This window comes from Puma concolor, chromosome C1, assembly GCF_028749965.1.
Source record: "Puma concolor isolate L17-30 chromosome C1, mPumCon1.1.hap2, whole genome shotgun sequence".
Classification (NCBI taxonomy): Eukaryota; Metazoa; Chordata; class Mammalia; order Carnivora; family Felidae; genus Puma; species Puma concolor.
Window position 1 is genome coordinate 27,459,502 of NC_141674.1, and position 71,702 is coordinate 27,531,203.

Consider the following 71,702-nt stretch of genomic DNA (forward strand, 5'->3'; position numbering starts at 1 on the left):
CGAGAGAGCTGCACAGAGGGCCAGCCAGGTTTCCCCTCTCCTAGGCTCAGAGTGGCTTGTGCATTAGTCTTTGGGATGCAAGTCTCATCTGCCTGTTCAGGCAAGACCTGCTCAAGGGCAGAGGAGGGCTCCACCAGGCCTTGTGTGTTTTAATGCATATGAAGCATCTTCAGGTTCATTTCCTCATTCAGGCTGTACAGTTGCCACAGGTGAAGAGACGGAGGTAGTCTAGAGAGTCTCTGGACCCTGCCTGCTCCACATACGAAGTACAGCAGTGGTGTCAGCAGCTCCAGCATAGCTGATGGGCAACAGCAGCCACTGGAGTCCTGCCTCAGTTTCATTTATTTATTTATTTAACAAGGTTTTTTCTTTCTTTCTTTCTTTTTTAACGTTTACTTATTTTTGAGAGAGAAAGAGTGCGAGTGGGAGAGGGGCAGAGAGAGGGAGACACAGAATCCGAAGCAGGCTCCAGGCTCTGAGCTGTCAGCACAGAGCCCGACACGGGGCTCGAACTCACAAACTGTGAGATCGTGACCTGAGCTGAAGTTGGACGCGTAACTGACTGAGCCACCCAGGCGCCCAAGCAGCGTTATTTTTAAAAGCTTTTTTTAAAAGATGACTTTCAAATTTTAGATTGAATTTCCTTAAGGAAAAATTTGATTTTAATATATCTTTATTTTATTATTTTTGAGAGAGAGAGAGAGATGGACAGAGTGTGAGTGGGGGAGGGGCAGAGAGTGAGAGGGAGACACAGAATCAGAAACAGGCTCCATGTGCCAAGTTGTCAGCACAGAGCCCGATGCAGGGCTCGAACCCACAAACTGTGAGATAATGACCTGAGCCGAAGTCAGACACTTAACTGACTGAGCCACCCAGGTGCCCCAGAAAAATTTGATTTTTTAATGAATATTTTAAGTGTGTATCACAAAAGCACTATTTATAATAACTGTCATTAATGTAGTTTACTATACACCAAGTGGAGTTCTAAGTATTTTGCGCATTATATATTCATTTGATCTTTCCAACAATCCTGTGAGGTGGTTACTACTATTGTCTCCATTTTAAGATGAGGAAACTGAGTCACAGAGAATGTAATTGACTTACCCCAAGGGTCACAGAGACAGAAAGCAATGGTGCCAACATCCAAATCCAGGGGTCTGGTTTCAGAGTCTGTGCTCTTAACTGCTGGCTATGCTCAGAAGAGCCTTCACACACTTAGGAAAGAGCCCCTTCTAAAAATTCACTGTCTTGTGCTCTGAGAGCTTGACGTTGTCTCCTTGTTAGAAATCTCCATGGTTAAAGTTGTTAACCTTAAAAATAAAACTGTCAGTTACTTTACCAGGAGAGATGGGTTTATTTGGAGATAGCAAAGAATTGCAATTCAGAATAAGCAAGCTTCAGCAAACCATAGGCAAGTCTGAGAACAAAGGAGAAGAATGCTCTTTTATAGAAGAAAGGGGGGGATTGGGAGGAGCCATTATAAACAAAAATTCATTGGAGTAACCTGGGAGTTTGAAGTGTAGAGGCCATCACTAGCTGAGTAATGACAGTCTCTCATTGGCTGGGCTGTTGCCAGGCAAGGAGAAAACCTTTCTTCCTCCAGCTTGGGTAGTAAAGTATAGGGTTCTTCCTGTCTGGAATGCAAGGTAGTGCCTTCCTGTTGGTTCTGCAATTGACTAGGAGTGATGGGGTGAGAGCTCCCCTTTCTGGCCTCCCAACTCCATTTAAGAAAAATTTTTAAATGTTTTTTTACTTTTGAGAGAGACACACAGAGCATGAGTGGAGGAGGATCAGAGAAAGGAGACACGGAATCTGAAGCAGGCTCCAGGCTGCTGTCAGCTCTGGGCTGTCAGCACAGAGTCCAGACTCAGGGCTCGAACCCATGAGTGACGAGATCATGACCTAAGCCGAAGTCTGAAGCTTAACTGACTGAGCCACCCAGGAGCACTCCCCAACTCCATTTCAAATGAGGTTTCCTTTTACTAGTTTTCAATTGTTTGAATTTAGCTATAGCTCTTTGCTAGAACAACATCTCTTAATAAGTGGAATTTGTTAAAACTGGTTCCATATTGTTTCTGTTTAAATGTCCAATGTCAAGGTGACAAGAATTATTAATACCTTGGGTCGCTGTTTCAGTGAAAAGTACACTTTGTGAGGTTTAAAAATATACATCTTTTTGGGGAGAAGTACAGGGAGACATTATATTTCTCTGAAATGTTTCAATTTATGTAAGTAGAACATAATTTTTACTTCTGTGATTAAAAAATCATAAAATATGCCCTTATTTAATCAATCAAAAAATGCCTTCTGTGGGGGTACCTGGGTGGCTCAGTCCATTTAGCATCCAACTCTTGATTTTGGATCAAGTCATGATCTCAGGGTTATGAGATTGAGCCCCATGTCAGGCTGTGCTCTGGGCATGGAAACCTGGTTAAGATTCTCTCTCTCTCTCTCTCTCTCTCTCTCTCTCTCTCTCTCTCCCCCCCCTCCTCACCTCACACCACCCCTCCCACTGTGCATGCATGTGCTCTCTCTTAAAAAAAAAAAAGACGCCTTCTGTGTTAGATAGCCTCTTCGTCCTAGTAATTACAGCCTTGTATAATATGCTCTCTTTGAGTAACTTGCTTTTAACCAATAGAATATGGCAACATTGAGGGGTTGTTCTTTCTGTGAGTAGGTTGCAGAAAATCTGTCTTGCTAGTATCCTATCACTTTCTTGGCTGCTGTCCTTTGATGAAGTGAGTTGTCATGTTGGGAGAACCCACATGGCAAGGAACTGAAAGTGACCTCCAGCCAATGGCCCTTGAGGAACTGAATGTTCCCAACAAATAAGACCACAGACCCTGGACTAACACCTTGCTTACAGCCTTGTGAGAGATTCCTGACCTACAGAAATCATGAGATAACAAATGAGTATTGTTTTAAGTTCCTAAGTTTGAGGGTAATTGGTCATGCAGCAATAGATAACCTTTCTTTATACAAATAATGAATTTTTGATAAACTAATTAATAAGTCATCATACAAACCAATGTAAAATAAGTGTAGTCTAGATTGGCACAGCAAATATCTGAAGTCATATACATGTGTTATAACCACATATGTGTCAGAACCAGCTGAGGAGCCTAACTCAGTGTTTTGCAGTCAGGGCACCCTTCAGGGAAGTGGTGGCTCTAGGGCAGGGTTGAATAGGAGTGTGTGGGGGGGAGCATATGTATCCCTCACAATCGATGCCTACCCACCCCCCATCTTCAGGCTCAAAGGTGCCTCAGGATGAGAACAATCCCATACGGGGCTCTCAGGCCAAGTCTCCCCTGTCAGACTGAGAGGCCCTTGAGGAGAAATCTCTTGCCAGCCCCATCAGCCACAGCAGGCTGAATACCTCCTCCCCAGTGACTTCCCCCACATCTGTCCCCCAGCTTCCAGTCCAAAAGGGCACCTCAGACGCCATGGAAAAGAGGCCACCAGGCAATAGGTAGAATAGAAACACAAACTCAAGAAATGCATTTCTCTGCCCCAGTTTATTCACCACGGCTTGGTCCAGAAGCCAGGTTCATAGTCAACATGCAAGGGCTAGACACAAAAGCCCCCAGGACCATTGCTTCAGCCTCACTCCCTATACCTTTCACCCACCCACCCATCAGGGATAGAATTCTTTACAGATAGAGCACCCCCATTTTGCAGATAAGGAGAGTAAGCGTCATGCCACTGCTCACCCATCAGGATCTTGCATCCTCATGGCTCCAGAGGCAAAGCAGAGAGCTTGGCTACCTTAGTCCTTGGTTCTCCCCAAAATTCACCCACTCTCCTTTTCACAGAGCCTCTGCTCTAGCCTGTCAACCCCCATTTAAAGGGCCATGCAGTGATGGAAGGGGTTATGACCCAACATGCTAAGAGCTTCCAGAGGCTGGGCTGAGCTGACACTCACTGTCCCTCACCCCCCCCCCCCCCCCCCCGCCAAAGGTTAATGTGGCTCCTCTGGGCCCAGACAGCCTGATTTCAGAAAAAACAGACCAACCTAATTTGACGTCCAGTGTTGCTAAAGCCAGAAAGGCACAGCGAGTAGAGGCACAGAGAGGAAACAGATTTTTTTTTTTTCCAACAGCCTTGGAATACCATGCCGATTCCTTGCAAGCTTATAAGCACACATTCGCTTTCATCAGAAGCTGAAATCAATATGGTCTGCAACAGCTCCTTCGCTGTGGAGAAGGGTGGTTTGTTTCAAACTGATATAACTGATATTTTAGAATTCCCACTCTCCTATTCTTCACAGGGTTCTGCCGTTATCATCTCCCTTTATCATCTCCCTTATCATCTCCCCCGGCCCCATCTCCCATGTGCCCCAGGGCAGAGTTCAAGAGGGACAGTTCTTTATCTTCTCTGATCCCATCCCCCATCCCTGCCACGTGTCAATCACCACCCCCAGCTTCCCTCCCTCATACTAATTTTCTACCAATTGCTCAAAAAGCCATGGCAGGCCAGAGCAGCCACCACACTTCCTACAGCAAATCCACCATCAGGGACAACAGCTTCAGCAGAGCAAAGTCTGGGAGGAGTGATGGGGAAGGAATAGGAGAGGTGGCCTGGGAAATCCCAGGAGAGTGGATCAGCACAACCCGCAGATAAATGACGCTAGCCCTCTCTCCAGGGAACAACTGGACCCTGTGGAGAAAAAAAGGCTAGGATTGACAATGGGTAACACAGAGTGTGGATGCCCGACATACGCAACTGAATATGTATTTGCACACACCTGCTAGTGAGTCAGCCTGCAAATCCATGCTCCTAATACACCCTTCCCATGCCTGCACTTGCACACAAAGGCCTGCACACACAAGGGCTCACTCACAGACACCCACCACAAGCCTGCACACTCAAACTCATTCATATGCACACACACACACCTTTTGCATATATATCCTCACTCGTGCACATATATACACACTGTTGGACATCTGGTTCATGCATACATATACAAACATACTCCCTCTTACATACATGCTACACACACACATATGTACACACCCACACACAGACCTGCACATCAGTTAGCTCATGTGTACGCATGGCACACACAAGCTGATGCACAGGTGCTGATTCGCACACGCCTGGACCTGCCCACATGATAGCACGTACATACTCACGCTTATCTGCACTCATACCAGCAATAATCATGTACTTACTTGTGTGCAACCACACACATGCCTACAAATATATACATGTACCCCTGCACCCCTGTGGAGGCACACCCTTAGCCCTGATCCTGGGGCCTGGATGGGACCGCCCTCTGTTGGAGACAACGGATAAGCTCCTTTCGGTTGTCTAGGATGGTGTCGAAGCTCTCCTGCAGACGGGTCTGCTGGTCAACCAACTGGTGCTGCAGGCCCCGGATCCACTGCAGCAGGGCCAGGCGACGGTACATCACCAAGTGCACATGATGCTTCTCCTTTTCCTGCTCTTTGTAGCGCTCCTGAGCCTGCAGCTGCTGCACAGCCTGGGCCACTGAGGGCAGAAGGGGATCTGGAGGGCCTGGGCCTCGAGGGGTCCCACAGACAGGCTCAGGGCTGCTGCTGGGGCTGTCGGTGCTCAGGGAACTGCTGGCATAGCCGTTGTCCTCCAGAGGGGAGCAGACTGTGCTGGCGCCGCTCATCTTCTCCAGCTCAGCTCTGGCGATTTCTGCCCCCTCTGGTGGGCTGCGGACCTCCCCATCAGGGAGTCCAGGGGCCTGGAAGGCCTGGTTGTCAGAGGACAACTCAGAGGAGCCTCTCATCAGGCTGGGCTCCACCTGGCCTGGCATCCCATGCCAATTCTCATTGGCATCTTTGGCACTCGCCATGAAGTTGGAGTTGCTGTCTGGTTGGAGCTCAGGCTGACATACTCCAGGCGGGCCCCCCAGGAACTGGCCCCCCTCAGCTACCCCTGGCTGGATGGCAAACATCTGGTCTGCAAAGGAGAAGCAGAAGAATGAGTCAAAGCAGGACAGGGTGGGGTGCCTGAAGTCGTGGCAACCTAGCTGTGGGGGCAAGGCAGTGTGGAGGAGCTGGATGCTCCTTCTCAGTCCCTTTCCCTCTGGTAACACCTCCCTTTGTGGTATTCCTACTCCTTCTCTGTTGATTCGCAGTCTCCTGCATAGGATTTTCCCTCAGCCCTCCGAGGCAGGCTGTCTCCTTATTCTGTGCACGTCTTCCCAGATGAACTAATCTTCTGCTATAGCTTCAAGAACCATCAGGTGTTGGTGACTCTCAGATGTGTCTCCAGCCCAGATCCGACTGCTATCCAACTCTGCAACCATCCATAGGCCCCCCAAATTCTACATGTCCCAACCAGCTCTCCCTCTCCAGTGTCCTCAGAAAAATGGCCCACCCTGCATTCAGTCACTCCAGCCAGAAACCTGAGAGTATCCTGGTCTCCTCACTCTGCTTCCTTCCCCCATCTTATTGACCACAAAACGCTGACAATTCTTCCTCTTTTTTTTTAATTTTTAATTTTTAACGTTTATTTATTTTTGAGACAGAGAGAGACACAGCATGAATGGGGGAGGGTCAGAGAGAGAGGGAGAATCTGAAGGGAGAGACAGAATCTGAAACAGGCTCTGGGCTCTGAACTGTCAGCACAGAGCCCGACGCAGGGCTCGAACTCACGAACTGCGAGATCATGACCTGAGCCGAAGTCGGACGCTTAAGCGACTGAGTCACCCAGGCGCCCCCAATTCTTCCTCTTAAAAACCTGTCATATACGTCAACCCTCACTTGTACTTGGTTCAGGCCATTTCTTACCGGGATTACTGACTGACTGCTGCAGCCTTTTCTGACCTCTGTGCCTCCAGTTAAAAATGTAAACTTGAGGGGCACCTTGGTGGCTCAGTCGGTTGAGAATCCGACTTCAGTTCAGGTCATGATCTTGCAGTTTGTGGGCCTAAGCCCCACGTCGGGCTCTGTGCTGACAGCTCAGAGCCTGGAGCCTGCTTTGGATTCTGGGTCTCCCTCTCTCTCTGCCCCTCCCCAACTCACGTTCTGTCTATCTGTCTCTCTCTCAAAAATAAACCTTAAAAAAAAATTTTTTTAAATGTAAACTTGATTGGTCACAGCTCTGAGAGCCCTCCCTAAACTGCTAACCCTCAACATGGCCTACAAGGCTGTGCTTCAGCTGACCCCTGCTCCCCATTTCAGCCTTGCCTCTTGCCACTCTGCCCCTCTCAGAATCCCAAATTTCTCAGAGATCTCAGAATGTGTCATTATTCTGTGTCAATAATGTGTCATTATTCACACAATTCCCTTGGTCCACAATACCCTTCCCTTCCCCTCCCCTGTAAACCCCTCCCTTCTCCACCCAGCAAACTCCTTTTTGTACTTCAAAACGCAGATGTCTGATCCCCACCTCTCTGAAGCCTTCCTGAAGTTCTTCCCACAGCCCCAGCACACATAAATAAGCACAGTTAACTATGCCTTCCCCTGGGTCCCCACTGCACTGGTACTCACTGTTTTGTTCATATCTGTTTCTTGACCCTGGTGCATAGTTGATGGCCAGTAACTGTGCATTTAGTTGTTTTTGGTTTTGTTTGGGGACTATCTTCTAATAGCAGCTTATACATTTGGCTTCCTGACTAGATACTGAGCTCCTCTATATATCCTCTGTCATATTCCTGCACTAAGCAGGTGTCAGTACATAGTTGCTGTGAGAGTGAATGGGGGAGAGGGGCTGCAGGGGGCAATCTATGCTCATAAAGAGAAAGCCAAAGGTAGCGAGAGGCTACTGCTCAGGCCCAGGGATAGAAGATATGGCTCCAGTTACCTCCTCTGCCGTAGTGAGCAACCTCAACCCCCGCCCCGTCCCCATCCCCATTGACAAGCCTCTCTTCTGACCTTGCCCTCTTCCCTCTGGGTTTACTATCTTGTGCCCCTCCCCTAGCTTGCTCCATCCAGGGGCCCCAGAGGGAGGGCGTATCACACCATTCTTTCCTCCCTAATAACCATTTCTACCAAAATTAGGGTTTGAATTAACAAGAGGTTTCTACTGACTACATATTACAAGGATTAGAAAAATGGGGGATCAGTAAGAGTGAGGGATAGTGTAAGTATAGCAGGGATTAGGAGGTCTTTATAGGTGGTAGTGGGCAAAAGTCCTCGGGGTGTAGCGACGGTCCTTTAGTGACCTACATACTCCCATCCCGCTAAGCAGTCTTGGAGACCTTCCAGGCCCAAGTTGTTTTGTTTTTTTCTTTCTTTCTTTCTTAAACTGGGAGCGGCCGCGAGGGAAGCTAAGATGCGGCGGCTTAGGTGTTAAGGCTCACAGGGTTCTCAGAGATGGTAAAATGGGAACCCAGACACCCTAGGATCAGGCTTCTGTCCAAGCTAATCCGCAGTCGGCCCGGGGTGTATAAGGCGGCGGGGGTGGGGAGATGGCTCTGTAAGGGTTGGGGAGGCCGCCTCCCTTCCTGCGTAGCCCTGCGGGAGAGGACCCCCCCCCCCCACCCCTCCGCCTCCAGCAGACAGAGGATAGAGACCATGCTTCCCTAAGCTCCCCACCGGGGGCAGCCCGGAGGAGGCTGCGATCCCCTGCTTGCCCCCCCACCCCCGTCCCGGGGGGCTGGGCCCCCAACCCTCCCCTCCTGCCAGACCCCTCCTGCCAGACTCACTGCCTGGACGCGCCCGCCCCGGCGCGGCTGGCTCTGCTCCCGCGGGCCCCGCGGCGGGAACTCGTCTCTGGAGGCTGGAAGGGGGGGAGGGGGATGTCTCGAACTGGCGGGGGCGGCCACGCGGGCCGGGCGTGGGGTGCGGGGCTCCCCGGCGACGCACCCAGCCCCAGGCCCAGACTGCGGAGTCGGGCGGCGTCAGCGCGGCAGACGGGGCGGGGCGGCCGGGCCCACGTGGGCCGGTTCGGGGTTCCGCCGAGCGAAAGGCTAGTCCCGCCAGAGCGCCGGAACCAACTCCCCCGCCTCCTGCAGCCGTGACCAGGCCTGCTGGGTCGGGTTTTATCTTCCCACTGCATCCATTGGATCCCTCGGATCGCTTTGCGTCACTGCAGATACGGTGACATTTTCAAAATGAAAATCTAATCATGTCACCATCCTCCTGCTGTTAAGCCTTTCAAATGGCTTCCCTCTTGCAGGGTAAATCCTTGAGGCAGCGGCCACAGGGTTCTGAGCATCTTGTCCTGTCTACCTCTCCAGCTTCATCCTTTGCCCTCTATCTCTGCAACTGGGCCTCACACTCCGTTCTGCCACGCGACTTTTGCACACACGGTTCCCTCTACCTAAAATTCTCTTCCCTTTCTCAACTTATATGTCAGCTCTCTTCTCAGATAAACCTCCTCTGACCTCCTAGGCAAGATTAGTTTCCCCTTTTATATTTCTCAAGGGCACTTGGTTCCTTTTCATCAGAGCATCTATCACAATTTGAAATGATATATTCATTTTGTGCTTGTTTCATTAAGGTCACTTAATGAAAGCTATGTTTGTTTTTTTTTTTTCAATTTATTTGTTTTGAGAGAGGACAAGGGAGGAAGGCCAGAGGGAGACAGGGAGAGAGAATCCCAAGCAGGCTCTGCTCTGTCAATGAAGAGCCCGATGCAGTGCTTGTTCTCACCAACCATGAGATCATGACATGAGCCAAAATCAAGAGTAGGGATGAGACTGAGCCACCCAGGCACCCCCATGAAAGCTATGTTTGTTTGTTTATTTATTTATTATTTATTTATTTATTTAATAAAGGCTGCCCTTCCTAATCCAAAGGCTGCAGCAATTTTTTTAATTTTTTTTTAACGTTTATTTATTTTTCAGACAGAGAGAGACAGAGCATGAATGGGGGAGGGTCAGAGAGAGGGAGACACAGAATCTGAAACAGGCTCCAGGCTCTGAGCTGTCAGCACAGAGCCCGACGTGGGGCTTGAACTCACTGACCGCGAGATCATGACCTGAGCCGAAGTCGGCCGCTTAACCAGCCACCCAGGCGCCCCTATTTTATAAAGACTGAATTGGCAAGGACACAGAAATCACGAGAGATGGCCAGTAGCAGCCCAAATAGGCCAGCCCTGGGTAGATATCCTGGCAGGCAGACAGATGTCAGAGCCAAGAGAGACTAGCAATGAGTAACCAGTGCTAGGTGCTAAAGGGCCTAGAGTGTCAGACAAGGAGACAAGGGAGATGAGAGGTATTTCTACCCCAGGAAATAGGACAGGCATAAGAGCTGCTTCCTCTATAGGTGGATAATTTCTCAGTGTCAGTACTTCCAGGAAGAAAGAGGTGGGTGGGATCAAGGTGTTTCAGCCTCAAAGACATTATTCCTTCCTATCCATTCACTCACATTCAGTACAGAGTGCTCACTTTGGGTCAGGTGCTGTGTTGGGGATTCAGAGCAGGATCAGAGCTGGTGGTGACCTTGTGCAACTCCCTGTTTAGAAAGGGAAATAGAAAAGAGTGGGCTATACAATGTACAGGTCCTACAACAGAGTTACAAGGAAAAAGCAATGAGTACAAAAGAGGGTAAGGAAAGCCTTCACAGAGGGGGCTTTAAAGGATGAATGGAAGCTCACCCAGAGAAAGCAGGAGAAAGCAGAGGAGACTGTATGTGGTGTGTATGTTCAGAGTGTGGCCAGGGTGACTGGAGCTTGAGGGGAAATGGAGGTAAGAGATGAGGCTAGAGGATAAAGTTGGCCCAGTTGTGAAAGGCTTTGACCATCATTCCAAGGAGCTTGAGCTTCACCCTGTGGGCAGCAGGGAAATAAGCGAGCAAGCCCCCAAAACTTCCATGTCAGAACAAAGCACAGGCATCTAGTCCTGGAGGACAAGCTATATTGCCACCTGCTTTCTTCTCCTTCCCTGAGCTCAGATCATCTGTCAACTTCTCCACAAGGCTTTGGAAACTTAGGCAAATCGAAACATTTTCAACTTCCCAGATTAAATAAAGATAATATGCCTTGAACATTGTAATTGTGAACACTGGACTCCCAGGGCTAAGCACAGCCCTGGAGGACCTTTGATGTACCAGAGAATCCTTAAGGAAGATTAGAAGGAAATCATTCCCCAGAATTTGCTCACCTTGGGAAAGAAGGCCTACAAAGCTGGTGACCTACTTGTTTTGTTCATCCATTTCCCTGCTGCCTTTTAAAGGTAAAATGCCACTCTCCTCTATCAAGAAATTGCTGGGGCACCTGAGTGGCTCAGTCGGTTAAGCATCCAACTCTTGGTTTCAGCTCAGGCCATGATCTCATGGTTCATGAGTTCGAGCCACATGTTGGGCTCCGGGTTGACAGTGCAGAGCCTGCTTGGGATTCTTGCTTCCCCTCTCTCTGCCCCTCCCCTGCTTGTGCGTGTGCTCTCTCTCAAAATAAATAAATAAACTTAAAAATTAAAAAAAAGAAATTGCTGTGTGATCACTTTAGGTAAGACATGTCCATTCCCCACCCCCAATATGGCTGTTTTCTCAGCTGTTAAAATGAGGGGGATGTATATCAAATCTGAAGTTTTAAAGCTTTTTTTTTTTCCCAAACAAAATCTATGCAGTATATCCAGTTTGAGATCTTGTCTCCTCCCTGAGCCCTCCACTATAAATGGCTCCCAAAGAGGCTCACAGGAAGCTTTTAAAGCTCAGTCAAGGCACAATTTCAAATGCCCTGCACCACAAAAACCTAGAAGACAGATCCTTCCACTCACCATCCCTGCCTCCCCTAAAGGGAACAAGCGGGTGTTCTGGAGCTGCTGGAGAATGAAAGGTGGTGTAGACTCTTTCTCCTCAGTGCACCCAAGTGGTAAATGGCCTCTTCCACCAGGAGACCAGAGAGACAAATCTTAGATCCCGAGGCTGTGGGAAACTCTACAGCCCACAACAGAGGGAGTGAGCTAGAGTTGATCAGGAGGACTGAGAGAAGGGAGTGCCTGTTCCACCCCCTTCCTAGCAGCTGCCTCTGTGGGCTTCATAATCCCCATGCCCTCTCCCCCACTGCACCCTCTGGCCGCCCACCACTCCTCCACCCACCCCATTCATCAGTAGGAGGGCACCGTATCAGTACAGTCTTTCAGGGCCTGACAGGTCCTTTCTGGGTGCCCCCCACATGTAACCACTTAACCCCCAACACAAAGGGCCAGGCTGAATGGGCTTGGAGCCGGCGGCTCGTGCAGAGGGGGAGGCCTCAATAGGATTTGGGGAGCTGGGTGTATAAACCTCTCTGCTCCAGCAGTCTTCAATGGAGGAGCTGGAGTCGGGGCATGTGCCGAGGGGTGGAGCCCGGCAGCTGCATCCCACCCCTGAACAATGATTTATTCATTCTCCCAGCACACACAGAGAAAACAGGCTTGGGGAACGTGGCCCCACAAATCGCCCGTGGCCTCAGCTGATTCCCATGGCAATCACAGCAGTTCCGAGTGCCCCCTCCCCCTTGTAATGTCTTGCCTAAAGCCTGCCCTTCCTCTTCCCCACCAGCAAGTAGAGTGCAGTATGATGTTATGGGAGGCCTTTGGTAGCCAGAAGTTCAGGCGGCCTTGCTCTGTGAATTGGCTCCACCCAATCTCAACCTCACTGTCTCAGAAAGCTTCCTGGTCAGGTTTTTCTCAAACCCATTTCACAGCCAGAGAAACTGATGCAGAAAAAGAAAAAAAAAAAAAAAAAAAAAAAGGGCACATAGCTTGATCCACCTCAGGACTGCCCCAGGGGAAGGATTGAAAAAGAAGCAGGGAGTTGGGGGTTCAGCTTGGAAATAACTGACAAGTAAAGGGGGTGGCATAAAGGCTTGCTGGGTGAGTTATTGGCTGCTAACAAAAGGTACCGTATATGTTGTCCCCACGCCTTTCCCCAGCCCCCATCCTCCAGCCACACCTGGCTCTGATTCCTGTTACAATCTTTGGGAGAAACTTTGGGGATGAGGGAACAGAATGAAGACAGTTAAGCAGAGATGCTAAAATCAGTAGATTAAAAAATATATTGGGGAGGGGGCGCCTGAGGGTAGAGCATGAGACTCTTGATCTTGGGGGCATGAGTTCAAGCCCCACGTTGGGGGGGGGGGTGTAGACTGAACTTAAATTAAAAAAAAAATATTGAAAAAAATGTCAGGTGGGTAGGTGGTTTCAAGAAGCTGAATTGTGACATTTGTTTTTGACTTCTAGCCTCCACACCTCATGTGTCACCAGGGCCAGATAAAAAAAAAAATCATCATAACAAATAAAACTAAAAATCAATAATGTTAGCAGAACAGGGAGCACCAGATTGAAGTGACCATCCTCAGACTGGCCCCTGGGCCTCCTGGCCCCAAGTTCATAATTACCCTGTCACACAGAAAACAAATCTATTGCAGGTGGAATAGATTGAGGAGGTGGGAGATCCTGGGCAAGGGGTTTGCCAAGCTGAAGAGGGGGAAGGGGTGCAACAGGAAGACAGATTGGCCTTTGGTGCTGGGCAAGAGGGGGGTGGTTTGAGACTGACAAAATCTAAAGCCTTGAGAATTTCAAAAAGTTTTCTTCCCTTAGACAGGAGGGTAGATGCACTAAGGGAGGTAGGTGATCCTCCTAATACTGAACAGTAGTGGTAGGAAGTCAGAGGGAAGTCAGGGAGCCCACTTCGAGGAGTGGGGAGGGCGGCTGCTATGCTGCTGCTGCCCTCTGGTGGGCATAAAAAGACAGTATCAACACCTCCAATGCTGGAAACCTGCTGGAAACTGGAGTCTGTCCTTCCCTGTTCTAAAGCCTTGGCCACCGGGACTAGCACACCCCAAGAAGCAGATGCAGAGACATTTTAGCATGCAGGACACTTATTACTAAGTGCCTTTGGGATCAGTATCTGTGGAAGGTTGGAGAAAGAAGCTAAACTACCATTCAGGCCCCTGATAGCCTCAGTCAACCCCTCAGGGAACTCTGAAAGGTTGGATGGCCCTTCAGAATTATCCCCAAATGAGCTGAGATGGGCAGCCCTTTATACTCCTGTCATTGGATGAGGGCCATGCTGGAAAGTGGCATGATCTCAGGCAAGGGGTTCTCTGCTACGGAGGCAATCCCCAAAGGGGCTGACCATGGAAGGTTGTCTGCAGAGAATGCTCCCAGAAACTGGGCCAAAAAGGCCTTCCTCGAAGGGGAACAGGGCAGCCCATCATGCTCTACCCCACACATCACAGATACTCATTAAACTTGTGTTAAGTGAGTGGCACGGTTAGATCATGCCTCAGGTTCCAGACTCAGTAGGGACAGCCCACAGGTTGATTCAAGATTCAAGCAACTGATCTTTGGAAATGGTCAAGGGAGCCTTAATGCTTGAATTCATGGGTTCACTCATTCAACAAACATTCACTGAAGTTTACCAGTGCCAGGCCTGGAGGGAGACACTTTACAAATGGTTTTCTTTCTTAATCCTCACAACTGTGAAGCTAGTATTAACTTAGATTATTCAGATGAGATCAAATTATTAAGTGGCTTTCACAGTCCAGCAACACTTTAAAAACTGACACAATGGGACAAGTGCTATTGCTGCTGTCAAGGGTTCTTCGGGCCACTAAGGGTCTTGGCTCTGTTCTGTGTGTGTGCATGTGTATGTGTAGAGAAATGGCTCTCTCTCTCTGCTTTTAGCCAGAGTATTTTCTCTATCACATGGAATCCTGCTTCCATGGCCTCTTGTTTGAATTCCTTTCTAACAACGTTTCTCCCCAGAGGTAACAGAAGTATGGGCTTTAAAAATTCCTGGTTGTAGCTACAGAACTACCTCCTTCCCTGGATATTTAAAGGATAGACCACTCTTAATCCCCAGTGTTCTTAGGCCATCTGATAATTAGAAAGTCATGAAAGGCTGACTTCTACCCCTAATGTCTAACTTCCCGATCTGCGTGATCATGTGGGGATAACCTTAAAGGCACAAGAGTTGGAGGTTTCTGCTCCTAAAACCTCTCTGTACCCTGTACCTCTCACTAACCCGATTTTGTAGGCGGTAAGGGTTGGAGAGACAGAGAAAGTTGTCAGCTGTTCTATTACAGCCCTGACAGGTTCTCATTGTTGAGAGTTCTCTGAGCACTCCCAGCCAGCAACATAAAGATTTTAGTTTTCTCATTTAGATTCCAATCATAAAGAACTTGAAGGAAAATGAGGTGGGGAGGGGGAAGTTTGGTATCATGGAGCAATTTCTGGGTCTGACTACAGAGAAACAAAGTACCCTCAATACTCCTCACCCCCTCCCAGCCACACACACACACACACACACACACACACACACACACACACACACACGCCTTTCCTCCTGGGCCCCCAGAACCTAATTTTTCACATTTGGAAAATCCAGATGATTTTTGCCTGGGTCCATCTGGTTTTCCAAATAACCTGTCTTTTTGATAAATAACATTAGTTAAATTAGACAAGACAAACAAAGAGGGGGTGGACAGTCAGCTTTTTTCCTTTCCTCAGCCTCTGAGAGAAAGACAGGGTTTGAAAAACATGTACCATGACTCACTCCCAACCCTGCCCTAGCACTTTCCACCCCTTAGACTGGGCCCAGCGATTCCCCAGCCTGCAGCTGGGAGCTGCCTCTTCACCCCCACCCAGAGCCCACCAGCCTTCAAGAACAACAGACTGTGGTTCTTTCTGAAATGAAGGGAAAGAACCCAGGTGTTCAGCCCCATAGCTTCCTCTGATCACCCTTAGGCTGTAGCTACTTCAAATCCCCTCTTCCCATTATGTATCCCACCACAGGGAAGAACTAGATCAATAAACTGAAAATGAAAACCTTTAAGGTGAGAGAAGACAGGACAGGAAGAGGGGACGGGAAGGACGTGGATAGTACAGACAGACAATACAACTACTAGGGACAGAGATCAGCACCTACATCTCAAAAGGTAAAGTCTGAGGTGACACCAGCTGTCCATAAAGCCATGCCTATTTCCCCAGCTTGCTGCGAGTGTCCAGGTACACAGCTGGCTTCCATCCCAACCACTCCCACCAGTCCCAGCATAGAGCCAACCCAGGCAGCATGGGCTGGTGGCTCTGGCAAGGCTTGACTTCTCCCCACTCAGCAGATCATAATGAGGCATGAGCCTCACCCCATCCTCAGCAGTGGGCTAGTGGGCATTAGTGCAGCCTCTTACATGTACTCAACCATTTCACATTAATTTGTACCTCTGATCCTAACCACAACCCTGTGAGCTAGACCAATCCATTTCACTCTGGCCTCATTTTCCAGTTGAGGAAAAAAGTTCAGAGAATGAATTATCTAAGGTCATGCCACTTGTAAGCTGCAGAACAAGGATTTATGGTTTCACACAGCTATCATCTCTATTCTATCCCACACTGAAAAGCTTCTTTGTATGCAGTTCAGCTCCAAGCTTTTCACCATTAGCTCTTCCAGGCTTCAAATCACTCCTTGCTCAGTAAGTATTTGTTGAGTAATTCTATATGCCAGGTATGGCACCACCTATGCTTTTTTTTTTTTTTAAGATTTTATTATTTATTATTATTTTTTAAGTGTTTATTTTTGAGAGAGAGCTCAAGCAGGGGAAGGGAGGATCCAAAGTGGGCTCTACGCTGACAGCAGAAAGCCCAATGCAGGGCTTAAACTCACAAGCCATGAGACTCAACCGACTGAGCCACCAGGTGCCCCTAAAGATTTTAACTAATCTCTACACCTAACATGGGGCTTGAACTCACAATGCTAAGATCAAAAGTTGCATGCTTTATGGAGTGAGCCAGCCAGGCACCTCTTTCCATTTTTTGACAAAACAGATATGGTCTCTGTTTTTACAGAATTTAGTCTAATGGGAGAGGCAGACCTAAACAAACATTAAGGTGACAAACTGTGATAAAAGATCCAAAAGAAAAGGAAAACTAGCAGAGGTAAACTGATTAAAAAAGGGGTGGTAATGGAAGGCTTCTCAGGGGAAGTTAGATCTAAGCTAACACCTGGAGATTTATACATTAGCCAGACAAAGATGAAGCGTGGAGAGAAGGGCATGCCAGGAAAAAGGAAGAACACTCTGGAAGGCCCTGATGTGGAAGAAGAGTGGAAAGGAGGTTGAGAGACAAAGCTATATCACAGAGGGCCTTGTAGGCTTGAACTTCATTCCAAATGCAACGGAAGACACCAAAAGATTTTAAATGAGGACATGGCATCCTCCAATTTATGTTTATACCAAGGTTACCCTCTGGCTGCTGTGCATAGATTGAGTGGAAGGGGAGCAAAACTAGGAGAGAGACCAGGAGGCTACCACAGTACCCTGGCAAGAATTATGGAAACTTGGAATAGGGCATTGGCTACAAAGCCGGAAGAGAGGTGATTCAAGGTGCAATTTGGAAGTAGAAATAACAGGAGTTGATTTTGGAAGGAAGGAGATATCAAGAATCCCCTTATAGGGGTGCCTGTCTGGCTCAGTTGGTGGAACACGTGACTCCTGATCTTGGGGTTATGAGTTCAAATTCCACGTTGGATGTAGAGATTATTTAAAAATAAAATCTTAAAAAAAATTTTTTTTTTACATTTATTTATTTTTGAGACACAGAGACAGAGCGTGAAAGGGGGAGGGGCAGAGAGAGAGGGAGACACAGAATCTGAAGCAGGCTCCAGGCTCTGAGCTGTCAGCACAGAGCCCAATGCAAGGCTCCAATTCATGAATCGCGAGATCATGACCTGAGCCGAAGTCAGATGCTTAACCGAATAGGCCACCCAGGCGCCCCTAAAAATAAAATCTTAAGAAAGGGTGTGTGTGTGGGGGGGGGGGGGGGCCACCTGGGTGGCTCAGTCAGTTAAGTGTCCAACTTTTGATTTTGGCGCAGGTCATGATCCCAGGGCGGAACCTGCTTGAGATTCTCTCTCTGCCCCTCCCTAGCTCTCACACATGCCCTCTCTCAAAATAAACAAACGTTAAAAAAAAAAAAAAAAAAGAACGGCCTTATAAATTGAATCAGTCATGGACATGTAATATTCAGCATGGTGATTATAGTTAATGATATGGTATTGCATACTTCAAAGTTTCCAAGAGAGTAGATCATAGAAGTTCTTATCACAAGAAAAAAAATTTGTAACTATGTGTGGTCATAGATGTTAACTAGACTTACTATGGTGATCATTTCACAATATATACAAATATCAAATCATTATAATGTATACCTAAAACTAATATAATGTTATATGTCAATTACAACAACTAAAAAGAAAATCTTTTCAACTCAAATTTGAAGGAATGATAAAATGAAATAGAATTTTTATAACTTAATAAAAAAAAAAAGAATGCCTTTTAGGTTTCTAGCCTGGGTGACTGGGTTTATGAAGTACCTTTTACTGAATGAGGAATTCTGGAGTAAGAGCAGATTTTTAGAAGGAAGGAAGATCACATTTTTCCCCCTTAAAGTAAGCTCTGGGCCCAACGTGGAGCTCAAACTTACAATCCCAAGATCAAAAGTTGCATACTCCATTGACTGAGCCAGCCAGGCACCCCAAGGAAGATCACATTTTTAAGATGCTTTTTAAGATCACACATTTGAGATGCTTATGAGACAATGGGCCTTTTAACGAGTTGTCTACAAACATTATGATTGTGACAACGGGAATTTCATATTTATGCTTGCAGAGTAGCACTTGGCATAATACGTTCACATATTTTCCAACTTAAGCCTCACAGCAACTCTGAGACAGGCATGAATTACTATTCTCATTTTATACGTATAAATGGAGGCTCTGAAAGGTGTGGTATTAGTATTCATTCAACGTTTACCAGGCAACACTACATTCCAGGCCATGTGTCAAGGAATGAGTAGAGGGGCATCTGGCTGGCTCAGTCGGTAAAACATGTGCCTCTTGATCTCGGGGTTGTAAGTTCGAACTCTACGTTGGGTGTAAAAATTATTTAAAAATAAAATCTAGGGGCGCCTGGGTGGCGCAGTCGGTTAAGCGTCCGACTTCAGCCAGGTCACGATCTCGCGGTCCGGGAGTTCGAGCCCCGCGTCAGGCTCTGGGCTGATGGCTCAGAGCCTGGAGCCTGTTTCCAATTCTGTGTCTCCCTCTCTCTCTGCCCCTCCCCCGTTCATGCTCTGTCTCTCTCTGTCCCCAAAATAAATAAAAAACGTTGAAAAAAAAATTAAAAATAAAATCTACACTAAAAAAAGCAAAAAACAAAAAAAGAATGCAAGGCAGAAGACAGAATACCATCTCAAATATGATATGATCAGATAGCATGACACTCTTCCCAGAAATACTCTCCCCTATCCTTAGGTAAACAAGTCTGAAGACAGGAAGCCCCATGAGTTATTAAACAAGTACAGGAGACAAAGACCAAAAATGTCCAGTTTGAACCATTAGAAATTCTCAAAGGGTACAGTTTATGGAGCAGTTGAGATGAGGGGATTGCACAGGGAGCTGAGCAGCTTGCCCCTATGGTGCTTTGGTGAACAGAACCTGATGCTTTATGGAAGAGGCCCTAGAATGGTTTGTGCAACTGTAGACTGAATTAATGAGATCAAAGACCTGTTTACGTGAAGTAAATGCCATGTGTCCCTACCCCATGGTGTGGAAGTAGGAGGCAAAAGGGCTGACATTGAGCATATCTGTCTCACAGATGCATGGGCTCTCCCCCCTCTAGGTATGCCATTTCCAAGCTAGTTGAGCTGAGTGCTAGCAGGAGCTATAACAGCAGGCCCTGGGGTTTCATTAGAACATAGCTGAAGCTGATGGCTCAATGTTTTGGGCACAAGCATATGGGTCAGGTTGCAACTCTCTGCTCCAATCTTGTTAGCAAGGTCAAGACTTAGTTTGCCTTAAACAACTATACTGGCATGGGAAAAAGTCACCTAGTGATTAAGACTCAACTTTTCTTTCTCCAAAGAGTGCTTTCTTTCCAGAGCCTAGAACAGAAACCATACGCTCCCTAGATTTCTTGTGCACTGCTTTTCTTATCCTCAGTGGTCAATCAATTCCAACCCTCTTCATCTCCCCCCCCCCCCCCAAAAAAGGATATGAGAAAGCAAGAGGGGAGAAATACCTAGCCCTCCTTCCCAGTTCTTTTGCAAGGCAAAGGCTACCTGTCTTGGGCACTGTTTAAAGAGCTCAAAGGGGTGCGCCTGGGTGGCTCAGTCAGTTGAGTGGTTGAGCATCTTAACTCTTGATTTTGGCTCAGATCATGATCCCAGAGTCGTGGGATCAAGCCCTATGTCAGGCTCTGCACTGAGCATGGAGCCTCCTTGAGATTCTCTCTCCCTCCTTCCGCCCCTCTCCCCAACTCACGTGTTCGCTCTCTCTTAAAAAAAAAAAAAAAAAGCTCAAAGGGAGGGGCATTAACTCTCATTTTGGACCCACAGCTGCCAATCAGAGGGCTATAACAACAGGTACCATGTATGTAAAGTCTCTTTACCTGTACTGAACTCAAACCACTTTGGGAGTGAATATGATCAATTAAGCTGAGAGGTCAGGGAGGGACAATTGCCCAGCCTCTCTCTCCAGACCCAGAGGGCTTCCCTGGGAGGGAGGCAGCCTGAAAACAATGCTCCTCGATATTACACAAGGACTGACCTAAGAATGAGCACCCAATCTGGATGGCAAACCCTGCCTTCAGGCATTGAGATTTATTGAAACACTACATACATATTAAAACATCTTTATATACATTTTCCCCATTAAAAGATTACAAATATACAAATTCTCTCAAAGTCAGCATCTTGTGTATTAGAAACAATTGTAGAAAACCTATACCCTAATTCCAGCAATTAAATTGGTGTTTCCCATTTGCCAATAAAAAACTGGCACAATTCATCCAATTTCTCAAGTCCAGCTCCTGTCACTGAAACCACAGTATTCACATGGAACGTTTTTCCAAAGCAGCAGTGACGCTCAGTTCTAAGGGGGGAAAAGATCTGCCTAAAGTTCTAAGAGCCTCATGATTTTTCAGGGAAAATTGGGAGTGGGGGCAATTACGTTCAACAATATTTTGATTATAAACTCCATAGTGGTCTTCTTTCTAAATAAGTAATGACAGATTAAAGTGTCCTCTGGTCAGGGCAATGTAATAAACCCAGCTGAATGTGATAAATAATAGTTATATTTTTGCGTGTGTCAGGATGAGAAGGGAGGTCCTTGAGCAACATTGTTGCATGTTGAGAATTTAGTCCCAGGAGAGAGCTCTCTGCACTCCCCATCAGATATGTAATGTGGACAGACACTGGGTGTAACCCTTTATCTTTATCCTTGTAGTCCAGAAAATTAGGGCCAAGATCTTTCTGACTGGGGACCAACTGAGTCCTTATTATAAGGGAAGCAAATGTTAATTGGCAAGTTGAGGCTGCCTAGGGAAGATGCATGCAGGAAAATAGAAGGGACAAGACAAATATAAAGGCCCATCTATTAGTTCCCAGGTCCTCTAAAACGGCTCTCTTTCACAGAGTCCAGGTCACCGTGGTACACGTCTTAGTGTGTGAAGGATTCATTCTGGTGTCAACATTCACTGTTTTCTGTTTTTTTCTGTAATGACACATTTTTTCTTCTCCTTCTCCTCCTCTAACCACACCTTTCACACCTAACCTCCTCTAACCACCCCTATCAACCCAGGAGGCTGCTAGGACAAAATGTCAAATATATAATGGAGGAAGTGAGCCTTCACCCAAGTACCCATGAGTTATTGTTGTAAACACTGCAGAATTAAGATTAGTGGCTAACCCAGGAAATAATACTAAGAAAGGAAAAAGATGTCCAGAGCCATGCAGTGGAAAGAACTGGAATCTCTGTCCATAATCTTAATGCACTGATTATGAAGGAAGGGGGGCAGGGATCATCCACATGAACATCGATTCCAACCTTCAATGCCAGAAACTTCTCAAGCAGTCTCAACATAGGTGTCACCAACCCTGATGGTGTTAGCTTTCCAAGTATCTGAAGATGCTTTGCTTCAATCCTGAAGTACTATCATCTGTTTTGAGGCGCTTAGGTGAAGGGGATGTCATTAAAGATGGACCCCTTCTCCTTACCTAGAGAGCAGAGAAAGAATCAGGATCAGCTCAAGACCCTCATACAAGTACTTACCTTCAATTAGCTCTTTAGGAACTCATAGTTAAATCATGGATGTTTAGAAAAAAAGAAAGAAATATAAACTTTCCAGGAAAGTTTCAAAGCTGATTACCTACTGGGGGTAGCAGTCCTCTTGTACCTTATGGGGAGTGCAAGATTAACCCTGCAGCATAAGTCTTTAAGTCAGAAATATCTATATTTTCTATTTAAAAATAAATAAATAAATCTTGCTGTGGAGAGCCACCAAAAAAGTCCTCAAATTCCCTACCTGAGGCTTAGATGATTCCTTCGCTGCCTCAGCCTTAACAGGAGAAAGTGTGTGGAAGACAAAGTTTCTTAAATTTCGGGGCGCACTGGGGTTGAGGTCAGAGAGGGCAGCCAGTTTCTGAAGCACGGCTTTGGGCTGGTTTAGCAGTGAGCCTGTCTTCAGCTGAAGAGAGAAGAGTCGTTTGGCATCAAATCCCAAGTGTCAAGGAAAGAATGAGAAGTCAGTCCTTCCCTGCCTCCCCCAGGTCTTGAGGGGACATAGTCCTACCCCACCAAGGAGAAAAGGAACAGCAACCTCCTTTGACATCTACTTTCATTTCCTGTAGCCACCTCCCTCCCCTTGATGATAGAGTATTCCCTTAGCCTGACCGGGACCTATATAAACTTGCAGATTATGACATCAGGTTAACAAAGTCCCCAACCAACCTGGTGAGCACTTTCTGGCCTGATGGCTTCAAAAGGATTTCTGAGTAAAGACTTTGGTTCTTGAATAACCACAGTGCGATTGGCTGAAAAGAAAAGACAGAGAGGCTTGTTCTGGGCAAAGCTAGGTAAATTAAACAAGCTAAGAAACCTGTAACTAAACTAAAGCTTCGGAACTCTGATTATTTTATAATGGTGACTTTAAACTATATTAAGTGGCTCCAAGAAGACAGACAACCAAGTTGGATATCGACAAATCATTAACAGTAATAAGAAAAAACAAGAATGACAAAAGTACGGAATAGTCTTTAAAAGCCTCAGCTCTGAGGGTGCCTGGGTGGCTCAGTCAGTTAAGTGTCTGACTTTGGTTCAGGTCATGATCTCACCATTCAGGAGTTCAAGCCCCGCATCAGGCTCCGTGCTGACAGCTCAGAGCCTGGAGCCTGCTTTGGATTCTGTGTCTCCCCCTCTGCCCCTCTTGCTCGCACTCTGTCTCTCTCTCTCAAAAATAAATAAACATTAAAAAAAAAAAAAATTAATAAAAAAAAAAAAAGCCAGAATTCCTACTCTGAGCTGCCTTAGAAGATAAAGTAAAACCAGCTACATATACTCAGAAGTACAATGTCCACTGTCAAATAGTCTAAGATCCAAGAACACTGTCTTTCCCATCTCTGAGGTGCCTCTTTTTTTTTTTTTTTTTTAATTTTTTTTTTTTTCAACGTTTATTTATTTTTGGGACAGAGAGAGACAGAGCATGAACAGGGGAGGGGCAGAGAGAGAGGGAGACACAGAATCGGAAACAGGCTCCAGGCTCTGAGCCATCAGCCCAGAGCCTGACGCAGGGCTCGAACTCCCGGACCGCGAGATCGTGACCTGGCTGAAGTCGGACGCTCAACCGACTGCGCCACCCAGGCGCCCCATGAGGTGCCTCTTTAAGACAGTATTGGACAAAGGTCCATGCCTGAGCTGCAACAGCCCCTAAAGGTTGGAGTCACTTCCAAGGCTCCAACACCAACAATCCAGGGGGCTGGACACAGAGGAGGACCAAGAGCTCACCATTTTTCTGTAGTGCTTTGGCTGTAACTTTCTTGGCTAGCATCATAAACTGACTGTCTTCCCCAATTTCTTCTTCTTCAGCTGCAATTTTCCCCTGCTGTGCCTGAAAATAAAAATCAGACAACAATAAAAGAAGTCTACCACTTCCAGAAATATTTAGCATAGCCTGGACCTGGGATATCATTTGTTTTCCTTTTTGCAACCTTTGTTGATTTAGACAAAAAACTGATATTGGACAAACAAACATGAATTGAACTGCCCATGGTAATCTTCTCAAAGCATAAAAGAAAATTCAAGTATTAAAAGGGACAGCAATAAGTTAGTTGCCCAAGATTTCAAAACTATCCTGACAAGCGAGGTGAGTGGGTCTTTTCCTCCTTATAGAGTCAGAATAGGCGACTTTCCTGCAGACTTCCTACCTGGTCTCGAAGCCACTGCTCTCTTTCAATTCTTTCCTTCCTCCAATGGGCTTCTGTCTCATCAAGCTGCTCTTCAATCTGATCATCATCAGAGTCTCTGTGGAACAAGTCCATCTGGGAAGCATCATCTAAAGCAAACAGTTAAGGCTATCAGCATTCTGCAATCCCCATAGGATAAGGTGCCAGACAGACACAAATGAACTCATCATTTACCATATACCAATACAAGCTCGTCCCATTCACTAATAGAAAGTAAGTTCTAGCCAGGTCCTCCACAATAGACTGCTACAGTTTTGATTTCCACTCACAGTCTTAAACTGGACAAACATGTACATTGTACCATTTATTTCTAACAGCAACATCCAAGATACCTATGTTTTTCCATCGGAATTTCCTCATTCGTCCAGGACCATCACTGTGCAGATCCCCATCAGCAAGGTACCTCTCCTGGTATAAACGTAGCTGTCGCTTATCATCATCCAACATCGTTTTCCTGCAGGAAAAATATGGTGTACAAAACCAGGACCACTCTGGCTGATCGTAGGGCCTGACTTAAGAAACATCCCATTACTCAGAAGGACCTGTTGGGATACTGACATGTGTATTTTCTTGATTTGATTCTGCAGCTCCTCATCAGAAGGAAGTACTTCATCAATTTCTTCCTGTTCATATTCATCAATATCTTCCCCATCATACTCATCTTCACTTCCCACATCACTCCCTGACACTTCTGCCTCGTCCTCCAGGTATTTCTTCAATCTCCTAGAAAATAATTTCAAAGATTAGAAAATGCAATAATGAGGGGCGCCTGGGTGGTTCAGTCAGTTTAGCATCCAACTTCTGCTCAGGTCATGATCTCACAGTTCGTGAGTTCGAGCCCCACGTCAGGCTCTGTGCTGACAGCTCAGAGCCTGGAACCTGCTTCATATTCTGTGTTTCCCTCTCTCTCTGCCCCTCCCCTGCTCATACTCTGTCTCTCCCTCTCAAAAAAATAAACATTAAAAAAAATTTAAGAAAATGCAACAATGAATACATACACAGATTATGGATGTAATGAGAAAAGCAGAACACAGAGCCATTTCTAATAATAAGCTTAAATTTATAATAATACATTTTGATAATACTTAAAGTCTATCATTTAATATATACTGTGTGCCAATAACTGTGCTTTACAAGCGTCATAGCATTATCTCAGGAGGGAGCACTTTTATTTCCTTTAATTTGCAGTTGAATGAATTGAGATTCAGAGAGTAAATAAATTACCCAAAGTCACATAGCTAGGAGGCAGCAGAGTCTGGATTCAATCAGGTTCTTTAAAGCCAGAACTCCCGGGGCGCCTGGGCGGCGCAGTCGGTTAAGCGTCCGACTTCAGTCAGGTCACAATCTTGCGGTCCGTGAGTTCGAGCCCCGCGTCAGACTCTGGGCTGATGGCTCAGAGCCTGGAGTCTGTTTCCGATTCTGTGTCTCCCTCTCTCTCTGCCCCTCCCCCGTTCATGCTCTGTCTCTCTCTGTCCCAAATAAATAAATAAACGTTGAAAAAAAAAATTTTTTTTTAAATAAAAATAAAAAAAAATAAAGCCAGAACTCCCAATCTCCTCTATACATTTGAAACATAACTGCTGGAAAGTTTGGATCATTCTGTTCTGTATTTAAGCTCACCAGTGTTAGGAGACAGTCTAGAGATGGTATGGAATAGAAAGGTAATAGACTGGGATCTCTTACAGCTACCACATCTTGACCCCCGAGTTAGAGACATGATTGAGGCTCAGAGTTACTGGTAAGCAAAGCCACTACTAGTAAGTTTTTGTGACTTCAGTTCCCATTGAGAACAAATCTGCTTTCACTTTGGGTTCAAAGTACTGCCATCTACAGTCATGAGTGTCAGAAGTTTGATGGCTTTCTGAAGGTTAATTTTTTTTAAGTTTATTTTTATTTATTTTAAGAGCGATAGAGAGCAAGCAGGAGAGGGGCAGAGAGAGAGAGAGAGAGAGAGAGAGAGAGAGAGAGAAAGAGAATCCCAAGCAGGCTCCACGCTGTCAGCACAGAGCCTGATGCAGGGCTCAAACTCTCGAACTATGAGATCATGACCCAGGCCAAAGTCAAGAGTTGGACACTTAACTGACTGAACCACCCAAGCGCCCTGAAGGCTGATTTTTATTAAAGACTTGTGTTATTGTTTTTTAAGCTGAATTTCTCTAAATCCTAGGCTTCCTAGGGAATTCCTTCAAGGGCTACCAGACACTAAGTTCCCCAATCTTCCCATCTACCCACTTTGAGCTGTTCAACTTTTAGCTGTCTTTCTAAGATTTCATTTGAACAAAGGACTCTACAGTTAAATAAGGTTTAAGAACAACCACCTTAGGGGCACCTGGGTGGCTCAGTCAGTTAAGTGTCCAACCTCAGCTCAGGTCATGATCTTCCGGTTCGTGAGTTCAAGCCCCACATTGGGCTCGAGCCTGCTTCCTATTCTGTATCTCCTTCTCTCTCTGCCCCTCCCCCGCTTACACTGTTTCTCTCTCTCTCTCTCTCTCTCAAAAATAATAAACATAAAAAAATTTAGGGGTGCCTGGGTGGCTCAGTCAGTTAAGCATCTGACTAATCTTTGGCTCAGGTCACGACCTCGTGGTTCGTGAGTTCAAGCCCCGCGTCAGACTCTGTGAACAGCTCAGAGCCTGGAGCCTGCTTCGAATTCTGTGTCTCCCTCTCTTTTTGCTCCTCCCCCACTCACACTCTGCCTCTCTCTCAAAAATAAACATTAAAAAAAAAAAAAAAAAAAGAACCACTGCTGTAGAAAAATCTATAGATGACTCAAAGCTGTATGAGATAGTTAACTTGACAGGTGAGAAATTAGAACCCCAAACTGACCTTAACAGAATGGAATGATGGGCTAGAAACAATAATTAAATCTAGTAGGGATCAATATGATATCCTGTATGTGAATTCCAAAAGTCATCCACATACAATATAATACTGATTACCTATTAAAATGGTCTTTATAAAACTTTTAAAATCATGGGAAAATGCTCATGTATATCCTAAGTGGGGAAAAAAGATGAAAAATTATACATAAAAAAATTGCAGATATCAACTATATGAAAATATATGCATAAAAATGGCTACAAAGCAATAACTACCATCAACACTTTCATTTAATATTCTGGATGGTGAACACAGATGACTTTTTATTTATATCTTTTTGTATTCTTTTAAATAAAATAAATGGTTTACTTTCATGATCAGAACAGCAAAACATTAAAAAAAATAAACAGGGAACCCATTTACCCAAGACTAGAATGAGGAAAACCTGAAATGACAGTAATTCAGAGGAAAAAAAAGACCCAGGAATTTTAGCTGTCTACTAGATCCTCAGGATCTACCGTGACTCAGCTCTTACAATCCCTGGTTACTTTACAAGCAGTATGCATCCAGAACAAGGGATGTGGTTGTAGCACTACATACAGCAGTAGTCAGACCACACCTGAGGATAAAGAGAATACCCAGTACATGAGGAGTCTAGAAGCAATGTCATGTGAGAAATAGCAGTAGGAACTAGAGATATTTAGTATAGAAATCACTAAGGAGTACATAACCATCTCTGAATACTCAAGTGATATCACATGAATGGGTTTTATTTAATCTGTGTTAATGCCTAAAAGCAATACAACCAAGCAAACATAGGTAAAACAGTGGCAAGCTACAATTTAACTGTTAGAACTTTCTCTAGCAATGGAAGGAATGGACAGAACACCTACATTTGCCTTTTCAACTTCTCAGACTGTTTTAGGAGCTCTTCATCATCATCTTCATGGTCTTCCAGTGCCAGATGTTCATTATCAGAGTTACTGCGTTCATCCTGAAAAATCATAGAGTATCACACACAAAGTTAAACAGAATAAAACGTGTCCTCAACTAAAACAGGATTTATAAATTTCTGCCCAAATGTCTCATTCTAGGAAACTGCTTCTGCTAACATGACAAACAGAATTCTCAAGAACTCAGACTAGAAAAAAAAACATACAGCAGCAATACATGGAGTTCAGTTATGATTACTTTGTACCCTTCAAACTCACCTCATCGCTATCAAACTCATTATCATTTGGGATAAGCCGAAAGTCTCCAAATTCTTCCTCTTCCCCTTCTTCTTCTTCTTCCCTAAAATGCAAATCAAGAAATTAATAAATAAGATGTTGGAACCAAACAATAAGAAGTCAGCCAACTTAGGAACTGAAAATATTTTATTAGCACCAACAATCTCTTTAAGAAATAGGAAATAAGATACTTTGCCAAATTTAATTGTAAAAAAACATACAACATAATCCCATTGTTGTCCAACCAACATCCAAAACTCCTTTCATCTTTCAAAACTGAAACTCTATGCCCTTTAATCAACAATTCTCCACTCTTCCCTCCCCTCACCAACTGGCATCCAACCCTTCTACTTTCTGCCTCTATGAATTTGACAACTCTAAGTACCTCATGTAAGTGGAATCCTACAATATTTGTATTTTGGGGACTGGCTTATTTCAATTACCATAATATCCTCAGGATTCATCCATGTTGCCCCATGTGTCAGAATTTCCTTCCTTTTCAAGGTTGAATAATATTCCTGTGTGTGTCCACCACATTTTGTTTGTCCATTTGGGATATCTCCATTTTTTTACTATTATGAATAATGCTACTGTGAACATGGGTGTACAAATACTTGAGACCCGATTTTCACTTCTTTTGTGAATATACTTGGAATTGCTGGATCATATTCTATTTTTAGTTTTTTGAGGAAATGCCATTCTGATTTCCATAACAGCTTCAACATTTTATATTCCTACCAGCAGTGGGTAAGGGCTCCAATATCTCCATATCCTCACAAATACTTCTTATTTTGTGGTTGGTGTTTTTTTTTAACAGTAGCCATCTAATGCATGTGAGGTAGTATCTTATTGTGGTTTTGATTTGCATTTCCCTAAATATCAGTGTTGAACACTTTCATGTGCTTATTCTTGTCTTTTTTTTTTTTTTTTAAGGAGAAATGTTTTGTTTAATGGTAAAGCTTAGCACACTTTTAGCACCAGGCAGGGCCTGAAGTCAAAGCAGCAGGGACAGGTAGGTGACCCCCATGGACCCTCACATGGCGAAGAGGATGAGGAAAGCGACTATCAGACAGAAGAACCCCATGCCCTCAGACACACCAAAGCCCAGAATGGCATAGAAGAACTGCTGCTTCAGAGACGGGTTCCTGGCACAGCCAATGATCAAACTGCCAAATGCCGTTCTGGTGCCAGCCCCTGAGCCAGCCACACTAACTGTGGCAGCCCCAGCACCAATAAACTTGGCTACTGTGTCAATGTCCCAGGAAACAACACTGGTCTGGAACTCCCACTGGGCAACCTGGAGTGGGGAGCTGCTGTAGGATGACTGTGTAGATGGGATCACTGGCCTGCTCAAGGAGAAGGCAGACATAGGCCTGATTAGACCCATTACAACAGCAGATCAGAGCTGGAAGAATAGGCAGCACCCGGTGGTCTACACTGTCTGCCTCCCAGCTTTACCTTTAGGTTTCTATGCTTGCCTTTTTTAACCCTGTTCTCCACCAACTAAATGAAAGTACTGTAATTTCCTTACTTTGCAAACAAGACTCAAACACACTGCAAGACTCTCGGACAGGATATGAAGCTCCTAAGATGACTCATTACTGTGGACCCCAGGATTTTACCAGACGACTGGGCCTTCTGAAGTTCCCTCCAATCACTGAGACTCACCTGTCTGTGGGGAAAGAGCCTGAGCAAAGAGCAAGGGCTTCTTCCATGGGATCACCCAAACTGTTCTCCTTTTCTTGCTTATTTAACTCTGATGGAGCCAGAGTAGAGGCATCTATATCACAACAATGAAAAAGATTTGTCACCAAGAAATAACAGCTTTATCCTCTTTCCCCAGCCATCTAAAGACATGCCAGCTCAATACAGTTATAAGGTAAGCTTGCCAAAAAGAGCTCACCATCCATTCATTCAACAAATCCTTATTTAGTACTTACTATATGCCAGGCACCAGGGATACAGTAGTGAACAAAAACAAAACAAAACTCCCAGCTCCCACATAGCTAACATTCTAGCATTGGGGAAAAAGGAGCATACAGGTGGAAACAAGTAAGCATTTATATGAAATTTACTACACACCAACACTGTTCAAAGCTTTGCATACATATTAGCCATAAATGAGAAATCACATGGCAAAAGCTAGAGCAGTCTTTTTTTTATTTAATGTTTATTTATTTATTTTGAGAGAGAGAGAGAGAGAGAGAGAGAGAGTGCACACATGCAAGCAGGGGAAGGGCAGAGAAAGAGGGAGAGACAGAGAATCCCAAACAGGCTGCAACCTGTCAGCACAAAGCCAGACCTCACGAACCGTGAGATCATGACTTGAGCCAAAATCAAGAGTTGGACACTCAACCAAATGAACCACCCAGGTGTACCAAAAGCTAAAGCAGTCTTAAGTTGACATTTTACCACCTTAAGAAAGTAAGGGCTCTAAATATCAGGAAGCTAAGAATTCAACCCGCACATAAGAATCCATCACAGCCCTGTTTTCTGTGAACTTTTCACCCAAGAGTAACAGGCTTCTTTTCAAGGACACTGACTTAAGATATTTGGCTAGGGAGAGCCTGATACTCTATGTTGGATATTTACCCTGAGAAGTGAATTTTCCTGAACAAAGATTCAGAAGTTCCTCCAGGTTCTCTTTCTTGTCGCTCTTCCTGGACAGAGTTTTTTCAGCTTGAGATGTGAACTTTCCAGTGCACAGATCCAATAGTTCGTCCATGTTAGCATCCATGGCATTCTCATCCATACTGGCCAATGGCAATCGAGGCTTCAGAGACTGGTACTGATTCCTGTGGTTTCTAACATTTAAGAACCTACAAGCACAATGAAGACTATAAGAAATTCCCTAGGGAAAAAACAAAGTAGTGTGTGAAAAATTTTGATGTTTCTAAAACTGAACTTAGAAGCTGAATCCCAAACCAGAAGACAGAGGATTCAAACTGAAGCCTTAGGATAATCTAAAATGGGAGGGAGTTTAATTAAAGAATAAATGATATTCGAAAGGTAAGGGTAATTTTTGGCTTTAGACGGTGCCAGAATAGAACTTGGTGTTATGTCCATGTAACGTGACATGGGTGTCTCCATTCTCAATTCCACACAACAAGCCTACACGCAGCAGAATGGATACAGGAAGATTTGATGCCCTTACAGGAGCTGTGCATTTCAAGTAAAGCAGAGATCGAAGGATCAGAATGGTAGCTAGGACTATTTACATTTTATTTTCTGGAGAGATTTTCTTCAGACTTGCAGAATGTAATACTAATGGTCTGTACACCTTCTCTTTCTCAGAAGAGAAAGCACAGATGGAGTGACAGAAGCTTACTTTATTTTTAAACAAAATTAAGCAGTACCCAGCACCATCCCACCCACAGAAACATAAAACTACCTACCCATCTGCATCCAACAGTTGGCTCTGAGTGTCATCTTCTAAACAGAACTGGAAGTCTCCTGCTCCCAGGAAAAGTGTCTTAGGCTCTGGGGAGGCGTTATACAGATCCTGGGAATCCTCTATGGGAAGTGAAGGCTCAGACAGCTTTCCTGAACTCTGGCACCAAAACAAAACCAAACAAAAACAAAACATTTTATAATTGTCATTCACTGTCATGACAACAACAGAAGTTGCTATTTGCAGTATTTCATCTACTCTAAGGCAATTGCAGTTAAGGAGGACAATGCATAGCCAAGGGAAGCATAAAGAAAAATACCTTCAAGAATGTAAGAACATTGGATGAGGATTGTTTTTAATACACAAAGGGGGTGGATTCTTTAAATTGAACATACATAATGTAGTGGGAGTTGGTTGGCTTGGACACACTTTATTTAGCAGTGTGGGAAGCAAAAGGGGGAGGAGATTAGAAAACCATCACCATCTTACCTTAGAAGCTGAGCTGACCAAACTGGCTCGAAATAGCCCAGGGGAAGGAGATCTGAATCCTCCTGCTGTGGGGAGAAAACTGGTCCCACGGCCTGTTTGTCTGTTGCAAGGCTGATAGGACGGAATTGTGGAGCCAATCAGCTCAAAGCTGCTATTGTGGCTGCTCTCCTTTGTTAGCAATGAGCATGAATCATCTTCATCTAAAGAAAGAGAAATCATTTTTAAGTACATGATTCCAGAAATAAGGTGGATTTGTTTAGGAAGAAGAATTGAGAATGTAAAGCTATCAGGTAACATCCATAGGCAAATCTCTCAAGTTCTATGTTCTAAAACATGAAGTTGAAGGTAAATTATAGTTCTGAGATAGCATTATACAATCAAGATTTATCACTCTGAGCTAAGTGACCCCTGAAAGTTCCCATCTTTGTCTCACCCTGCCTAATGCCTATAATCACTCTCTCCATTATCCAATCACGTATACATCTTCTGTTCATCTACATATGATTGAAATGTTTCATGGTTCACTCATTCAACACACACTACTAAGGACCTAGCATGTGTCCATGGTCAGTAACAAAGAAACTGAATGTAAGTTTTCCAAAACAGAATCAAGAAAAATGTTCTAATTCATAAGTTCCTTTCATTGCCACAAGTAAGACAGAGTGAAGTCCACTAGAGCTCAAAAAAATGGAATCTTATGGAATTGTCCTTAAGTATCAAAGCTAGAGGAGCTAAGAAAAGTCAAGTTCGGCACAAGAGTCACTACTTACCCAGTTTGCTAGGCCTTTTGCCTGAGATTTCATCTGTTTCTGATTTTTCTTCACTAGGAAAGTAACTACAAAATAAGAAGGTAAATTGTTTATCTCCTTCTGCTTCTAACAAGAGGGGCAAACCCAAGGGAATCTTATCTTTCCCTAAAGAGAATTACTTACCCCATCTTGGAAGAGTTGTCCTTAAATAGAAGTAAGGTAGAATCAGATGACAGAGGTTTGGGGACAGAGAGAAGGCCAACTGACTTGCCAATTTCACTACTGCCATCACTGTTTTCTTTATCCATTTCTTTCTCATCTTTGGTTTCTATTTCTTCACTACTGAGAAGGAATTCTGCAACCTTCATCAATCATGCCACCCAAAACCAAAGTAAAAAAATTTAAAAGCAAATATGTTGTTAGCATCATGCATGGCTGCTTGGTTATAGGTCACATCGTAAATCTGAAAAGGTAAACCCAAAGGAGACTTGGTCTGACCATCATCATTAACATAACTTTCCCTGACACTTCTAGAGCTCTTTTGTACTTTTTTACATTTTACCCTCCCCAAAGTGCTACAAGACTGAAAAAAGACCGAATTAAGATTTTACTGAGGCAATGAGAGGTTAAATAACTAGCCTGAGAATGCAGGACAACTAGTGGCCTTAAACCAAACATAGACTATGACATGCTACCTGATTCAGCCATTGCTTTCCTCTTTTCTTTACTCAGGGGTAAATATGAACCAAGTCTTTCAAATGACTGCAGAGTTCAAACAAGGGGGGGGGGTCTTCTTTTTTTCTACTACCAAAAACTTCGTCATCATCTACCCTAGGCAGAAGACAATAGTATAGAACAACGGCAAGAGGCCCTTTTATAAATTTCCTCCTCAACCAAGAAAGAAATTAACTCAGGAAGGTCTCAGCCTGCCTGAGAATTTATTCCAGACCTCAACCTGACCAACGTTGAGACTGCTTTTCATTCTGAATAGAGAAAACTTAAATAAACATCAAAGATAAAGGCATCTATTAATACAAAGCCATTTCCATTTTAGCCTTCTATTTCAGTGAGTAGACTAACAGGTAGAAGCTAAGGCTCGGCCTCTGTGAACTGCAGGTATCTAGAGGTGCTAACAGAACTGAATGCAAAGACTTCGGTACCTGTGAGCTACTTACATCATCTCTGCCCCTAAAATCTCTTATACAATTGAACGTGCTTACCTTACTTTACCTTACTCTTATTCAAATCTGACTTACTCTTTCCCTTATCCATCCTAAACAAATAACAAAATGAAATAATTGTCAGAAACCTCCTGATTGCCTTCTTCTTCCTCTTCTTCCTCTAGATCTCCTTCTTCCTCCTCTTCTCCATCTTCCTCAGACTCATCTGTCATTTCTTCCTCCTCTTCCTCTTCTTCAAATCCATCTTCATTATCTAACTTAAATAATGCTTGGCGCTTTCGGCGCTCCTCAAGCCTACGGAGCTTCATTGCTTCCTGCAGCTTAGCTTTCAGCACCTGAAGCTTTTCACCTGAACAGAAACAGGAGAAAATGCTTTAGACATAACGACCAACTACCTACTGCAGTAACAGAAGTGTGCACTTCAGACAACCCCAGGAGTGTTCCAGTTACATCCCAAAAGGAAAATCCGAGGCTTTATTACTCGAGGGTGTTATCTTAACAAATAAGGATTATTATGAACTAAAGAGAACTTTTCATAGTTATGTTCTACACTCTGAGATAATATACTACACAGAGATTATAAAAGTTATTAAAGAGGACAAAAATGGGGTGCAAGAGTAGGACTCTGAAAGTCTCTGGCCCAGAAGCCATGAAGGACAGCCTTGATAAATATACCTATATTAAAGAAAAAAAGAAGGGGCACCTGGGTGGCTCAGTCGGTTAAGCATCTGGCTTTGACTTTGTCTCAGGTCATGATCTCACGGTTCATGAGTTCAAGCCCTGCATCAGGCTGTCTGCTGTAAGCACAGAGCCTGCTTCTGATCTGTCTCCCTCTTTCTCTGCCCCTCCCTGCTTTCACGCTCTCTCTCTCAAAAATAAATAAACATTAAAAAAAATTTTTTTTAAAGAGGGGCGCCTGGGTGGCGCAGTCGGTTAAGCGTCCGACTTCAGCCAGGTCATGATCTCGCGGTCCGTGAGTTCGAGCCCCGCGTCAGGCTCTGGGCTGATGGCTCAGAGCCTGGAGCCTGTTTCTGATTCTGTGTCTCCCTCTCTCTCTGCCCCTCCCCCGTTCATGCTCTGTCTCTCTCTGTCCCAAAAATAAATAAAAACGTTGAAAAAAAAAATTAAAAAAAAAAAAAATTTTTTTTAAAGAAAAAAAGAAACAACTCAAGAGTAAAATGGGCAAAGAATATGACCTGGTAGTTCACAGAAAAATTGAACATACATGGTTAGTGAACAAATTAAAAGTAACACTTAACCTCATTTCTTTTTTCCTTTCTTAAAGGTTTTATTTTTAAGTACTCTCTACACCCAACGTGCAGCTTAAACTCACAACCTCGAGATCAAGAGTCACGTGCTCCACTGACTGAGCCAGCCAGATGCTCCTAGTCTCATTTCTAATTAAAGAGATATAAATCGGGGCGCCTGGGTGGCTCAGTCGGTTAAGCATTCGACTCCAGCTCAGGTTATGATCTCACGGTCTGTGGGTTTGAGCCCCGCGTCGGGCTCTACTGACAGCTCGGAGCCTGGAGGCTGCTTCAGATTCTGTGTCTCCCTCTCTCTGACCCTCCCCTGTTCATGCTCTGTCTCTCTCTGTCTCAAAAATAAATACACATCAAAAAAAAAAAAAAAAAAAAAGAGCTATAAATCAAAGTAAGAGATAACATTTTTGACATATTAACAGGAAGAAACAGGAACTCATATATTGTGATTCAGAGTATAAATTGGTGCAACTATTTCGAAGAACAGGATGATATATATCAAAATTTGACTCAATGATTCCACTATAAGGAATTCTGCATCCAAATAAACCAACATATATCTGATACTATGGTGCAACATTGTATGAAATAACAACAACTGGAATAAACAAGATGTCCATTAACAGGAGTATGGTTAAACGAATCATGTTACAGTCACACAATGGAATATTATGCAGCTGTTAAAAAACTCAAAAGCAATATAATGTGTATCTGAACTCTGAAGTTAGGAGGTCTGGATTAGGCTACTGGTTCTATTACTTATGAGCTGTGCAAACCTGAGTAAGTTGTCTAAATTCTTTGTATATCAGTCTTCTCCTATATAAAATAAGAATACTAATGTTATTCACGGTAAAGCACCTAGAGCAATGCCTAGCAGAAAGTAAGTATCCAATGTCTATCTGTCTGTCTCTCTCTCTCTCATGCCCACACCCATAATGGTGTACGCATATGAATTTTCTTCCAAGGACACACAAGAAATTAACAGTTGCCTTTAGGAAGACTAATTTTTCATTTCATACTTTTTCCTCAGTGTCTCCATTTTCTATGTGATATATTATTTATACTGTTTTTTTTAATGTTTAGTTTTGAGAGAGAGAGGGACAGCATGAGGGGGAGAGGGGCAGAGAGAGAGGGAGACAGAAGATCTGAAGTGCACTCTGCCCTGACAGCAGAGAGCCCGATGTGGGGCTCACACTCAAAAACCATGAGATGATGACCTGAGTCAAATTCAGATGCTTAACCGACTGAGCCACCCAGGTGCCCCTGTCACTTGTACTTTCAAAGTACAACAGATATCTGGGAACAACAGACATTGTTAAAACAAAAGAGCAGATTACAAAGCAGAATGTACAATATGATTGCATTATTGTTTGTTTAAAAAAAATGTTTTTGGGGCGCCTGGGTGGCTCAGTCGGTTAAGCGTCCGACTTCGGCTCAGGTCGTGATGTCGCAGTCCGTGAGTTCGAGCCCCGCGTCGGGCTCTGTGCTGACCGCTCAGAGCCTGGAGCCTGTTTCAGATTCTGTGTCTCCCTCTCTCTGACCCTCCCCCATTCATGCTCTGTCTCCCTCTGTCTCAAAAATAAATAAAGGTTAAAAAAATTTAAAAAAAAATGTTTTTAAGGTTTTTTTTTTTTTTAATTTTTTTTAACGTTTATTTATTTTTGAGACAGGGAGAGACAGAGCATGAACAGGGGAGGGTCAGAGAGAGGGAGACACAGAATATGAAGCAGGCTCCAGGCTCTGAGCTGTCAGCACAGAGCCCGACGCGGGGCTAGAACTCATGGACCGCAAGATCATGACCTGAGCCGAAGTCGGCCGCCCAACCGACTGAGCCACCCAGGCGCCCCTAAGGTTTATTTTTGAGAGAGAGAGAGAGAGAGAGAGAGAGAGAGAGAGAGAGAGACAGAGCACAAGTCAGGGAGGGCAGAGAGAGAGAGAGAGAGAGAGAGAGAGAGCACAAGTCAGGGAGGGCAGAGAGAGAGAGACAGAATCTGAAGCGGGCTCCAGGCTCTGAGCTGTTAGCACAGAGCCCAATGTGGGGTTTAAACTCACAAAGCACAAGATCATGACCTGAGCCGAAGTCAGAAGCTTAACCGACTGAGCCACCCAGGTGCCCGTTTGTTTTTAAAAACATATCACCTATGCAAAGAGATTAAAAGGATACACGATATAATTATAGAAGGTGTCTCTGATAGAGGATCATAGAAGTTTCGTTTTTTATTCTATATATTTTCTACAACAGATATTTACTGTTTTTTAGTAAGACAAAAACTATTGGAAATAGTCATCTTATCACCTCCCACATCTAAGCAATGCTACATGTGAATCATGCCAGAGGTACTGCTATCCAATCTTCAAACTGTCCAAGGAAAAAGATTCTAGAACTTTTCACTATAGGGTCTTCGGTAGCCATAAAGACCTGCCAGTGTACAAAGCATAAAGCACGCAAACGAAAACATGAACTCAAATACCTGGTTTTGTGTGGCTTGCTCCATCCAGCTTCTCAGCTGCCAAAGTCACAGGTACCACATCTGCCTTTAGCTCTTCCTTTCCATCAGTGCCCACGCCTTTCACTATGATGTTCACATTCATCTTCTGACCAGCCCTGGGTTTCACTGCTGGATTAGCATGCTTCCAGAAACGCTGTTTCAAGGCTTCCAGTTCTAGATCCAAACACCAACCAGTATGTCAGTGTGCCATGCTTGAACTCTTTAAGATTCCAGTTAAGAATAGAACTACTCGGGGCGCCTGGGTGGCGCAGTCGGTTAAGCGTCCGACTTCAGCCAGGTCACGATCTCGCAGTCCATGAGTTCGAGCCCCGCGTCAGGCTCTGGGCTGATGGCTCGGAGCCTGGAGCCTGTTTCCGATTCTGTGTCTCCCTCTCTCTCTGCCCCTCCCCCGTTCATGCTCTGTCTCTCTCTGTCCCAAAAATAAATAAAAACGTTGAAAAAAAAAAAAAAAAAAGAATAGAACTACTCTACGACCCAGCAATTGCACTACTAGTTATTTATCCAAAGGATACAAAACTGCTGATTCGAAGGGGCACACGCACCCCAATGTTCATAGCAGGGTTATCAACAATAGCCAAATTATGGAAAATGCCCCAATGTCCATCGACTGATGAATGGATAAAGATATGGTGTGTATATGGGTGTATTTTCATGTATACACAATGTACACACACACACAATGTATACATACATATACACACAGAGTGGAATATTACTTGGCAATCAAAAAGAATGAAATCTTGCCATTTGCAACAACATGGATGGAACTAGAATGTATTATGCTAAGCAATACAAGTCAGGCAGAAAAAGACAAATATCATGATTTCACTCATATGTGGAATTTAAGAAACACAACAGACGAACATAGGGGAAGGGAAGGAAAAATAAGATAAAAACAGGGAGGCAAACCATAAGAGACTCTTAAATACAGAGAACAAACTGAAGGTTGCTAGAGAGGAGGTAAAGGGGGGGGGATGGGCTAAATAGGTGATGGGCATTAAGGAGGGCACTTATTGGGATGAGCACTGGGTGTCATATGTAAGTGATTAATCACTGGGTTCCACTCCTGAAACCACTACTACACTGTATGTTAACTAACTTGAATTTAAATAAATAAATTTAAAATTAAAAAAAAAAAAAAGATTCCAGTTAAGAATCAGTTTTTAGGCTAAGTTTTTAAGCTCAACAAAGTTGGAGGGGGAAGAAAAATGCCCCAAAACACCAAAAACTCCTTTGCCACTAACACCTATATCAAATTCACGTAGCTTAACCCAAACTAATGAAATATTGCAATTATTCTGCCTCAATATACTTCAAAAATCATTTTAGGGTAGACATTTACAACTGAAGTTTCTAAATGTGTGCAATTCTTAAAAAAAAAAAAAAAAAGTATTATGCTGGTGGAACAAACACCATAATTACCAATCATTCAATGGCTTAATTTTTCATAGGTTTCAGCCTCTTTTTAAAAATTTTCCTATTTTGAACATTTCACTATTTAATAGTAATCTTACTAAATATGAGCAAGGTCAATTTAAAAAGGGGAAAAAAAATGGCAATCAATCCAGTCAGTGATGTAACTCATGTTGGTGAAACTGTTATACTAGTATAACCAGAAAGGAAATTCCACTTACAGGTGGCCTCTGAACCACACACCCAACTTGCATACAAAGGGGAATATACATATACCAGGAGCGGTAAGTTCAGTGGTCAAACGGCAACAGGGGCTCTATCCCCTCTTCTCCAATGCTATACAGTTCAAAATGTCTTTCTCCTTTCTCCCTCAGCTAGCTGCTACTGGGCACCATAATGCCTCTGTTTGCATCACACCACAGTGAGCTCTGTTTTAAGAGAGAGACAGTAATAAAGAGAAAAGATTCCTTCGGGGTTGAGGGATGCCTTCTCTTCCATAAAATGTCCAGGACACTCCAAGTTTGGTTCTTTTTTCTTAAAAAATGCCCTCAAATCATATTGTAGTAGTTTTGTGGTTAGCAAAACTAGTTGTGGTTTTTCTTGCCCTAGAAGGGGATAGGACTGGAAGGAAGCCTTTCCATTCTGAGTCCCTAACGTTTTTTTTTTTTTTTAATTTTTTTAATGAGTATTTTATTTTTGAGATAGAGAGACAGAGCATGAGCAGGGGAGGGGCAGAGAGAGAGGGAGACACAGAATCTGAAGCAGGCTCCAGGCTCTGAGCTGTCAGCCCAGAGCCAGATGTGGGGCTCAAACTCAAGAACCACGAGATCATGACCTGAGCCAAAGTTGGATGCTTAACTGACTGAGCCACCCAGGCACCCCTCTCTAACTTTATTAGTAGCAAAAAATCCAACACCAAAGGATAGTATGTTTATATCATAAACAAAAGTGCGAGGAGAGAAGATGTAGGTCTGTATCCTCTTTTATAGCAGTTCAGTAAGGCTGGAAGCAATGGGTAGTGGCAGTGGAAAGGGAACAGAAATAGGCAAATCATTATTGGCACCAAAAGAATAAAAGAAATGGATGTGGAAGAAGATTTACTTGGGACCTAAAATGATAGTGAGGCAGAGGGGTTGCCTTCATTCTTATGGAGAAAGCCAGGCCCCTGAAAGCTCTTCATCCCCAATGCACCACAGCACCTACTTTTGCCTTTTACTATATTGCTCAACCATCTCCCTCCTCATCCTAGGATCTCTGTTCAGGCTCCTCTCCGTCCAACAGTCTTTGCCTAGCTCCTTTCATGTCCTCTCTAAGTGAAAAGTCTCTGCTCCAGCTCAGTGTCCATCAGCAGCCTGAATCTAAAACTGTTCTCATTCCCATTGTTCTTTGTCCAGAAAGTAGAGGAATTGAGGACAGAGACTTTCCCTACACTATTGCAGGAAACAGAAGTAATATATTTCTGGTACCCCAGAGTTTGGATCTATATGCATTTTTCTCATGGAAACCTTACTCCATGTGATATTAAGGAAATTAAGGTCTTTCTACTGCTTTTACTCTTAACCCCTTCCAATGTGTCCACCATACTAGCCGCTAGATTGTCCCAAAAATGAATATCTGATTGGGTCATTTCTTTTGCTAAAAATTTTCAGTGGTCCTCTACTAACAAAAGGCAAAAGTCCAAGCTCTTAGCATGGCCTAAAAGCCTTGCATGATCTGGCCTCACTAGTTACCCATTCCCAAAGTCCTTGCAATCTTCACCCTACCTCATCAGGATACCTTGTGTTTTCTCTTGCCTCTGTTGGGTCTTTTGTGGGTCTGTTCTCTCCACCAAGAAAGCCTTCTCTCATTTCTCTACCTTGGTATCTCCTATTCAGCTTTCAAGAGTCAGCTCAGGTATCAGGTCCTTTCAGAAGCCTCCCTGACTCCCCACGAGGTACTCCAAGTGAGGTACCCTTTCTCTAGGCTCAGGGTATACACAGTCGTGTAATGGCCTGTTTGCCTATCTTTCACTCCTATTACTCTAATTTCCTTGACAGCAGGGACTATGTCTTGTATACACAGCATCTAACACCATGCTAAATGAAAGTTTATTACACAAATAAATAAAAGTTGATCCTAACTTCATACATATTATGGAACTGACTGGTCTGGAAACCCAACTTTCATGTCAAATACTATTTCTGAAGGAAAACATATTCTGAGTTAAAAACAAATGCCTACTGGGGCGCCTGGGTGGCTCAGTCGGTTAAGTGTCCGACTTCAGCTCAGGTCACGATCTCGTGGTCCGTGAGTTCGAGCCCCGCGTCAGGCTCTGGTCTGATGGCTCAGAGCCTGGAGCCTGCTTCCGATTCTGTGTCTCCCTCTCTCTCTGCCCCTCCCCCGTTCATGCTCTGTCTCTCTCTGCCTCAAAAATAAATAAATGTTAAAAAAAAAAAAAAAAACAAAAAAAAAACAAATGCCTACTATGTGCCAGGCACTGTGCTAGTTCCCTATATAAGCCAAGTGTAATATTGGAACAATTACCCGGCCTCTCCAAGCCTCCATCTCTTCATTGCAAAGTAATACCTGTAGCCATGAGAATTAAGAACAATAATAAAGAATCTATCAGTGTCTAATACAGTAGGTACTCAAAAAAAGGTTTCTTCTCTTTCCTGTCTCAGTTCAGGACTATTTAAAGAACATTGAGTTTCAGACAAAAAAAAATCTTGGGGGGCACCTGGGTGGTTCAGTCGGTTGAGCATCTGACTTCAGCTCAGGTCATGATCTTATGGTTCATGAGTTTGAGCCCCGCCGTCAGGCTCGCTGCTGTCAGCCTGTCAGCACAAGCCCACTTCAGATCCTCTGTCCCCCTCTCTGTGCTCCTCCTCTGCTTGCAGTCTCCCAAAAAATAAATATTAAAAAAAAAAAAAAATCTCAGGGCACCTGGGTGGGTCAGTCAGTTAAGTGACCGCCTCTTGATTTCAACTCAGGTCATGATTTTATGGTTTATGAGATCGAGCTCTGTGCTGGGCTCTGCGCTGACAGCATGGAGCCTGCTTGGGATTCTCTCTCTCAGCCCATTTCAGATCCTCTGTCCCCCTCTCTCTGCCCCCGCTGTTTGCTTTCTCTTTCTCTCTTTCTCTCTCAAAATAAATAAATAAATAAACTTAAAAATCTCCTATTTCTTTGCTAATGGATCTATGCTAGTTCTGTTAACAACCCTTCCAACCCATCTCCTATTCTGGTCAAATGGATTTATAACATCCTTCCAATAATACCATGCAGAACTCTTTCTGTCCCTTCCAAGAATGTCCTTCTCTCCACTTCCACAAAGCCCACCCATTCAATCAACAAAGACTCACTGAGCATATTTTACACAACAGATACTGTGGATAACAGAGCACCCACCAACCATAAGCTCTTATAGTTTTAATACAAATAATTTCACTAATAACAGAAGTAGGAGCAAGCATTTGAATGCTTCTTTATGTTATCCATTTCTATGCATGATTTCAACAAATGTTCACTATAGCCCTATGAACCAGATATCCTTTAAAGAAAAAATTTTTAAAAAGGTGGCTCAGAGAGGTCAAATAGCATATTCAAAGTTAAACAGTAAATAGCACAACCCAGATTCAAACCTTGCTCTTGCCACAGAGCCTAAGCTCTTAATTATCATGCCAAACTGCCTCAGTGCAGACAAGAGAATATCCAATTCTATCTACTAGTCAGGAAGTCTACCTAATATGGTAATACTTGAGCTCTGTCTTGAAGGATCATTCATTCATTCATCACTCATCCAGTATAAATGCCTACAATGTGTCATCCTCTGCGGAAGCGCCAGTGATAGAGTAGGGAACAAGCCAGAAGATCCCTATTCAAAGTATAAAGGGAAAGGCAGTGAACAAGTAATTACATCCACCTACACTTTAAGCCTTCTTTTAACCACCTATTGGGAGAAACTTATCCTTCCTCTAAACTGCCATAGCACTTTATTCTAAATGTTTCTTTCAGCAGAGACTATTTTTCCCTTTTCTTCATTTAATTTTTCCAATTATCAGTGATACATGCTCATTATAGAAGTCACTTTCCACTTTCTCTCTTGTATTACTGTTATTTGCATACTTATTATCTCCCCTACAAGAGTGTAAGTACCTTAACTGTACGATAAATATCACATTTCTCTTGGTATGCCCTACAGCACCTTGCATGTCATGGATAGTTTAGTATTTCTTAAATGACTTCGGGAGAAAAGAAATTCAGTTTTGCAGACAATTTACTGAACCAAAATGTTTTCCTTTAACAGTAAAAACATGAACAATGCTTTTTTGAATGTCATACAATAACGCGACAGCAATGTACTTCTTTTGTATGTTAACCTATCAATAGGCTTCTATTTTATTTTTTTTTTAATGTTTTTTTTATTTATTTCTGAGACAGAGAGAGACAGAGCGTGAGTGGGGAAGGGGCAGAGAGAGAGGGAGACAAAGAATCTGAAACAGGCTCCAGGCTCTGAGCTGTCAGCACAGAGCCCGACGCAGGGCTTGAACTCACGGACTGTGAGATCATGACCTGAGCAGAAGTTGGACGCTTAACCGACTGAGCCACCCAGGTGCCCCAATAGGCTTCTATTTTAAACAAGGTTGAGGACATCCTGATGCTCTGCCAAATTTATCTAAATAGAATTGTACCCACATCTGGGTATCTATAGAGTAAGCTCATGTGTGCAGTTATTGGTTTCTCCTATGTTCTGTATCCCCAAATAGTAGCAAATAACAAAAATCTGCCAGAACAAATCACTCTGGAGGCTCCCCACAACTCAAAGGATTACCTCTGTTGGTTTCAGGTTCTTCAAGTATCACAAAGGAGTCTTCATCAGCACCCAGCCGAGGTTTAATGGAAACATCTACTCCCAGTTGCTTAAGTCTATCCAGAGTGAACCTCCTTGCTTTTTCAAGTGGCACAGCTACTGATTTAGTTTGCTGCCTGGGCTCTTCCACCTTCTCATCTGCTTCTTCTGTTCTTTTCAGGCCTTCTTCTCCCTCCAGGGCACGAGGTTCAGGTGCCATAAGCCCTCCAGCCTGACACACCTCATTGTCCTCATTCCCGAGGAAGCTGGATTCCTGATGTGCCACTGAGCTGTCCTCAGGTGGAGGTCTGCCATCACCCTGCTTCTGTTTCTCCTGAATTTCTAGCTCTTCACTTCCCATTATATCCTTACTACAAGATTCCCCTGATCCAGTAGTGATCTGGGGTTCCTTTGAAACTGCAGGGAGTGCGTTAATTTCCAGTTCATGTCCCACACACACTGTCTGCTCAGAATCTTTGTTATGGTGGCCATTATTCATCTCACTTGTATTTACAGTGTCTATGGTTTCTTTGTGATGGTTTGACTGATACTTAGATGACCTAGAGAGGGGAAAATAAGCTCAAATTGAAAATTATCCTAAGTGTGAAACTCTCATCTCAGCACATAATGAATCCATTATAACAGTTTTAAGAGACTGAGGAATCTGAACTTTTTTACACCAGATGTTTGCTACAAAACTGAATATTTACGAAAATTATAATCTCAAGGAAAGAGAATTCTTACTTCAGTAGCGCCATGGCATTTCCCTGGCAAGTGGGTCGAGGTTTACGTTTGAAGAAATCATGAATGGTTTTATTCTCTGGCATATGATACGGAAGATTAAGTGCAGATTCTACAAAATGGAACAAAACAAGCAAATACACATACTGTATATTCTGAAATGTCACTTCATGTTCAGTCAACTAAACAGCACAGTGAAAGCCATCACCAGAAATAGAAAACAATCCTGGCTTGGGGCGCCTGGGTGGCGCAGTCGGTTAAGCGTCCGACTTCAGCCAGGTCACGATCTCGCGGTCCGTGGGTTCGAGCCCCGCGTCAGGCTCTGGGCTGATGGCTCAGAGCCTGGAGCCTGTTTCCGATTCTGTGTCTCCCTCTCTCTCTGCCCCTCCCCCGTTCATGCTCTGTCTCTCTCTGTCCCAAAAATAAATAAACGTTGAAAAAAAAATTTAAAAAAAAAAAAAAAAAAAAAAAAAAGAAAACAATCCTGGCTTTAATAAAGACAGGATCTAACTACAAAAGAACTCCCTGGAGACCAGTGGCTTTTAAACCTAGTTGTGAAATTAAACTGATCCAGGAAGTTTTTAAAAAATACAGATCCTTGGGGCACCTGGGTAGTTCTGTTGGTTGGGTGACCGACTTGGACTCAGGTCATGACCTCGTGGTTTGTGGGTTTAAGCCCCCGTCAGGCTCTCTGCTATTAGTGCTGAGCCCGCTTCTGATCATCTGTCTCTCCCTCTCTTTGCCCCTCCCCTGATCATGCTGTCTCTCTCTCTCTCAAAAATAATCAAACATTTAAAAAATAAATAAAAAATACAGATTCTTGGACCCCACTTCAAGCCTACTGAATCAGAATTTCTGTGGGACCTAACACCTTACACATTTGAAAAGCTCCCAAATCCTGATACAGCTGGTCCACAGAAAAACATTAAAAAAAACACTCCCTCCTTAGCACTAATACAGTTCTGGAAATTTTCTCAGTTTATATTTATGTTTCAGAGGCTTTAGAACAGTGGCCATTCACCAAAATCAATTTTAAACTTGGTATTATAATTTATATTAAGAGTATTAAAAAAACCAAAATTCCCCAATATCCAAGTGGAGCTTACAAAGAAATATTGTGATTTGCCACAAAGTTACTGTACTGGTTTATATTACCTCGAATAAGGCGCTGAGTTTCACTGTGCAGTTTTTTTAACGCTTCCTTACTTAATTTGGCTGCCTTCCGTTCCTTAAAGAAAACAAAGAGACTATGTTAATGCTATTATCCAGAAAGACATTCATCCTTCAAGAGTTTGCCCTCTCCAAGAAAAGAGGATAGAGAGGGAAAAGTAAGCACTAATGAATTCAGTACTATATAAACTACTAAATATTTATCCAAAGGATATAACAAAAATGCTGATTCAAAGGGGCACACATACCCCAATGTTTATAGCAGCGCTATGAACATTAGCCAAATTATGAAAAGAGCCCAAATGTCCACTGACTGATGAATGGATAAAGATGTGGTGTGTATATATATGTGTGTGTGTATTTACATGTATACACAATGTACACGCGCAATGGAATATTACTTGGCAATCAAAAAGAATGAAATCTTGCCATTTGCAACAACATGGATGGAACTAGACTGTATTATGCTAAGCAAAATAAGTCAGGCAGAGAAAGACAAATATATGATTTCACTCATATGTGGAATTTAAGAAACACAACAGATGAACATAGGGGAAGGGAAGGAAAAATAAGATAAAAACAGAGAGGGAGCAAACCATAAGAGACTCTTAAATACAGAGAACAAACTGAAGGTTGCTAGAGAAGAGGTGGGTGGGGGATGGGCTAAATAGGTGATGAGTATTAAGGAGGGTACTTGTTGGGATGAGAACTGGGTGTTATAATATGAATGATGAATCACAGGGTTCTACTCCTAAAACCAATACTACACTGTATGTCAACTAACTTGAATTTATTTTCTTTTAATTTTTTTTTTTTTAATGTTTATTTTTGAGACAGAGAGAGACAGAGCATGAACAGGGGAGGGGCAGAGAGAGAGGGAGACACAGAACCTGAAACAGGCTCCAGGCTCTGAGCGGTCAGCACAGAGCCCGACGTGGGGCTCGAACTCACGGACTGTGAGATCATGACCTGAGCTGAAGTCGGACGCTTAACCGACTGAGCCACCCAGGCGCCCCTAACTAACTTGAATTTAAATAAGTAAATTAAAAAATAAACACAGGGAGACCATTTATTTGCATATCACATTGAATTCAATACAATCCATATCTGTGTCCCTACTGTACACAAAGCAATACCATGGGTACCAGGAAAATATGATAGACTTGATAAAACATTTATCCCTCAGAAATCCACAATCTCCTGGGGAAAGAAACCGACATGACAACATACAGAGCTCTATCCCACCTTCCGTATGGTGCCTTTCGATAACTCAGTTTCTTCTTCAAATGAATAGACCCCACTCTCCAAAGACAGCTCTTTTTTCTAAAAGAGAAGATTACAAGTTGAAAAATATGGACAAAAATTAAACCGAAATAAGAGACGTTGCTTACTCAAAAGACTGCTTTTGTACCCCAACATCACATCATGCTATGTTAATAAAAAGTCAGTAATTATCAAATAGAAAGTTTTAAACATACAGCATCCTATAATGCCTAGAAAAAAATTTGCTATCTCAAGTGAAGGTTGGGCCCTAATTCCTCATACTTCTTTATTTCATCTTTCCCTAAGGAGGGACAATGACTCCCAGGGAGCTAAAGGTAATCTTAGCAAGAACAACTGTGCTTCCAAACACTCAGGACAATGAGGTTTTGACTGCTGCTTTTCTTTGATGCCCCTCCAGAAACACTTTAGGTTCATTTCTTAGAGGCCACAGGATTATAAAATGTATACCTCCGTCCCATTACTTACCTGCTTCTTACACAATATAAAGTATCTTACTTTTTCCCCCTAACATTCCGATGAGGGCAATTAAAATACTAGTTTCCATACAAGTTAGCATGTCTATCACTTGCATTGCATGATTCTAAAATTAACAGCCAAAAAACTGAAATCAATTGCCACACGTTTTTCTGGAGTTAAAAATGACAGCTTCGGCTCAGGGCATGATCTCATGGCTCATGAGTTCGAGCCCCACCATCAGGCTCTGTGCTGACAGCTCAAAGTCAGGAGCCTGCTTCAGATTCTGTCTCCTCTCTCTGCCCCTCCCCCACTTGTGCTCTGTCTCTCTCTCTCTCTCTCAAAAATAAATAAACATTAAAAAAAAAAAAAAAAAAAAAAGTTTAAGGGTGCCTGGGTGGCTCAGTCGGTTGAGTGTCTAGCTCTTGATTTCGGCACAGATTCCAGGGTTGTTGGATCGAGGCTTGTGTTGGGCTCAGCACCTGGTTACGATTCTCTCTCCCTCTCTCTCTCTTCTTCTGCCCCTCTCTCCTCTCCCTTGCTCACGTGCTCTCTCTTAAAAAAAAAAAAAAAAATGGTTCCAGGGGCGCCTGGGTGGCTCAGTCGGGTAAGCATCCGACTTCAGCTCAGGTCATGATCTCACAGTCCGTGAGTTCAAGCCCCGCATGGGGCTCTGTGCTGAGAGCTCGGAGCCTGGAGCCTGCTTCAGATTCTGTGTCTCCCTCTCTCTGACCCTTCCCCATTCATGCTCTGTCTCTCTCTGTCTCAAAAATAAATAAACATTAAAAAAAAAAAAAATGGGGGCGCCTGGGTGGCGCAGTCGGTTAAGCGTCCGACTTCAGCCAGGTCACGATCTCGCGGTCCATGAGTTCGAGCCCCGCGTCAGGCTCTGGGCTGATGGCTCAGAGCCTGGAGCCTGTTTCCGATTCTGTGTCTCCCTCTCTCTCTGCCCCTCCCCCGTTCATGCTCTGTCTCTCTCTGTCCCAAAAATAAAAAAAACGTTGAAAAAAAAAATTTTTTTAAAATAAAAAAAAAAAAAAGGTTTCAATAGTAAATCAGAAAATAAAGAAGGGGCTTCTGGGTGACTCAGTCAGCTGGGTGTCCAACTTCAACTCAGGTCAATGAACTCGCGGTCCGTGAATTCAAGCCCTGAGTCGGGCCCTTGTGTGGACAGCTAGAGCCTGGAGCCTGCTTCAGATTCTGTCTCCCTCTTTCTCTGCCCCTCCCCTACTTGTGCTCTGTCTGTATCTCAAAAATAAACATTAAAAAACATTTAAAAAAGAAAGAAAGAAAATAAAGCAAAGGTTAGGAGCAGTGGGTTAGCTCTTTTGCAATCATCTTTTACTTGCCTTGTGCTTTTTTACTTTGTTTTTCACAGCTGCCCTTATCGATTCTAATGACTCTTCGTCTTCTAATGCAGAGTTATTTTCTTCCTCCAATCCAGTTTCAAAAAGGTCTTTATCCACAAGAAGACAGCCACTATCATTAAATGGCTGTTTCACATCATCTTCCTGGACAATGCATAAAGACAAAGCAAAATCCAATCACCCAAACTCCAATACTTCACATCATAAGGTAATTTGGACCAGGCCATAAAAAGCCCATAATGTATCGGTAGACAAATATTTGGCATTTTAGAACATTCTCCCTGGTTCCTACCCACAGCCATCTTTTGAAGTCCATGCTGTGATTTTATGCCACTGTCCAAAACCAACTTAGTAAAAAGTAAATATTTTTTTTAAAAACTCAAATACTTATCAAACAGCTAGTTTATAAAAAGATGTTTTTTTCTAGTTAGCAAACAAGACTTCTGACTTATGGATGCCTAAAAAAATACTCCTCTGAAAGTTCATTTTCATCAGATAACAAGCAGCAATACTCCATGTGCTTGCAGAGAAAATCAGAAATCCATTTACGGAGAATGAGACCAACAAGTTTTAAATTACATACCTCATTACTCGCAATACAAACCAATCAACTTGAAGCTATATTCTAAGTGCAGAAACCTCAAGAACTAAAAGCATTTTTTTCTAAGATGTTAATCTGCCTTAGAAAGAACAAATTTAGGGGCACCTGGATGGCTCAGTCAGTTAAGCATCCGACTTTGGCTCAGGTCACGATCTCATTGTCTGTGAGTTTGAGCCACACGTCAGGCTCTGTGTTGACAGCTCAGAGCCTGGAGCCTGCTTCAGATTCTGTATCTCCCTGTCTGCCTCTTCCTGATTCGCACTCTGTCTCTGTCTCTCTCTCAAAATAAAATAAAAAACAGAAAAAGAACAAATTCATTCATTTAAATATACCTCATTTTTTGTTTCCTTCTTTTTTAGCCGCCTGATTTTTTCCATCTTTTTTTCCTCTTTCTCAAGTCTTCTCTTTGATTTTACTTTTGCTTTTCCTTCCATTCTTTCTTTATCATGTTTGGGTTTTTTGGAAATCTTTCTGTCAACTGTAAAGTCCACAGAGTTTTCAGATTGGAGACTCAGCTCTAAGCAAGGCGTCACCTGGGTTTCAAGATTTTCCTGATACAAAGACTCCTCAATGTCACTTCCAGCACTGTCTGCCAGAGTTTTGTAAATCCTTCTGACTTTTCCATTTTTTCTGGCATATAAGTTCTCTTTATTTTCCTCCTCAACGCTGTCGTAAGTTTTCTCTGGAAAAGCATTTGTGTCCTCTCTTTCAGAATCACTGTCTTGTAGCAGCTTCCTGCTTTTCAATTTCTTACTCACAAATATCTCTTCATCTGAATCTGGAGAAAACATAATTTTTTTCAGAGATCTACTATTATTTTGTCCTCCTCCTGGTCCCACTACTCCTAAAAAACATCCAATTACCCAACTGCTGTGTCACCTTGTGAAATTATGTAACTACCACTAAGAACTGATTGTAGCAAAGCAAATCTAAAAATAGGTTTTAAGAACCATTTTCCCTGGAAATGTCTCTTACTGAGAAATGTAATTATATATATTTACAAAGTGTAAAGTTGTTCTAATTCTTTTGGTAGGTGTTAAAAATCATTTATTAAAGGATGAATGCCTTCAACCATGCAATGTGGTAGCTTCTAGACATTTTACACATTTAATAATAGAAATGGTTAATTTCAAAAAAGTATATGCACTATAATTTTGCTTTTATAATAAATAAGACAAACAATAAGGTTAGGCATTAATAATTTAAAGAATCAAGAGAATAATGAAATTAATCCAATCCACTTATAACCCAGGCCTCCACATTCTATTTCTAAAAATAAAATTACTATTACAAACCTCCATCACTCAAGGGCACAATTGTTCCACAGCTGCCTTGTCCACTGTCTGAAGGACTATCGGGTTCTTCCTGTGAGATAAGTTTTGGATCATTGATTTCTAGATGAACCTAGAAAATGAGAACACACTTTGCATTAACCAGGTGGTGACAGAAAGCTCTGAGTACATAATGATACACAAATCATCATAGGATCAGCAGGCTGAAATGAAGGGATGACATTAAGAATTACTGGACAAAGAAAAACACAAAAATTCACTGTTCACCTTTGAAGGATACTATAGAAGCAATGATTCATTTTGAGTAATGGTACATAAAAAGAATCAAGCATTTATTACACATTTTCTGTTTGAACTGCTTCTCGGTGTATCCAAATGACATGTTAAATAACATCACAGAATTGCAATCCTGATGTGAAAAAAAAATCTATAGGACAAACCGTGTGTTACTTTTGGAATGAACTTCAAGAAAAAAGGAGAAAGAGAGGAAGGGGGACCTATATAGAGTTAAGATATATACACACATACACACACATATCAACAACTGCAATATGCACATTTTGTTTTTGTTTTTAATGTTGTTTAAGTAATCTCTACATCCAACGTGGGGCTGGAACTCACAACCCAGAGATCAAGAGTCCCATACTCTACTAAGCCAGCCAGGCACCCCATGCAATATGCAGACTTTGGATCTTGATTCAAATAAACAGAGCACCTGGGTGGCTCAGTTGGTTAAGCATCCGATTCTTGATTTCAACTCAGGCAGTGATCCCAGGGTTATGGGATTGAGCCCTGTGTTGGGCTCCACGCTGTGTGGAGCCTACTTGAGATTCTATCTCTTTCTCTCTTCTCTCTGCCCCTTTCCCCAGCTCATGACTTCTTTCTCTCTCTTTCTAAAACAAAATAAATAAACAGGAAGTATACATCTGACTCAATGAAATCTGAACACTATCTATTTAGTATTAAGCAATAATTCTAAGATTTTTAGGTGTGGTAATATTTGTGTTACCTGTTTCGGAAAGCCCTTATCTTTTAGAGATGTATAAAGAAATATTTTTGGATGCAATGATATCTGAAATTTGCTTCCAAATAATCCAGTGAGGGTGAAAGTGGATGAGCTATAAATGAAACATGATTGGCATGATTTGATAACTATTTAAGTTAGGTGATAGGTTCATTATACAGCCTTTCTACATTTGTATATGTTTGAAAATTTCCAAATAAAACCATTAAAATGTTTTTTAATGTTTATTTTATTTATTTATTTTTTTAAATTTACATCCAAGTTAGTTAGCATATAGTGCAGTAATGATTTCAGGAGTAGAATCCAGTGATTCATCCCCTACATATAACACCCAGTGCTCATCCCAACAAGTGTCTTCCTTAATTCTCCTTGCCCAGTCCATCCCCCAACCCATAACTCCTCCAACAAGCCTCAGTTTGATCTCTACGTTTGTCTCTTATGTTTTGTCCCCGTCCCTGTTTTTATATTATTTTTGCTTCCCTTCCCTTATGTTCATCTGGTTTGTATCTTAAATTCCACATATTACCAAAGTCATATATTTGTCTTTCTCTAATGTTTTTATTTATTTTTAAGAGAGAGAGGCAGAGTGCTAGTGGGGGAGGGGCAGAGAGAGAGGGAGACACAGAATCCAAAGCAGGCTCCAGGCTGTGAGCTGTCAGCACAGAGCCTGACGTGGGGCTCAGACCCACAAACAGTGAGATCATGACCTGAGCCTACGTCAGATGCTCAACTAAGCCACCCAGGTGCCCCTCAAATAAAACCATTTTAAAGGTCACAAGTAGAGGTGCCTAGGTGGCTCAGTGGGTTAAGCTTCTGACTTTGGCTCAGGTCATGATTTCCCAGTTCCTGGGTTCCAGACCTGCACAGAGCTCTGTGCTAATAGTGTGGAGCCTGCTTTGGAGTCTATATCTCTGTCTCTCTCTGCCCCTGCCCCCCACCCCGGCTCTCAAAAATAAATACAACATTAAAAAAAAAAATCACAACTAAAAAGTATAAGTAGGATGGGTGTGTTAGGTGACATGACCAGTCAAGTAACCAGGCTGACCCTAGAGGCCAGGTCTCCTACATCCCTGGTGTTCTTAGGGCTCTGACTTGACTTAATAGGGGGGCAGATATTAACATCTGTAATGTAGTCGAGCATTACTCACTCTAATGGCTTCTCTAACAACTATTAAATTGTTTTAAATGTTTGGTATAATTATTAAAATAATAACCAAAGATAACAGGTATTAAGGAATCACTGAGGATCATCACATATGTGTTGATGATTCTCCCAACACCTGAAGCAGTAAGATTCTTTGTGGATGTGGAAACTGAGTTTAGATAACCACATGACTCAGTACATGCTTTAATAACTTTCTTCTATGCAATTTATAGCAGTATCTGCCACAGTCAGGGCCAGGAACAGGGCAAGAACAGAGTCAAGTCTCAAAAACCCCTGTAATTGAGATAATAGTACAACATTAAAAACAAACAAACAAACAAAAAATCAAACTGGCAAATCATGGCTCATGAGGTCAGCCTACTACTTTTGTAAATAAAGTTTTATTGGAACCAGGGCCAGGATTATAGGCACCTGAAGTGGAGTAGTGCAAGCGCAGGGTCAGATCTTGTCTTTATTTAAAAGTTTTATATTTTGTTCCAAACCATATAATGGAATTTTTGCTTTAACTTTTATTTTTAAAAATTGCATTGAAACATTATCTTAATTACTGACTTTGGGGAGCCCTCTTAAATTTTGCTCCCAAGGCTAGTGTCCCACACTAGTCCCGGCCCCAGAAAAGAACCGGGTTCTGGAAACAGATGCTTCTATGCCCAATCCTGCCAGCAATCAAGCCACAAGCCGAGAGGGCCCGACACTCCTACTTCTTTCGGGGTCGCGTTGGATGACCTCACAGGCCCTTTGTAGATCCAATTCCGAACTCCCAAAGACTGCCGCCGTCCATTTCCCGAGAATCCCGCCCCGCATCCTAGCGGCCCGGGTCTGCCCAGGCCTTCCTCTTTTGGGGGGCTGGACAAGGAAGAACTCCGGCGGCAGGAAACGCGCCAAAGGGGAGGTGGGCGGGCGTGGCCGGCTGAGGAACTGCTGGGCGGCCAGCTGCGCGCGCGGAAGGGACCAGAAGCGACGCCGCCTAGCTCACCGAGGCGCGGGAAGCCCACCGCGGGACCGGACCGCAAGAGTCGCGAGCCCCAGAGGCCATCCCGCCAGGCCCGGCCGCGCGCCGCGCCGCCACGGTGCCGCCGCGACCCGCTCCGCCCGACTCGACCCCTACCCCAACCCGCCCCTCGGAGCCAGGCCTCCGCAGCCGCGGATGGCGGCAAGTGCACGAACCCACCTCAGAAAGTACTTCGCCCGTCATGACTCCGGCTTCCTAGCGCTTCGCTTGTGACGGAGCGGGTCTCCTGGTCCCTTAGCCGGAGCGCAGCCGCTCCCGCGGTCTCCAGCCCGGCAACACAGTTCGAGGTTTCGCGCCCAGCCAGAGTGGAGGCCCCGCCCTAACGAGTTGCACCAATCCGAAGGAGGGTTTCTACATGAGGCCACGCCCCTATGCCGTCCTACCAATCACGAAGCACCTTTGACGAGCCCGGAGACTGTAATCTGGGTAGGGTTGGCGGGTCTCGGTTCCTCTCGTCTGTTGAACCTAAGTGAGCCTGAGATTCTCCTGGTTGCCAGGCGGTCGGGGCCCTCTGGCTTCGCAAGGCGGTACCAGGAGAGTGGTGGCCTTTGAGCTTTGACCCTTGCCACAGCGCTGTGTGAGGAGTAAGCCTTCTGGGCTGGATGGAAGTGAGCTGGGAGAAGATCCCAGGGCAACCGAAGGCACCTGTGGGGATTTTCTCCAGGACCTCCATCCCTGGAGCAGCTAGATCCTACTTCCTCCTTCTTGTACATAGCATTCATGCCACTGAACAAACAGACAAGTTTTGTGGGCTGCTCGGATACCAAAGAATATCCTTGGATAACCTTTATAAGTTTACTTAAATTTAATTTGAGGATGCAGAAAACATGCACCCATACCATTTCTAGACTTTTTGGACAAGACAGGAAAAAGAATAAAAGGTCTGGAGTCAGACCAATCCCAAACAATTCTAATCCCTTGTCATTTTGCTAGTTACTATCTTTTTGCCCCTCCAGGTCCATTCTCTGTCTTTCCTTATCCTGCTCTGTCCAGCAAAGGATGACTTTTCCCCACTGCATTACCCAAGCTCCCTTGCCCTCTGGCTCCTGGTTGAATCAAGCCCCTGGAAAGTACTTTACAAGATTACTATAGGGAGAAGATCAGAGGGCACCAAGAAAGAAAGGCATGGTAGTTACCATCCCCACTTCATTCTCGTGATCCTATCCACTTGTAGGGTAACCAACTCATCCCGATTTTCCCAGGACTTTCCCAGTTTTAGCATTGAAAATCCCATCTCCCAAGAATCTCAGTTCCAGGCAAACCAGTATAATTACCTTATCCACTGGCCTCCTCTTCCAAGTTTCCAGCTTTAGTTAGGTTCAGATAAAAGTTCTCTTTCTTCATCTTTCTTTACCTCCTCACCACTTCCCAACCCACTTTTGCCACACCAACAAGATCCCATTATCCACCCTCTTCTCTCGCATCTGTCTAGCCATGTTTTCATCCACTTTACTATTAATTGCTACATTGATGATTTACAAATATCCGTCATAGCACTCCTCCTTCATATTTGGAGGGCTAATATTTATCAGGGGCTTACTTACCCTGTGACAAAAACAGTTGCAAGAATTTTGCAAACATCTTATTTAATCTTCAGAGTAAATTAAAAAAAAATTTTTAATGTTTATTTATTTTTGACAGAGAGAGACAGAGCATGAACGGGGGAGGGGCAGAGAGAGAGGGAGACACAGAATCCAAAGCAGGCTCCAGGCTCTGAGCTGTCAGCACAGAGCCCAACGTGGGGCTCGAACTCACAGACCATGAGATCATGACCTGAGCTGAAGTCAGATGCTCAACCAACTGAGCCACCCAGGCGCCCCCAGAGTAAATTTATAAGGTAAGTAATACTACTATCTCCATTTTAGCAGGAAACTAACTTTTAAAAAGGCTAGTAACTGGTGGAGCCAATATTCATATCCTGCTCAGTCTGACTCCAGAGCTCAAACTCTTCAGAGAGACCTTGACTGAGTCCCCTCTACATTCTCCCTCTATCCCATGTTCTGGTTTCCCCAATAACACCTCTGTCGCAATTTTATTTTATTTAAATGTTTATTTATTTATTTTGAGAGGGGTGGATAGGAGGGGCAGAGAGAGAGAATCCCAAGCAGGATGTGGGCTGTCAGCACAGAATACCACGGGGCTTGAATCCAAGAACCTTGAGATCATTTTCTGAACTGAAATCAAGAGTCCAATGCTTAACTCACTGAGCCATCCAGGCATCCCTGCAATTTTATTTTTAGCTATTTGTATATTGTTGCTCCAAGAGGACAAGCACTTTGTTTCCTTTAACACCATATCCTCACTATCTAGAATAGTTGTTCTCAAACTTGAGCATGCATCAGAATGATCTGAAGGGCTAGTAAAAAAGATTGTTAAACCCTACTCTCAGAGTTACTGATTCATTATGTCTGATGTGAGGCCAAAGAATTTGCATTTCCAACAAGTTCGCAGATGATGCTAGTGCTGCTGGTATGGTGACCATGCTTTTTTGAGAAGCAAGGGCTTAGAACATATCTGGCTGGGGCTCCTGGGTGGCTCAGTCAGTTGAGCGCCTGACTTCAGCTCAGGTCATGGTCTCGCGGTTCGTGAGTTCGAGCCCCATGTTGGGCTCTGTGCTACCAAACAGCTCAGAGCCTGGAGCCTCCTTCAGATTCTGCATCCATCTCTCTCTCTCTCTCTCTCTCTCTCTCTCTCACTTTCTCTCTCTCTCTCTCTCTCTCTCTCTCCTCCCCTGCTCATGATCTGCCTCTCTCTGTCTCTCAAAAATGAATAAATGTTAAAAAAAATTTAAAAAAAGAACATATCTGGCTCATTGTAAGGAAATCAGTCAATATTTGTTGAACTAACTTGATCACTTGACAATTATAATATTATTCTTTTTTTAATGTGCATTTATTTATTTTGAGAGAGAGAGAGAGTGGGGGAGGGACAGAGTGAGAGGGAGAGAGAGAATCTCAAGCAGGCTCCACTCAGTACAGAGCCTGATGCTGGGCTTGATCTCTCTAACTGTGAAATCATGACCTGAGCCAAAATCAGCCAGATGCTTAATCGACTGAGCCATCCAGGCGCCCCAACAAGTATATTATTCTTGAACTCTGTTTGGAAGTGAGTAATTGAGATAATAGTCCTGATATTAGCATTTTCAGAACTAATTAGCATTTTGTTCTCTTTGAAAAACACCTATTCAGCCACCAGAAAAACATAAAAAGAGAGTTCTGATTTCGACAATGAGTGGAATGAGTGAGCTAGGAAAGGGAAACCTTTTATTCTATTAATTAACTGTGCTAATCTAAAGTGAGTCTGTATTTGGAATTAACAATCTACAGTTTCAATTTTGGTGGTTGGCACCATAATCCATCATTCACCAATTTAGAAACCTGGGAGTCACTTTGACTCTTCTCTCTCCTTTGACTCTCAAGGTTAATCATCCAACAAGCTCTGTTTATGAAGTTGATAGATGGCAGCAAGAGGAAGCTCTGGGGTGTTCACTTTGCAGAGATTAGCCTAAACCTGTCCAATAAATGGCTTTGTAAACCTAGGTAAGTCATTTAGCTTCTCAGAGCCTTGCTTTCATTATATTTAAGTAGAAAACACTGAATCCAATCCAATCAGATCAGACTGAATTTCAAATGGATTTAAGTGGCAGATCACCAGGAAGTATTTCTACAGGAAATACTTTGCAGTACTGACCACACCTAATCTGGTCATAGAAAGTAGATACTACTAGTATCTATCCTTATGTCACATAAAATCAATATAAAAAAAGGAATTCTGGGGGCACCTGGGTGGCTCAGTTGGTTAAGTGTTGGGCTCTGCACTGACGACTCAGAGCCTGGAGCCTGCTTCAGATTCTGTGTCTCCTTCTGCCTCTTTGCCCCTCCCCCACTTGTGCTCTCTTTCTCAAAAATAAATAAATAAACATTATAAAAATAAAAGGAATTCTGGGGCGCCTGGGTGGCTCAGTCAGTTGAGTGTCTGACTCTTGATCTCAGCTCGGGTCATTATCTCCTGCTTCATGGGACTGAGCCCCGCATCAGGCTCTGTGCTGATGCTGTGAAGCCTGCTTGAGATTCTCTGTCTGCCCCTCCCCTGCTCGTGCCTGTGCACTCTCTTCTCTCTCTCCCAAAATAAATGGATAGACTTAAAAAAACAATAAAATGGGGGCGCCTGGGTGGCGCAGTCGGTTAAGCGTCCGACTTCACCCAGGTCACGATCTCACGGTCTGTGAGTTTGAGCCCCGCGTCGGGCTCTGGGCTGATGGCTCAGAGCCTGGAGCCTGTTCCCAATTCTGTGTCTCCCTCTCTCTCTGCCCCTCCCCCATTCATGCTCTGTCTCTCTCTGTCCCAAAAATAAATAAACATTGAAAAAAAAAAAATTTAAAAAAAAAAACAATAAAATGAAAAAATAAAAAAGGAATCCTGACATTACATATCCATGAAAAAATAAGTCACAGGATTTAACGTGGTCAGCCTATTTGAAAGTTGTATTTATAATTGCTCACTGGCAGACAAACGAAAGCAGTTTCCAAAGGCTTATGAAAGTTTAGAGGGAACAGTTGATTAAATTATGTTTTCTTTCACTCTTTCTGAACACTGAGAAAGCCTCCCATGTTAAATTTTAGTACTACTATTCTTCTGGAGTTAAGTGTGAGAAATGGCTTGCTTTTTCTAAAGTCCTAGGCAGCTAAATCTTTATCCCTGGAGAAACACTGCCACCATGTGGCAGGCCTCAGTCATGTCATGCTATCTATTGCCTGTAGCCACTCTATTCTAAAAAAAAATTTTTTTTTTCATTTTAAAATTATTCAAAGAGTTGTTTAAATTTTTCCTTGTGTGGTGAGATAATTTCATCATTCTTTTTAAAGAATCTTCTTTCAAAAATAATTTCATACCGTAATTCCAGTTTAAATCTTCCCCTGGAGGGTGCCCTGCTAAAAGGCCAAGAGCTATTTTTCTGGCTTAATGTAAGTACCCCTGACCTTTAAAACTGGCACAGGACTTGGGGCACAGGACTTGGAGCCTGGGTGGCTCAGTTGGTTGAGCATCCGACTTCAGCTCAGATCATGGTCTCGCAGCTTGTGAGTTCGAGCCCCACATTGAGCTCTGTGCTAACAAACAGCTCAGAGCTCCTGAGTCTGCTTCAGATTCTGTATCTCCCTCTCTCTCTCCCCCACCCCTGCTCATGCTCTGCATCTCTCTGTCTCTCAAAAATAAATAAATGTTGGGGCACCTGGGTGGCTCAGTTGGTTAAGTGTCCGACTTTGGCTCAGGTCATGATCTCACAGTTTGTGGGTTCTAGCCCCGCGTCGGGCTCTGTGCTGACCGCTCAGAGCCTGGAGCCTGCTTCAGATTCTGTGTGTCCCTCTCTCTCTGACCCTCCCCCGTTCATGCTCTGTCTCTCTCTGTCTCAAAAATAAATAAACATTTAAAAATAATAATAATAATAATAATAATAAATGTTAAATAAATAAATAAATAAAAATGACACAGGACCTGACACATAATGGGTGCTTACTAAGTAATTGTTGAATGAATGATTAAAATACTGTGGCCTAAAAAATATCAGGGCCTTTTCCCAAGGCATGACAGCATTCACACCATCAACTATTTTTGTATGTAGAAGGTCCTTTACTGCAACTTTTGGCAAGCTCAAGTACCTATCAAATATTCATCCAGTCTTTCAACAGACCTTAAGCATCTATTTTGAGCCTATTCTAAACATGGAGAATACAAAGATTAATAAAATTCAGTCTTGTTCTCAGAGAACTCCCATTGCTGGTTGGAGAGAGGCAAATACATACGCGTGTGTAATAGTAGAAGTGTGTGTAAGTAGCTGTGGGGCCCTGAGAAAGGCAACTGACTTTGCCTGGGGTAAGCCAGGGGGAAAGGACTCCTGAACTGAGTTTCAAAGATGGACTGGAGTTCTCTAGGCTAGTACAGAGAGGAGAAGGCATTTCAGGTATGTGTAGGGGCTTGATAAAGCATGTTGTGTTTGGGGAACTGAAAGTAGGTCAGTATGACTGGAGCTCAGGGTATGTGTTGGGGGGAGGGGGGGAGTGGCCCGAATGAAGGCTGAAAGGTAAACAGGGAACAAAAAGTCTGGAGTGCTATGCTTAGACTTTAGTTTTTAGACAATATGAACTAGGCAGCTGGGGGTGGGGGTGGGGAGTGTTAAGAAGGAGAGAAACATGGCTAGATATATGTTTGAGAAAGATTATTCTGGCAGGGTATGAAGGCTGGATTGGAAGGGGATTAGACTGGAGGCAGGAAGACCAGTTGTCTAGGTGGAAGATTATAGGGATCTGAACTAGGTCAATGGTAGTAACAATGGAGAGGAGGAGACGGATGGGGGAAGAAAGGAGGCAAAACAGAGGAGAGCTTGTTGAATAATTTATCTTGAGGGGCGAGAGACAGTAGAGTCATGGAACTCTGATGACTCTCAGGTTTCTGGATTGGTGAGTGACCAATTATGGTGCAACTCATCAAAATTGAGAATATAGGCAATTAATTCCAAATACAGGCTCAGTTTAGCTTGGCACAAAAGCTTGGTTAAAATGTAGAATAAAAGGTTTCCCCTTCCTAGGTGATCCCTGTTGACACATTATCCAAACTGGAGCTCTCTCTCTTAGCTTTCTTGGTGACTGAAGAGGTGCTCCCCAGGCACAGGCCCATCTCTCTATTCCATTTCCAAACTGCTATCCGTGCAGTATCCAGAACCTCAACTCAGCAGCTTTTTGTGTTCCATTCATATACCTTTTCCTTAATTTTCTTTTCCTTTCTGGCTACCTACCCAGGGGGGAAAAATGTGTAAGAAAAATTCCTCTGCCCTGCTTTATTCAGTCTTTTTTCCTCAGGCTTTGGCTTCATTTTTCGCAGAAACCCAAGTATTTTCATGACCCAACCCTCCCCTAAAGCCCTATAGACTTAATGGCTCGGTGATGCCAAGAGTGTTTATTTGGACATCAGCATCGTCAGCACTTGGTCAATTATACCTCAATCACATATTCCTCAACCAGTTTAGGAAGACTAGACCCCTATGTGTATGTCTAGGGACGGGGATTCCATCACAGAAGGATAAAAGGGATCTGCTCCACTCCTATTTTCTATTAAATTTCAGTACTTACCTATGGGCAGGCTAATGCCTACTTCAGACATGTCAGGTAGTCCGACTGCACCTAGAAGGGCAGAATCTTATAGGAATATAGCAAATCCTTCAAGCACAATATAGTTGGAGAAGGAACACTTTCTAAGACAGGAGGTGGTACTGGAGAGACAAAATAACATTGTTCCTACTATAAGCCCAAAGGATGGTTTTATTAGTGATTTTCAACCAGGGGATTTATCACAGTTGTCATAGTGACCCCACGTTTACTAGAATCTAGAGGGTAGGGCCAACATTGCTAAATGTCAGTGAGAAACACTGAAATAAGCATAGAGGAAGATGGAGAGTTTGCGGTTTTTTAAGATTTTATTTAAAAAATTTTTTGATGTTTATTTATTTTTGAGAGAGAGAGAGAGAGAGAGACAGAGAATGTGCGTGGGAGGGTCAGAGAGAGAAGGAGACACAGAATCTGAAGCAGGCTCCAGGCTCTGAGCTCTCAGCACAGAGCCCAATGCGGGGCTTGAACCCACAGACCTCAAGATCATGACCTGAGCCAAAGTCGGACACTTAACCGACTGAGCCACCCAGGCACCCCATGATTTTTTTTTTTTTAAATAATCTCTGCAGACGTGGGGCTGGAGCTTAATAACCCTGAGATCAAGAGTCCCATGCTCCACTGACTAAGCCAGCCAGGTACCCCAAAGGAGAATATTTTAGGTAGGGAAGATGGAACGGGTAACAGCACTGAGACAGGAATGATGGTAAGATTTTCAGAGAATTGTTTAACCCGTGACTTCATAATGATGGAATGGAAGGTAGGAAATAGAATGTCGAGATTGCTGAATTAAATTCAACTCGAAAAGAATCTACAGTGTCTTTTTGGAGCCTGAATGCCTGCTAGATACACGGAATATGTATGCAAGGATAAACCACACACAAATAAATTACAGAGCAGATTGTGATAAGTGCTATGGGAAAGATATGAAATCTGTGCTCTGGGAAGCAGGATCACAGCAGACCTTGAATATGCAGCATGGAACTTTAGACAGTTGTTCATTTACTCCACAAAGCTTTATTGAGCATTGTGATGGATTGCTAGAATAATCACAGCTCTTTGTATCCTCTGCCATCTAATTCTCAGGTCTCTTAAATCTGTCCTTGTAACAAGGCTGTCCTTGTTACCTGCAGTGATGAACAAAAATATAGTGAAAATAACATTGTATATATAGCTTCTGAGACTAATCTTTAAGGAGCTTTGCAGCTTTTACTATCATTATATTAGAATACTGTGGCTACCATTTAAGAAACCCAAGGTATCTTGTTGTATGGGCCAAAGAGAGGAGAATCAAGGCACTTTGGCCAATAGTTAACTGCTAGACTTGACCATCTTGGATCATCCAGCCGTATTGAGCCTCTAGATGAACGCAACCATGTGAGCAACCAAAGATGACACCAAGAAAAGAACTGATTAACTAAGCCTCGCCAAATTACAGAATCGTGGGCAAATAAACGTGGGACTACATTTTAGTAGAGTTTGGAATAATTGAAACAAGCTCTTACCTCCTGACCTCCATGGGCCAGGCATAGAAAATACAATTTTAAACAAAATTTCTGCTGTTACAGGGATGAGAATCTTATAGTAGAAGATAGATAATAAACAAATGAGTAAGTATATAACGTCAGTGATAAATGTTTTGGAAGAGAAATAATGGATGATAAAGAGTTAGAGAGTAGACCCTGAATAGCTAAAGCAATCTTGAGAAAGAACAAAGCTGGAAGCATCACTCTCCCTGGCTTCAAACTATATTATAAAGCCATCATAATCAAAACGGTATAGTATTGGCATAAAAACAGACACATAGATGAATGTAACAGGATAGAGAGCTCAGAAATAAACCTACAAATGGGGCACCTGGCTGGCTCAGTCAGTAGAGCATGTGACTCTTGATCTTGGGATGGTAAGTTCAACCCCCATGTTGGGCATAGAGCTTACATTAAAAAAAAACAAAAAAAAACCACGTTAAAATAGAAAAAAGAAAGAAACCTGTGAATATATGGCAAATTAACTTACAAGAAAGGAGCCAAGAATATAACAACAGGAAAGGACAATCTCTTTAATAAATAGTATTAGGATTAAAAAACATTTTTTTAATAAATAAATAGTGTTAGGAAAACTGGACAGCCACATGAGAAGAATGAAACTGAACCACTACCTTATACCACACACAAAAATTAACTCAAAATGGATCAAAGATTGGAATATAAGAAACCATAAAGCTCCTAGAAGAAATTATACTCAGTAAGCTCTTTGACATTGTTTTTTGGTGATGATTTTTGGGATTTGACACCAAAACCAAAGGCAACAAAAGAAAAAACAAAGAAGTGGGATGATATCAAACTAAAAAGCTTCTGCACAGCCAAGGAAACCATCAACAAAACGAAAAGGCAAATTACTAAATGGTATAAAATATTTGCAAATCATATACCTACAAGGGGTTAATATCCAAAATATATAATAAATAACTGATACAATTCAATATAAAAACAAAACAAAATAAACTGATTTAAAATTGAGCAGAGAGGTGGAAATGTAAACTGGTGCAGCCACTCTGGAAAACAGTCTGGAGGTTCCTCAAAACATTAAAAATAGAACTACCCTATGACCCAGCAATCACACTACTAGGTATTTATCCAAAGGATACAGGTGTGCTATTTTGAAGGGACACATGCACCCCAATGTTTATAGCAGTGCTATCAACAATAGCCAAAGCATGGAAAGAGCCCAAATGTCCACCAACGGATGAATGGATAAAGAAGATGTGGTATATTTATACAATGGAGTATTACTGGGCAATCAAAAAGAATGAAATCTTGCCATTTGCAACAACATGGATGGAACCAGAGTGTATTATGCTGAATGAAATAAGTCAGTCAGAGAAAGATAAATATTACATTACTTCACTCATATGTGGAATTTAAGATACAAAACAGATGAACGTAGGGGAAGGGAAGCAAAAATAATGTAAAAACAGGGAGGCGGACAAAACATAAGAGACTTAAATATGGAGAACAAACAGAGCGTTGTTGGAGGGGTTGTGGGTGGAGAGATGGGCTAAATGGGTAAGGGGCATTAAGGAAGACATTTGTTGGGATGAGCACTGGGTGTTATATGTAGGGGATGAATCACTGGATTCTACTCCTGAAATCATTATTGCATTATATGCTAACTAACTTGGATGTAAAGTTAAAAAAATAATATAATAATAAAAAAAGTCACCCTCTCCCCCCCCCCCAAAAAAAGACATTAAAAAAAATGAGCAGAGAAGTGTGCCTGGCTGGCTCAGTTGATAGAACATGAGACTCTTGACCTCCAGGTTGTGAGTTCCAGCCCCACCTTGGGTATAGAGATTACTTTAAAAATAAATTGAAATTGAAATTAAAAAAAAAAGTAAGCAGAGACTCTGAATTGAAATTCTTCCAAAAAAGGCATACAATGACCAACAGGTACATGAAAAGATACTCAATATCACTAACTATCAGGGAAATGCAAATCAAACCACAATGAAATATCATGTCACCCCTGTTAAAATGATTATTATCAAAAACACAAAAAGATTTCTTTTATCACAAAAGCAAGAAACAACAAGTGTTTGTGAAGATGTGGGAAAAAAGGGAAACTGTGCACTGTTGGTGCAGCCACTTCCTCAAAAAATTAAAAACAGAACTACCATATGATCCAGCAACTCCACTTCTGAGTATTCAGCTGAAGAAGATGAAAACACTAACTTGAAAAGATATATGCACCCCCAGAATTATTTAGAATAGCCAAGATAAGGAAGCAACCTAAGTCTCTGTTGATGAATGAATAGATTTAAAAAATGGAATATACATACATACACACACAATGGGATATTATTCGGCCATAAAAAAGAATAAAATGTTGCCATTTGAAACAACATGGGTGGACCTTCAGGGCATAATGCTAAGTGAAAAAAGTCAGACAGAGAAAAATAAATAACATATGATCTCACTTTTATGTGGAATCTAAAAAAACAAATTCATAGATCTCATAGATACAGGGAACAGATGGGTATTTGCCCAACATGGGGGAGGAAGAGTGGAGGGTGTACGAAATGGGTGAAGGGAGTCAAAAGGTACAAACTTCCAGTTATAAAATAAATAAGTCTTGGGAATGTAATGTGCATCACAGTGAGTATAGTTGACAATACTGTATTGCATTATAGCAACGAAAGTTGCTAAGAGGGCAGATCTTTTTTTTGGGGAGGGGGGCTGGAGATTGCAAGCAGGGAGGTGGAGGAGGGGCAGAGAGAGGGGGACAGAGGATCTGAAGTGGGCTCTGTGCAGACAGGCTGACAGCAGAGAGCCAATGTGGGGCTCGAACTCACAAGATCATGACCTGAGCCAAAGTCTGACTCTCAACCAACTGAGCCACCCAGGTGGCCCAAGAGAGTAGATCTTAAAAGTTCTCACCACAAGAAAAAAAAATTGTAACTATGCATGATGACAGACCATGGTGATCAATTCAAAATATACAGCTGCCCTCTGAACAATGTGGAGGGTTAGGGGTGCTTACCCTGACATGCAGTTGAAAATCCACATATGACTTTTGACTCCCCCAAAACTTGACTACTAATAGCCCACTGCTGACCAGAGAAGCCTCACCAATAACATAAACAGCCCACCAACACATATTTTGTATGTTATATGTATTATGTACAGTATCCTTACAAGAAAGCTAGAGAAAAGAAAATGTTATTAAGAAAATCATAAGAGAAAATACATTTAGAGTACCCTACTGTAAAAAATGCGCATATAGGTGGACCCACAGAGTTCAAACTCCTATTGATCAAAGGTCAACAGCAAATATTGAATACAATAACAATTCAAAACAAATATTGAATCATAACACTGTATACCTGAAACTAATATGTTATATGTCAATTATACCACAATTTTTTTAATGTTTATTTATTTTGAGAGGGAGAGAAAGAGCATGAGTGGGGGAGAGGCAGAAAGAGAGGGAGAGGGAGAATCCCAAGCAGGCTTTGTGCTGTCAGCGCAGAGGCTAACATGGGGCTCGATCCCATGAACCGTGAGATTGTGACCTGAGCCGAAATCAAGAGTTGGATGCTTAACTGACTGAGCCACCCAGGCACCCCAATTATACCTCAATTTTAAAAAGCTTATTACGGAGGGGGGGGGTTAAAGATGACAGGTTTGGATGAGAGCTAAGGAGAAGAGTTGCAATTTTAGAAAAATAAATCCTTTGAAAAAAACATGACAGTGTTCTAGAAAAGAAGTTTCATGCTGATGACCCTCTACCAACTATCAATAAGTCTTTTCTTGATCCTAACCCAGATCCTTCCAACTGCATTAAATTCTATTTATAGAATCATAGAAGAAACTTTAGAAGTCATTTCATCCTATCTCCTCATGTCAATAAACTGAACCCTAGAGAAGGTGTTATGTCTGTAATTGACTATAATATAGTATTTAATATAAAATATGATATATGTTAATAGGTGTTAAAATAATTCAGGCTAGAAAGTTTGATATGCATGTATATTAATAGTTTTAGGGTAAACCTTGGAAGCTATTAATAATGAAGTATCCTAATAAGAAATACACTTTAGGAGTGGTTAGTATCTGTGAAATTCTAATCACTAGTCTACATTCCAATAGCAGTTATAAGAAGTCAACTATCTTTATCTCCAATCAGCACTAGAAAGCTGTTAAATATGGTTAGATGTTAGATACAGTTTTTCGTCAGTGAAATGAGTGGCATCAAGATATGTGATTTGGGTCGAAGCGTTATATTGTACAAGCAATCCCACCCTGGCCTAACCAAAATGTAAGAATCTAGTGCCCCCAACAACTAGGTTCTTTTAGAGTGATGTTATGGCCTAGGACTTATTCTATCCTTTTCTTCCCATTTAGTGGGGGATTCTGTTACCTGATTCTGACTAGCAGGTTTAGATAAATTCTGCTCCTAGAATATCGTCTTATTTACTTAAAGTAAACCTTTCATGCGAAGTGCTTGGCAAAGTGTCTAAAAAGATCAGGAGCTATGACTTCAGCGAGCTAACAAGTTGTATGACTGGTTTTGCTTGCTTGTTAATAAATATTTGAGTAAGTAGCAGATTTTAGTCTGAGACTTGCTTTCATTATAACATACCACTTGATGGTACGATTTGAGGAAGGCACATGTGGCCCATCTCTTACTGTGAAGGCTACTGATATCTGTCCCTCACCCTTGCAACAATAACAACCAAAGGAAAAAAAAACCCACTCAATAATTAGTAGTTTATTAATATGATATAATTAATAAGTGAGTAAATTGGCTTGGGTCAGTATGGAATGGAAGATGATTTGCCCAAGATTACATAACAAATTGATTCTTGCCACCATTAAATACCAAACAATTTGGACCCGCATTACCAAAGAGAAGTCAACCAATGTTAAGTCAAGGTAAAATGTGTTTCAGGAAGTTCAGCTTTCTACAGTCTAGAGAATGGACTGAGAAGAGAAATACTGGAGACAGGAATATGGGGTTATTATTATAGCCGAGGTGAGGCAGGAGTCAGAGGGAACAAGCCTGGGTATGGACATCAGAGAGATCCTCATTCCAATGCTGGCTCTATCACTTATTAGCTGTGTAACTGCAGGGAAGTTACTCCCCTTTTCTCAAATTCAGTTTTCCCCAAATGAAATCATGATTAAATGAAATGGTATATGTTCAGACTGACATGCATTAGGCACTAAATAAATGCTAATTCTTTTCACCACCATTAAACAATAAAATGGAATGATGTAATGGATATAGAAAGACTAGTCTCAACCTAAGACCATATTATGTGGGCAACACTATAAATTAAATTTGTGGCCCAGATCACCACTACCCACTCCATATACATACTCTCTGCTCAAAGTTTCCAAATATTTCCCCTATATAGCTTGGAGAATCCTTTTTATGACCATCATCACTTTTAGGATTTAATGTAGTTGTATGTATATTCCTCATGTGTGGATATTATGAACATAGAAGGCTTGACAACCTGGAGGAGTTGACCTGAGTTGGCCCCTTGGCAAGTAGGAAATGTCACCACAGTCAGGTAGTTGGAAAATAGATGGATGGGCCAGGCCAAAATACTTCTGGCCCTGTTCTAGCCTCTGGAAAAAAAGAAAACAAGAGCTACTCTGGAAGACCAGAGGCACCAAGAACTCGAAAGAATGTGGCTTCTCCAGGGAAGAACTCACATCTCTCCTAAAATTCTGGTCCCAGAACTTAGAAAATTGCTATGCATTTGGTGATCTCAAAATACTGTTGTTGAGAACTGGTAGTTTGAACACATATGTTTATCTCTTCTCCTTCTTGGAGCCCCACAAAAATGACAGCAAGTGAATAAGACCAGAATAAACCCACAAGGATAAAGAGAGTGGGAGAGGAAGGCATCAGAGGATAAGAAGATGGAAAGCCAAGTGGAAAAATTAGCAGGGCTGAGAAAGCTGCATACCAAGTGTCTGCAGAGGTGGTGCTAATGAGAAGCAAGGCATTTCCTGCCACAGAACGCCAGCTAAGCTCAGTACTAGAGGACCCAGAAACCCAGGAAGGAAGACCCAGGGAGAAGAATGGATTGAAGACAAGAGAACTGGACAAAAGTCTCTATGACCCATCAGCCCTTCAGGTCCATCTGCAATCTTGTACCTGTGAAATGACAGCCCCTCCCTGGCAGGAGTCTAGAGGGTTAGTCTGCAGAGCAATTGAACCAGAGAGGAGCCTTACTAGAAGAAAGGAAACTCATTGTAGTATATACTGAAAAAGAGAAAACATGCTTCTCTGTCTACTCTCTCCCCATCTCCCAGTCTCCTTATTTGGTGGTTAGGTTTATCCGTCCCTAGGTTTGAAAATAGGGAAATTTTCTCTAGAGAGACTGAACAGCCTCAGAGACCTAAGTTGTAGCTTCTATCAGGAAAGCCACCAAATGACAAATTCCCCACGTGGATACAGAATTCAAATCAACCTTTTAATACCTGACTCTTCAATGTGAATGGACAAAAAGGATCAGCAGACATTTGATGAAAGCCTCCAAAATAAATGAAGGAGACTAAAACAAACAAAAATAAAGGACTAATACTTGCCTTCCTTCGTTTCTTGGATTTCACACACCCTTCTTTTCCTCATACCTTGTTGGCCATTTCTTCTCAATCTCCTCTGCTGAGTCTTCCTCATTTCCTTGACCTTTAAATGTGACAGTGCTGGGGTCCTACCAGTCTCAGAATCTCTTTTCTTCTCCATCTACACACACTCCTTTAGTGATATTATCAGCCTCATGGCTTTAAATAATGTCTATTTTCTGTTGATTCCCAAATGTATATCTCTAGACCAATCTCTTCCCTGAGTACAGACTGTGTATCTCTATGTCTACTCAACCTCTCCACTTGGTGACCTAATAGGCTTCTCAAAACTAATGTGTTCAAAATGTACTACTGGTGTTCCCTTCAAGAATCTGCACCTGCCAAAGTCTTTCTCATCTTAATAAATGCCAATTTATTAGTAAATATTAATAGGGACACCTGGGCAGCTCAGTTGGTTAAGCATCCGACTTCAGCTCAGGTCATGATCTCACGGTTCATGGGTTTGAGCCCCAGCGTTGGGCTCTGTGCTGACAGCTCGGAGCCTGGAGGGGGAGGGGCACAGAGAGAAAGAGAGACACAGAATTCCAAACAGGCTCCAGGCTCCCAGTTGTCAGCACAGAATGCAGCGCAGGGCTCAAACTCAAGAACCGCCAGATCATGACCTGAGCTGAAGTCGCACACTTAACCAACTGAGCCAACTGAGCCAAATTTGCTAGGTGTCCCTAGCAAATTTTAATTATGTAACACAGTGTTATTAATGATAATCATCATGTTTATTAGACCTTATTCATCTTATGGCTGAAAGTTTACCAACCTCTCCATTATTTCTCTCAACCTCCAGTCCCTCTAGTTTGAAACATCGTCTTTTTTCATGAACTAATTTTCAGTAGATAGGTAAGAGAGAGAGACAGAGAGGGGGGAATCTTGGATGCTTTATTCTGTAGTGAAAAAAACAAGGCAAAAATTTAACAAAAAATGTAATATAACTATTGGGAAAATGGAAGGAGGGAAGGCGATATAGATAACAGCATTAAATTCACATCTTCCACAATAGCCATTAGATAGCTTTACTGATCAAACATTATTCTAAGCACATTACTTCAAAATATGGTAGTAAATATCCAAAGAAACACCCAAAAGAGTTGAAAATGGTTGCCTTTGGGGAACAAGACTCTTGAGATGTAGAGGTATGGAACATTTCAACAACAGGCATACACTACTTGAATAAAATTTCCATTCTGATTTTAGATGAGAGATTATAAAGGATATTTCTCAGGGTGCCTGGGTGGCTCAATCAGCTAAGTGTAACTCTTGGTTTCAGCTCAGGTCATGATCTTACAGTTTGTGAGTTCGAGCTCCTCATCAGGCTCAGTACTGCTGGTGCAGAGCCTGCTTCAGATTCTCTCACTCCCTCTCTCTCTGCCCTTCCCCTGCTCTCTCTCTCTCTCAAAATAAATAAATAAACTTTTAAAAAAAGGATGTTTCTCTTTATGTTCCAAACTTTCTATAATTATCTTTCATTTTATTACTCTTTATTTTAGTTTTATGCAAATACTATATGAATACACTGCCTTTATTTTAAACATTCTATGAAAATAGGAGTATATATAGAATAAAATGTATAGTCCTCTTTAGCTACCTCCTAATTCTCTCATTAGAGGTAATCACTATTAACACTTTATGTGTACATTTAATTCCTGACCTGTGGAGTTATTTCTAGAGAGTGTATTGTAAGTCCTGGAAGGTAAATGCAGTAATAGCTGAAACATAAGCAATGTTCTGGTTTCAAGGCTGTCGAATGAAATAGCATTATGAGCTACAGAGCCCCACGATCCCCCAAAGGACAGTTTAGCTACAACATCTGCTATAACTCCCTGGCATTCCTCGAAACCACACGCATTCCCTTCATGCCTTCATGTAGCCACCAGATGTATGTCTGGCTAATGTCTAAAATCCTTTGTGTTCTCTTTCCTTGCTTTGATATTCTTTGATACTTCTATATAATAAAATATGAAATAAAGGCTATATGCAGGCTGGTGCTGCTGCTGGCTCTCTCACAGAGGCAACCCTGGACATCCACTCAGTCTAATGTCTGAAAACTTTTTCTTCAATGCACGACTACACTGACATTTTTCTGTGCATTTATAGTTGTGCAAATACAAGTACATATTACATTTTATTTTTTTTTAATTTTTTTCAATATATGAAATTTATTGTCAGATTGGTTTCCATACAACACCCAGTGCTCATCCCAAAAGGTGCCCTCCTCAATACCCATCACCCACCCTCCCCTCCCTCCCACCCCCCATCAACCCTCAGTT

At 42.9% G+C, this 71,702-nt stretch overlaps 2 protein-coding genes and 1 pseudogene across 4 annotated transcripts; all 3 read right to left on the reverse strand.

The window, feature by feature from the left end:
• Positions 1-4,321: 4,321 nt before the first annotated feature.
• Positions 4,322-8,914, reverse strand: CC1H1orf216 (chromosome C1 C1orf216 homolog). 3 transcript variants are annotated; one of them, XM_086716447.1, is made up of 3 exons: positions 8,630-8,914; positions 5,244-5,937; positions 4,322-4,659 (listed from the first exon to the last, which is right to left on the reverse strand). In XM_086716447.1, exon 2 carries the CDS (start codon positions 5,930-5,932, stop codon positions 5,246-5,248), a length of 687 nt encoding a protein of 228 aa, XP_086572573.1. In that variant the 5' UTR covers positions 5,933-5,937; positions 8,630-8,914; the 3' UTR covers positions 4,322-4,659; positions 5,244-5,245. The 3 variants fall into 3 exon arrangements, with proteins under 3 accessions (XP_086572573.1, XP_086572572.1, XP_086572571.1); XM_086716446.1 differs by having other exon boundaries at positions 5,220-5,937; positions 8,630-8,911; XM_086716445.1 differs by lacking the exon at positions 4,322-4,659 and having other exon boundaries at positions 4,706-5,937; positions 8,630-8,906.
• An 11,556-nt stretch (positions 8,915-20,470) lies between these two features.
• Positions 20,471-54,462, reverse strand: CLSPN (claspin). The gene is made up of 25 exons (XM_086716448.1): positions 54,283-54,462; positions 50,926-51,034; positions 49,963-50,408; positions 49,012-49,173; positions 47,171-47,248; positions 45,911-45,983; positions 44,759-44,867; positions 43,997-44,574; positions 37,735-37,926; positions 34,130-34,350; positions 33,004-33,182; positions 32,842-32,906; positions 32,072-32,271; positions 31,587-31,741; positions 30,784-31,010; positions 29,859-29,971; positions 28,174-28,251; positions 27,856-27,956; positions 24,701-24,865; positions 24,475-24,596; positions 24,104-24,231; positions 23,685-23,787; positions 22,632-22,714; positions 22,207-22,368; positions 20,471-21,898 (listed from the first exon to the last, which is right to left on the reverse strand). The coding sequence occupies exons 1-25, from the start codon at positions 54,304-54,306 to the stop codon at positions 21,788-21,790; spliced, it is 3,984 nt and encodes a 1,327-aa protein (XP_086572574.1). The 5' UTR covers positions 54,307-54,462; the 3' UTR covers positions 20,471-21,787.
• Positions 28,295-29,790, reverse strand: LOC112872114 (ATP synthase F(0) complex subunit C1, mitochondrial-like; annotated as a pseudogene).
• Positions 54,463-71,702: the final 17,240 nt, after the last annotated feature.

Coding starts and splice junctions, on each gene's coding strand:
- CC1H1orf216 (XM_086716447.1), bottom strand. CDS start 5,932: ATGTTTGCCATCCAGCCAGGGGTAGCTGAGGGGGGCCAGTTCCTGGGG.
- CLSPN (XM_086716448.1), bottom strand. CDS start 54,306: ATGACGGGCGAAGTACTTTCTGAG. Junction 34,351..37,734: donor AGCAAGCCACACAAAACCAG/GTATTTGAGTTC, acceptor GTTTCTGTTCAG/GTGAAAAGCTTCAGGTGCTG. Junction 31,742..32,071: donor TGGTCAGCTCAGCTTCTAAG/GTAAGATGGTGA, acceptor TTTTGGTGCCAG/AGTTCAGGAAAGCTGTCTGA.